Source organism: Bufo gargarizans, chromosome 3 (genome assembly GCF_014858855.1).
Source record: "Bufo gargarizans isolate SCDJY-AF-19 chromosome 3, ASM1485885v1, whole genome shotgun sequence".
Lineage (NCBI taxonomy): Eukaryota > Metazoa > Chordata > Amphibia > Anura > Bufonidae > Bufo > Bufo gargarizans.
In genome coordinates, this window is record NC_058082.1 from 547,791,641 (window position 1) to 547,863,729 (window position 72,089).

At 40.9% G+C, this 72,089-nt stretch overlaps 3 protein-coding genes across 3 annotated transcripts; all 3 read right to left on the minus strand.

Annotated features, from left to right (window-relative positions):
* Positions 1-6,236: 6,236 nt before the first annotated feature.
* LOC122931788 (zinc finger protein 271-like) lies at positions 6,237-11,088 on the minus strand. The gene is given in 3 exon segments (XM_044285848.1): positions 6,237-6,661; positions 6,825-7,833; positions 11,062-11,088. Coding segments are annotated over 3 exon segments (1,461 nt in total).
* A 29,818-nt stretch (positions 11,089-40,906) lies between these two features.
* LOC122931789 (gastrula zinc finger protein XlCGF71.1-like) lies at positions 40,907-43,110 on the minus strand. Its single transcript, XM_044285849.1, has 2 exons — positions 42,961-43,110; positions 40,907-41,599 (listed from the first exon to the last, which is right to left on the minus strand). Exons 1-2 carry the CDS (start codon positions 43,108-43,110, stop codon positions 40,907-40,909), a joined length of 843 nt encoding a protein of 280 aa, XP_044141784.1.
* A 6,507-nt stretch (positions 43,111-49,617) lies between these two features.
* On the minus strand, positions 49,618-50,190 carry LOC122931790 (gastrula zinc finger protein XlCGF71.1-like). The gene has a single exon (XM_044285850.1). It carries the CDS (start codon positions 50,188-50,190, stop codon positions 49,618-49,620), a length of 573 nt encoding a protein of 190 aa, XP_044141785.1.
* Between the last annotated feature and the right edge of the window lie 21,899 nt (positions 50,191-72,089).

Here is a 72,089-nt window from a genome sequence, read left to right on the forward strand (position 1 = left end):
GCCCACAGACTGTACTGTGGCCACTGGCCAGGCCACCACTCATACCATTACAGGGTGTCACAATACCTTGCAGATAAAACTAAAGTCAATTTATTTTTTCTCTGTGATATAATCGCAGTTGCAAGCCAGTGAGTGTCTGGCCCACAGACTGTACTGTGGCCACTGGCCAGGCCACCACTCATACCGTTACAGGGTGTTACAATGCATTGCAGATAAAACTAAAGTCAATTAATTTTTTTCTCTGTAAAAAATATAATCGCAGTTGCAAGCCAGTGAGTGTCTGGCCCACACAGACTGTACTGTGGCCACTGGCCAGGCCACCACTCATACCATACAGAGTGTCACAATACCTTGCAGATAAAACTAAAGTCAATTTATTTTATCTCTGTAATAAATATAATCGCAGTTGCAAGCCAGTGAGTGTCTGGCCCACAGACTGTACTGTGGCCACTGGCCAGGCCACCACTCATACCGTGTGGCAGAGTACATTGCACGGCGCACGCTCCGTGCCCCAAATTGGAAGTAACAAGAAGGACGCACACAGATAAATCACATTTCTGCAAGGAGTTTGTCAACTTTTGACAACTGTTTGCGGTTGTCTAAAATCCATTAAATACACGTCCTGATAGGGGACGTAACAGGGATTAAACTGATGAGAATAGTACTACAGAAAATACCACTCATATCGGGTGTGACAGTAAATTGCACGGTGCAGATGCAGTGACTGTGGATTAAAACAAAGGGGAGGGAGCCAGCGTTTCTTTAACCATCTCCCCGATCGAAAAATTAATTCAATAAATGGACCCCAGATTGGGGACGTAACAGGGATTAAACTGATGAGAAGAGAACTACAGAAAATAACACTCATATCGGGTATGAGAGTAAATTGCACGGTGCAGACGCAGTGACCGTGGATTCATACAAAGGGGAGAGAGCCAGCATTTTTTTAACCATCCCCCCGTTCGAAAAATCAATTCAATTCACCTTTCGGGGACCCTTGGTGTTGTACGTGGCTGGGTGGAGGAAGAAATCTTCAATGACATCAACGGGACATGGCTAGCTTGGTATCCAACCTTGTGCAATTGGGGAGTTTGCGGTTGGGCAAATGGACTGTTTGTGGTTGTTTGCAGTGCATTAAAAGGGGAGTTTGGTCTGTCAATGTCTGTGAAGCGGGCGTATTCCTTACACTACCTGATCGATACAACATCATACCTGATCGTATACACACACTGGATGTTTTAAACCACGTTGTTCAAAAAAATTTAGGATTGTTAGGTGATTTATGCCCTTTATGGATTAAAAACCAACTCTGCGTCAACTATGTAATTTTCCATGGGAGTTTTGCCATGGATCCCCCTCCGGCATGCCACAGTCCAGGTGTTAGTCCCCTTGAAACAACTGTTCCATCACTACTGTGGCTAGAAAGAGTCCCTGTGGGTTTTAAAATTCGCCTGCCTATTAAAGTCTATGGCGGTTCGCCCGTTCGCAAACATTTGAGGAAATTCGCGTTTGCCGTTCGCGAACTGAAAATTTTATGTTCGCGACATCTCTACTCTCTACCTTGGCTCGGCACAAACAATCAGTTCTCTGAAAGGAGCAGAGTCCACCACTTGGAAAGGGAGGGACTTCAGCACCAGCAACTTGGACAGGAGCATAACCAGCTTCTGGGCCATTTTCCTGTCCAAGTTCATCGTGCATGCATACTGTTGTCTCTTGGCAATCGCTTCAGTGAGCGATTGCTGGCAGAATGACTGATCAGGAGTAGGAGGAGAATCAGGAGCATCAGGATAAGCAGATGATGGGAAGGACAGACAGCCCCCTCTGGCTGAGGTGGTGGAGCATTGACTGCCTGAAATCGGGTGCGGAGTGCCACTGGGTGATGCAGTGGTTGCTGCGGCAGTGTGGACCACAACATCGGAGCCACAGTTCTCCCAGACCACTTTATGGTAACGCTGCATATGTTGACACAGGGCCGTAGTGCCAACATTGGCACCCTGGCCACGTTTCACCTTCTGCCCACAGATTCTACATATGGCCATGTTCACCTCCTTTGGTAGCTTAACAAAAAACTGCCACACCACTGAGTAGGTGATTTTACCCCCAACACTATGCACTTACTGACTGCTAGCGCCGTTCATTCCGTGAACCCGTGCACCACTACATTCCAGGCAGGTAGGCTCCTGCAAAGTGGGTGGTCTACCCAGGGCCCATTTGGCTACCGACCTCCCACTGCTGCCACCCTGCTGACTCCCGGCCTCTCTGCCTCATGGGCAAGCTGACACCCTCTTCTCCTGATCATGAAGCCCCTTCGTCAGCCGTCTCCCAATTTTGATTAGCTACATCATCATCATTGAGTACTGTCTGCTTGTCACTGATGTCCTCCTCAACGGTCTCTGGGTAAGGAGCCTGATGGCTCACAACACCCGTTTCCACTTCACTCTCCTCATCACTACTTGCCCACCTAGAAGAGGAAGCGGTAAATGTCTCCTCCAAATCTTGTCTGGCCAGTAGCTGCTGAATGTCCTCTAGTAGCTTGTCCTCGTCGTATAGTGGAGCTGAGCCCACAGCGTATAGTACGTCTCTGGCTGAATGAACAGGAAATGACAGAGGCAGGTTGAGGACAAGTGAGGACACAACTAAGAGTTGTGTATGACAAACCCACCGACTCTTGGCTGGGGGTGTCTGATGTCACTTGCAACGAAGTCAAAGATCATGTCAACCATTCAAGAACCACTGGTAAGACACAACTGCTAGCTGACACTGGGAGCTCAGGCCTCTTGAAGTGACCCCTGCTGCCACGCCCCTTACTCTGCTGTGACCTGTGCCTGCGCCAGAAACATTTAGGCCTCTGCCACTCTCCTGTGCAGGGCCTGGCACTTCTCTGTCTGACATACTGTTAGAGAAAATAAATAAATACAAATAAATTAAAACACCCCAAAAAAGTCTGTAATTTTCTCACTTCACCACACAATGGCAAATAGGCCTTTGCACCTCTGAACGCCAAATATATTTTTCTTTTTTTACTAATACACTTCAAAAAGGGCTTTAGAACATATAATTGCACAGCTAAAGGGCAAAAATATTTTTCCTTTTTCACTAATAATAATAATACATGACAAAAGGACTTTACAACATATAACTGCACCGTTGAACGGAAAATATATTTTTCTTTTGCCATTAATAAATGGGCTGTCAAAAAAAAGGGCTGTAATTTTCTCACTTCACCACACAAATACCCCCAAAATACTAATAAGCCCTTTTTCCCACTAATACAAGCCAAAAATAGCTTTAGAACATATAACTGCACCGCACAGGGCAAATAAGATGTAGTAATATTTCTTTGTAATAAACCCTGTTAAAGGGTTGTCCAATCTCAGACAATGGGGGCATATCACTAGGATATGCCCCCATTGTCTGATAGGTGCAGGTCCCACCGCTGGGAACCCCACCTACAATGAGAAAGGAGCGGGGAAATGAACAGAGGACACACTGTGCATGTGCAGCCCTCCTCCGTTCATTTCTATGGGCCACCGAAAATAGCCGAGCGCTGGCTCGGTTATTTCCGTCTGCCCCATAAAAATCAATGGGAACAAGGGTGGCGCGTGCGTGGTGTGCTCCCATTCACATGGTGGACGGAGGTCCTACAGCCACAGCTCTCCCTGCTCTGTTCTCGTTGTAGGTGCGGGTTCCAGAGGTGGGACTCGTACCTATCAGACAATGGGGCATATCCTAGTGATATGTCCCCATTGTCTAAGATGGGAATACCCCTTTAATGGCTGTATCAGACAGCACTTTCATCCCAATAACAAGAACAGTTTGCTGGAATTGCAGAGCTGTATAATCATAACCATCCCTACCGAACCCTGTTCTACATATATGCTGTGGAATGATTCCTCCCTATTCTTTCCCTACACCTTGAATGTACAACTAGGAAACTAAAAACAAGAATTTCAGAATGTACATCAGATATCAGTAAGAAACACAAAGCTACATCTGGCATAGTGAACATTTTATTAAAAAATATACAAAAATTCCCTAAAATATTTTGTCTCTATGGAATTGAGAAACTACAAAAACCAATGAGAGAACATTATACAAAAATGTATTTAATCTGGAAGCATATTAGATCATTTGGTTGGATACAAGTTCTTGATTGATTTCAATTACAAAACAGATTTAGGCCTCATGCACACGGACTTCTTTTTTGCGGTCAGCAAAAACGGTTTCCGTTGTTCCGTGATACATGTCCGTTTTTTCTTCCGTGGGTCTTCCTTGATTTTTGGAGGATCCACGGACATGAAAAATGAAAAAAAAATCTAAGTCAAGTTTGCCTTTGAAATCATAGGAAAAACGGACACGGATCACGGACGCGGATGACAATCTTGTGTGCATCCGTGATTTTTCACGGACCCATTGACTTGAATGGGTCCGGGAACCGTTGGCCGAGAAAAAAATAGGACAGGTCATATTTTTTTCACGGACTGGAAACATGGATCACGGACGCGGATGCCAAACAGTGCATTTTACGATTTTTCCATGGACCCATTGAAAGTCACTGGGTCCACGGAGAAATACTGAAAACGGAACAACGGCCGTGGATGCACACAACGGTCGTGTGCATGAGGCCTTATTGTACATTCATTATATTTAGGATCTGACTTATAAGTATTTGATTTTCTGATTTATGACCAAAACCATGTTATAGATTTGCTCCCTTAGAATTCCACCAAGCTTTTGAATATATCTCTGTTGCAAGATGGGGATGTAGGCAGTAAGGCTGGTATGGAGATAGGTATTAATGCTACTTTCACATCTGTGTTTTTGCTGGATCCATCAGGGGATCCGATTGTATTATCTCCAAAATCAGGGGGAAAAAAATCGGATCTGGAACCATTGACTTACATTGTGCTGCATGCCAGATCCGTCTTGCTCAGTATCCCATTAAGCATGCAAAGACACAGCTTGCAGCATTTTTGTGTGTGCCATGAAAATGCAATGAAACAGAACGGAGTGCATTCTGATGCACTCTGCTCAAGTTTATTCATTATTGTCCCCATTGAAAATGAATAGGAAGAAAACTGAAGCGTCTTGTGACAGATCTAAAAACCACACAGCCAAACACAAATGTAAAAGTAACGTAAGTTGGTTTCAAAAGTGAAATATAAGCGTAGCGTGACATTAAAACTCGCAATTGGAAAAGAATGCATTATATTACTTCGATGAATGTAATTAATTTATTTTATCAAGCGCTGGAGAATCTTTTTTTTTTTACATTTTTACAGCTGTTCAACAGACTCTCTGCGATGGAATTTTAGAGGTGTCTTGCTCACCCGTAGAATAAAGAGAACAGGTCAGTTTTACCATATAGGCAAACTTATGGAATTTCTTTTCCAGCTTTTCACTTTGTGTGCAATGATAAATGGTGCCATTAGAAAGTACAACTAAAAAACAAGCCCCCATAGGCTATGTGAATAGAAAAATTAAAATATTATGGCTGTGGAAAAGCAGGGAGCAAAAAATGAAAATACACAAATGTAAAATCACCTGGTCCTGAAGGGGTTAACATTGCTTTGAAAATGATGAGTATAATGTCATAGTACATTGTATTGTAACCACCTAACTATTGTTTTGGTAAAAATAAATCAGAACTCTCTTAAAATCAAATCTTGTGGTTTATATTGCTCTATATGAACATTGCAGCCAAAGGGAGACTCTCTGAGTGTAAAGAGACGCTACTCTGTCAGTATTCACTCATTGTAAAAAAAATGTAACAAGAAAGAACACATCATAAGTTACAAAGTCCTACAGTGGAGCTCCACACCTTCCATATTTCATGCACTCTGAACATTACAATGGCTTCTGACTTGTCAGCTCTTCAGTTTGCCACAAGACCTAATTTTATTCTACTGTTTTCTCATACTATACATACACATGGCTACTTCCACGTGTGAATTTTGAAATGTTTCACAAGGCCTGATTTATTAGTAAAACATTTCTCACACTCTGTACATATAAATGGCTTCTCTCCTGTGTGAATTCTCTGATGTTGAACAAGAATTGACTTCTGACTAAAACTTTACTCACATTCTGTACATGAAAACGGCTTCTGTTCTGTGTGAATTCTCCAATGTCTAACAAGATCTGATTTCTGACCAAAACACTTATCACATTCTGAGCATGAAAATGGCTTTTGTTCTGTGTGAATTTTCTGATGTCTAACAAGATCTGATTTCTGACTAACACTTATCACATTCTGAGTATAAAAATGGTTTCTCTCCTGTGTGAATTCTCTGATGCTTTGCAAGATATTTTTTCAGACTAAATCTCTTCTCACATTCTGAGCATAAAAATGTTTTTTCTCCTGTGTGAACTCTCTGATGTTTAACAAGACTCGATTTCTGACTAAAACATTTATCACATTCTGAGCACAAAAATGGTTTTTCTCCTGTGTGAATTCTCTGATGATTTACAAGATTTCCTATTAGACTAAAACACTTATCACATTCTGAGCATTAAAATAGCTTCTCTCCTGTGTGAATTTTCTGATGTCTAACAAGATCTGATTTCTGACTAAAACAGTTATCACATTTTGAGCATGAAAATGGTTTCTCTCCTGTGTGAATTTTCTGATGATTTACGAGATATTTTTTCAGACTAAAATCTTTTCTCACATTTTGAGCATGGTTTATTTCCTATGTGAGTTCTCTGATGGTTAACAAGACCTGATTTCTGACTAAAACACTTCTCACATTCTGTACATGTAAATGGCTTCTCTTCTGTGTGATTTCTCTGATGTTGAACAAGACTTGATTTCTGACTAAAACGTTTATCACATTCTGAGCATAAAAATGGTTTCTCTCCTGTGTGAATTCTCTGATGCTTTACAAGATATTTTTTCAGACTAAATCTCTTCTCACATTCTGAGCATAAAAATGGTTTTTCTCCTGTGTGAACTCTCTGATGTTTAACAAGACTTGATTTCTGACTAAAACATTTATCACATTCTGAGCACAAAAATGGTTTCTCTCCTGTGTGAATTCTCTGATGATTTACAAGATGTTTTTTCAGACTAAATCTCTTCTCACATTCTGAGCATGAATATGGTTTATTTCCTGTGTGAGTTCTCTGATGGTTAACAAGACCTGATTTCTGACTAAAACACTTCTCACATTCTGTACATGTAAATGGCTTCTCTTTTGTGTGAATTCTCTGATGTTGAACAAGACTTGATTTCTGACTAAAACGTTTATCACATTCTGAGCATAAAAATGGTTTCTCTCCTGTGTGAATTCTCTGATGATTTACAAGATATTTTTTTAGACTAAATCTCTTCTCACATTCTGAGCATAAAAATGGTTTTTCTCCTGTGTGAACTCTCTGATGTTTAACAAGACTTAATTTCTGACTAAAACATTTATCACATTCTGAGCACAAAAATGGTTTCTCTCCTGTGTGAATTTTCTGATGATTTACAAGATTTCCTATTAGACTAAAACACTTATCACATTCTGAGCATGGAAATGGCTTCTCTCCTGTGTGAATTTTCTGATGTCTAACAAGATCTGATTTCTGACTAAAACACTTATCACATTCTGAGCATAAAAATGCTTTCTCTCCTGTGTGAATTCTCTGATGCTTTACAAGATATTTTTTCAGACTAAATCTCTTCTCACACTCTGAGCATAAAAATGGTTTTTCTCCTGTGTGAACTCTCTGATGTTTAACAAGATATGATTTCTGACTAAAAGATTTATCACATTCTGAGCACAAAAATGGTTTCTCTCCTGTGTGAATTCTCTGATGATTTACAAGATTTCCTATTAGACTAAACCACTTCCCACATTCAGGACATGAATATGGCTTCTCTTCGGTGTGAATTCTCTGATGTCTCACTAGTTTTAATTTTGAAGTAGAGCATTTCCCACATTCAGGACATGAATATGGCTTCTTTCCCATGTTAATTCTCTGATGTTCAACAAGATTTGTTTTTGTAATAAATGATTTATCATATTCTGGACATTTTAATGACCTTTCACCTTGTTGAATTTCCTTAAATGTCTTTTCAAAAAGTTTACTTTATTCAGATCTTGTTGACATTTCACCCAGTCTGTGTTCAGTTCTATTACTGACAAGTCGTACTTGATTATCGTCTACTTCATAGCAGGAAGAGAAAAGATATTTCTAGGAGCCTCTTATCCTGTTGTCACCTGGAGAAAGAATAACATATTTTTAAGATAAAAGGTCCTCATTTCCCTTCCTACTAATTTATTAATGCTACAGATATATAACTATATGTAACCTGCTTCCCCACACTTATCACTGCTGACATCCCCTGTAAGGGCTACACATTTTATCAGTCATACACATGGATAAGAGCTCTATGCTACACCGGGTTATTACACATCTGTTCTTGAATGGTCTTGTATGCTTGTATGGAGATTTTCTCCTTGGATGTCACATTCAGAGAATTATGTTCCTCTATTTACTTTTGCACTTTACCTCTTTCGCACTTTGGTTGGTTATTAATCCTGCAGGCCAGTCTATACCATTGTGTGCACATGAAGGTGTTTTTGCATTGTAATATTATTTCTTTATGAACTTTACAATTTGGCTATGTGCTACATAGCATTATCCAGGACTAGTACCATGATACGGACCTTGATTAGATTTTATCAGTCCCTTGTGAGTTTGTTTTTTATTTTTTTAAGAATTCACGGAAGTAAAGAAAATTTAACAAAAGTTCACTGCCTGTGTAGATACTAAAATAAAAATTTAAAAATCTTCATTGAAATACTCTGATTAAACTCTAATAATGGGCAACTGCCCTTGTATCACAGGCTCACACCCCACAAAGTTGCGTCCCAAACTGTATTAGAGGGATCTATAACAGAGTACAACAGACTATGTGTCAGCGTCCGTGAGGAGTGTGGAGATGTGATTAATAAGGGGACTGGGGATAAATGTAAATATGAATGTCAATCAAGGGGAGTGAAATTCTTATCACTCCAACTAATGATTCATATCCCCGTACTCTCAATAATTAACCAGCCTTATAGGTCTGAGTGTGCATGTAACTGCTGACTGAATATAGTCTAAGCTGTCACAATGTCAATCCTTTGTGATTGTTGGTTAAAGTGCATCAGTAGTATGTATAAATTTAAAGGTCTCTGAGAACATCTAATGCGCTTAACGTGTTTCACTGGTAGTCACCAGATCATCAGGAGCCAGAGATTAGCGACCCTGGAAACCACTTAGCAAGACTCATACACTGTGTTGGAATAAATGTACAATGTATCAGATGCTGAAAACCCATGTGGCAAGAGGCACACTACTCCCTGAATGCTGGGAGATGGCGCCACTGATATGGCCACACCAGAGCCGGACGTACAGTCCCTCGTTACCAGCAGGGACAGCATGTTTGTCAGTCTACGCAGCCCCTGCTCATCAGTAGGGGCTGAGCCTTTTGCTTTTTTTAAGTGGCAACTAATATTTACCACATACCACTGTAGTACTATATTACCTTCTGTAGTAATTACCTTATAGAGAACAGTATTGTATGCAAATTTTTAATTTCTTCTCTATAAGATCCCTACAAAATTATTACTTAATATGTTAAAAAATACAACTTAATTCTGATCTCTATGGCATTCTACATGTATCTAAGACACAATCAGTCACAGTGTGCTTTCAAGGCTATGATAATAAGCTGTGGTGCATTTTGAATTCACATCATGTAGACAATTCAAAAATCTGAAGATAAAACTGACATGTGGACCCCAAATCCAATTGATGTTTTGAATAATCCCTAATTGGTACTTACACCCCAATAAAATCCTGGGGACTGAAACATGGACCACATTAAGCTTAAGGACTGGAATCTCCCTAATAACATTAACCTTCATTCTGAATTTGTGTTTTTCCTACAAGTTGATTTCTGGGTGTAATTAGATCTGTACAGCATTTTATACATATTTTATACCATATTGTACAAGTGCCAAGGGATCTGATGGAAACTAATTGTAATCTTAAAACTAATAGTAGTAAAAAAAATGTACAGTCAGTGTATATCTACTCTGAAAAGGCTGAAATTATAAAAAATATCACATTTCTCTGAGTCTTACAGAAGTCAACATATGAACATCAACTGAATCAGTTCACTAGAAATAAAACTAAAAAAAAAATAAAATAGCAGATATATAATATACATAAGTAACATCCTTTTCTCTGTTAATTTCTACTGTATACCCTTCACCTCCATATTATATAAGAACACATTAGAAGACTGCACACAAGTAGGACATGACATTAAGAAAACATTTATGGAAGTCACAACGGCACAAAATAACATGAAATGACAATGTTTTGTGCTCCACCATCTTCTACACTATGTACTGTCTACAATATGTGTTATGTGTACAGACCTGTATTATATAACTGTAGATACGCAGATATCTCTAGTTAGGGGAGCAGATAACGATATCTATAGAGAAAATTATGTGTGAGCGTTAATTACAGATTATTAGCCCTGTCAGTAAAACTGACAAAATTATTGGTACGGTCCAGTGATGGCAGTCAGGATCGGTAAATGTCCATATTACCGGCACAGTTACAGGTATGTACTATCACATGTATGGACACTGCGTGTACAATCACTTACACACTACTGTGCGGACAATCACCAGTCACTGCTGCCATCACTGAACCTCCAGGAAAGAGTTATTCCCATTGTAAGAATTTCCTCCCTCTTACTGGGTCTGATTCTAAGGTTCAGAGCAAGAAATGGAATACAAGAAGAAGTGTAGAAAATGTGTATTGTAAATGGTGGAAAATCAGTGTCCAGTTATGATGGGAGTTATATGGAGATCTACATGGAGACATACACAAGAGACATTACAGAGACACATTGTCCTTATACACAGCACAGATTACAATATTTTTATAATTCCTTCCACTTACAGTCAGTTCAGTGACACTTACCAGACATGGACCCTCCACACACTCAAGACATGATCTCCAGCAAGTGTCTTCTCCTCAGCAAGTCAGTGATCTGAGTAAACTCACTTGGTAAATTCCAGCTTTCTGAGCCATGCTTGGGTCTTTTATACCCCTTTGGTGGCTATAGCTATCTGCTCCTCCTCTTTCCCCCAGGAAACGCCCAGTCCCACCTTCATAATCAGTGAAACTTAGGATCATCAGATCTGGCTTCCCCCATTACCATATACATTGGAAGAATAATGGTGCCTTCTCATCAACCAGTTTAGCATTTTCTGGCCTCCTGAGATGGTCCTTCATTTACACATTGTATTTGCAGGGTAGAGACCTATTGTTCACACTCCTATTTAGCATCTGTAAGAGATTCCTGGGATACTCCGAGACCTTTTCATGTGAGAATCAGTGTAAACAATGAGCATTTTACATCCTGATGAGATACATTCCATCCAGACATATAACCACATGACTCTCCATCTATAATTCACAGATATGAAATACTCCATATTATACCCAGTATAACAAATTCTAACACGTTCATTATAAACCCTCTATGACAACTTTTATATGATTATTTATTTTCATATATCAGGCCGATATGATTCAGTTATAAATTATGCAATTTAACCCCTTAACGCAAAAAGCCGTGCATGTACGGCGGGGGATGCATTGCCATGTACGGGATGATAGGGCGGGCACCGGAGCTGTGCGTGCCCGATCACTGGGGGCCCCTGCAGTATCCGCCAGCCTCGCTGTTTACTGCGATGCCGGCGGATTAAAAAACACTTCTATGCTGCAGTCCGCGCTGCCCGTGACATAGAAGTTGTTTCCGGCGGGTGAGTGAGCGCATTGAGTCCCCGCGCTGCTGTAGCGGGGACTCAATGTGTCAGAAGGCAGCCTGATGCCGTGCGGAGGCTGCCCAATGCCTTGAACGGCATCAGGACCTGCCTTCTACCGGTGCTCAGGATATCCAGCCTCAGGCAACCTGTTAGTGTATGACTCAGTGTCATACACTAACATACAATGTATTACAATAGAGATGTATTGTAATGCATTGCAGAGGGGATCAGACACCCAAAATTTGAAGTCCCAGAGTGTGACAGAAATAAAGTTAAAATAAAAAAAGTAAAAAAAAAAGTGTTTTTAATACAAAAATAAAGTTTCAAGTTAAAATAAGAAAAAAACTGTCCTTTTTCGAAAATGCTTTATTATGTAAAACTGAAACAAACAACCAAAAAAATAGTCATATTTGGTATTGTCGCATCCATAACAACCTGCTCTATAAAAATATCACATGATCTAACTGGTCAGATGAACGTTGTAAATAACAAAAAATAAAAACAGTGCCAAAACAGCTATTTTTTTGGTTACCTTTCCTCACAAAAAGTGTAATATAGTGCAACCAAAAATCATCTGTACTCTAAAATAGTACCAACAACACTGCCACCTTATCTCGTAGTTTCCAAAATGGGGTCACTTTTTTGTAGTTTCTACTCTAGGGGTGCATCAGGGGGTCTTCAAATGTGACATGGGAAGTTAAAATTATCCCAGTAAAATCTGCCCTCCAAAAGCCATATGGCATTCCTTCTGCGCCCTGCCGTGTGGCCATACAGCAGTTTTTGGCCACATATGGGGTGTTTCTGTAAACTACAGAATCAGGGCAATAACTATTGAGTTTAGTTTGGCTGTTAATCCTTGCTTTGTTAGCGGAAAAAAATGATAAAAATGTCAAATCTGCCCAAAAAAGTGGAAATCTGAAAATTCATATCCATTTTCAATTAATTCTTGTGGAACACCTAAAGGGTAAACAATGTTTGTAAAATCAGTTTTGAATACCTTGAGGGGTGTAGTTTCTAAAATTGGGTCATTTTTGGGTGGTTTCTGTAACGAGCCCCTGCTCGCTCTATTCTGCTCTCAAGGCACTCCCTGATGTGACCACAATATCTGCTAGTTCCGCCGTTGATGATCCGGCCTAAAAACGACCGCTCGTGTCGTTTTAATTCTCACAGAACTAACACCAGTCAGGCTGTATGTGAGTTCAAACTGACAAAAATTCTTTATTGAATGCCTCACATATATTTATATTGACAGTTGGAACACCTCTTTAAATTGGTAAATTGTAAAACCCCCTCTGATTAGATATGCAAATGAAGCAAGCAGTTCAAGAGCTTGGCTGGGAGGCAGATGGGTGTGGCCATTGTCACAGAGTGATTCAAACCATGACAGTTTCTATTATGTAAGCCTCACAAAGTGACTTCAGACCTGAACTGGTCTTAAAAAGTGGGTTTAAGACCAGTTTCAAGAAAAAATTCTTGAAAATTTGCTTCTAAACTTATAACTCTTCTAACGTCCCCCAAAAAAAAAATGTAATTCAGAAAATAATCCAAACATGAAGCAGACATATGGGGAATGTAAAGTAATAACAATTTTAGGAGGTATTACTATCTGTTTTAAAAACAGCTAAATAAAAATTTGGAAAGTTGCAAATTTTTAATTTTTTTTTGTAAATTTGGTATTTTTTTATAAATAAAAAACGAAATATTTTGATTCAAATTTACCACTGTCATGAAGTACAATATGTGACGAGAATTTTTTTTTTAAAATGGCTTGGATAAGTAAAAGCGTTTTAAAGTTATCACTGCATAAAGTGACACATGTCAGATTTGCAAAAATCAGTCTGGCCCTTAAGGTGAAAAATTGCCTGGTCCTTAAAGGGTTAATGGGTCAGATTACATCAGCCACAAACATTTTCAGGATCAGACACATCAGATGTTTTATATATGACACAATCTCTACAAGGTCCACACTATCTGCTCTGTAATTCACTTGTGGCTATCTATCATGATACAAGTTCAGGTTTTCCTCACTGGGCTCTTAGATATCCGTGTCTTCATCTCCAGTTCTGAGAATGTAGACCTCTTCTGACTATGCTTATTCCTTCATTAGACACCACTTTTACCATCAAGTCCATTTCACAATCTTTAATACATAGAATGTATGAGGCTTCGTAACAATTGATAAACTTAGAGAAGAAAGTCACTTGCTCTTTTGTGAACTATGGATTTATTGAGACTGAATGTAGAAGAAGGAAAAAACATGAGAATAGAAATCCAAACTGGATTGTTACACCATTACTTCATCAGAGATATTTCTGGTGCTTAGTAAGAAACAATCGGATAAATCAAAAATTTAATAGGTTATTCAGGTAAATGTAATGATGACCCGTCCTCAATTGTCATAGGAAGCCACCGCGATGAGCGGAGCTCTGGTGAGCGCAGCCGGCTCCTCACAGCTTTCAAAGTCAAGCACCTTACATTGTATATTGGATATGCTTGGTTTCATAGCTTAGCCCTATTTATATCTATGGAGCTGAACTACAATTGCGCCATTGCAACCAATGCACGGTGATGTCACATGGCCTAGGAAAACGCCATAGCGTTCAAGGAGCACCAGCCTCTTCTAACAGCTAATCGGTGGAGGTCCTGAGTCTCTGACCCCCTGTGATCTAATATTGAAGACCTAGTCAGAGGATAGGTCATCAATTTAAATTATCGGATATCTGTATTTCTAGAAGCGTAAATGATTATATTACTGTTAATTAAATGCATTTAATTTCCAAGATTCAAGCTAAAATTGCCATTTAGTCAAAACTACCTATATTTCAAGCAGATGGGACAGCACGTATTAAAATGATTATCTTGCCCCAAATTGTGGTCATCTTGAAAGTATGAATCGATGCTAAGCATTTCCATTTTATTGAGAAGCTTATGAACGATCTAATATGGGGCAGAAAAGGGTTAGAATTACCTTGATATTAAAGGTTATTTTCACACATCCTGTCTTTGGACAGTTATGGAGAAGCCATCCTGCTTTGGTACAAATGGTGAAAAGACCATTGTTTAATAACATTTTTTTCTCTATTAGAATCAGAGGAGCTGAGGCGCGGTATTTATAAGATTAGAGCCCTAAATGTCCTGCTTAGTAAATGTTGCACAATTTTATGAACTATGCCGGGTATTAAAGGATCTTTTATCTTTTAATTAAATCACCCTTTCCCTTTTCTTGCCTTTGTTCATACAATCAAAGCATAAATAAAATAATAAAAAAATAATTTGCCGGATAATCTCTTTAAACCTGTTGTCATTGAGACAAATGCAAATAAAAATGTAATGTGTAAACATTGCTCCACTATAATGTGTAGATGAGGCCGCGCCTTGTGTAATGTCTACCGCATTCACAGAGACGTGTGATTGTCCACATAACAATAGTGAGAGATCCTCATCTGGACAATAGCCTCACAATGACTACTACTCCAGTCATTCAGATGGGGATTGTGCTCCCCCCACATAATAGTGCAGGGGTTTAGGGGGGAAATAATGAAAAAACAATGTGCAAGTAATCACACCTGACTGTGCACTACTATATTTTGGACATTCTTTGGGTTGTCTTTTTTTTTAGGGGACATGAAATGTGTTTACAAGCATTTTTATTGGCATTTTGGGGGTTTACATTTTTTATTTTAAATTTTTCGAGGCACATAAAAAAAGGCATAGCTAGAACATTACTTTTTGACCTAAAATGCACCAAAACTGAAATAAACACCATAACAAAGTCCCAATGTTGTGTTTAACCCCTTCTCAACATCTTTTGAAATTGTAAGGCAAATTTGGGGTCTTTGAAGGTAGCACCCACTCAGGTATTTATCAGGCATCATATCGACCAAGTGACAGAGTGTGCAATTGGCAATAACATTTATCACAAACCTTTAACCCTCTGATGGTCACTTGTGACAATGACATCTAAACAGTAATTTACTGGGAGAGCTGCCCCCCCATGAATTGACCCTTCAGATGACACATTAAATGCTGAACACGGCATCTGAGACTCACATTTAGATGCTGAGGGGTTTAATCTGGGCTTTAAAAAGAATAAATGTACATTTTCCTTATTCATATTATTGCAGAGGGCCATCTTGATAGAAGAAAAAGCACCAATTGGAGTGCGCACTGACAAGTGATGTCATCACACTGGGCAGACGCAGTGATGTCATCACTGATTATGTCACTGCGCTGTCAGGTGCTGGTAGTGGGTCACTAAATTATTAATGGTACAGATAGGGCAATCTGTTACAAAGACCCGGTTCATCGAATGTTGTGTGATCTTCCTGGTGCTCGAGTTCGACACATCGCGGATTGGGTTGATAGATTACTGGGAGGGGTGGCGAAGATCCAGCAGTCATGGTCCATATTGGAACCAAGGACAAAGTTAGAAGTAGGTGGAGCGTCCTTAAAATGATTGTGTTTTTATCCGCAAAACACGGAGACCGGCAATGTGCTTTCCGCATTTTGCGGATCCGCACACTGCCAGAACTATATAGAAAATGCCTTTTCTTGTCTGCAATTGCGGACAAGAATAGGACATGTTCTATAGGCTCCACAAAAAACGCAGTGTTCGCCCGATCAGGCCTTATCTTGTGCGCACACTTGCATTCAGTCCGCCCCACTGGAGTGACAGATTATTATTTTTTTTCTGATCACTGCAAAAACACCGAAAAAGCGCTGCGGCGCTATAAAGTCAGGACCTATCATGGATAAAAACACAACAGAAATTACCAAAAAGGCCTCCAGAGGCTTTATTTTCTGAGGAATCTAAAGAAAGCACAACTCCCAAAACAGCTGCTTGTCAATTTTTACAGGTGCACCATAGAATCTGTTATCACATACTGCAGTACAGGGTGGTCCTCCGGCTGCTCTTCTGAGGACAAGAAGACCCTCAAGTGCATCATCAGAATGGCTGGCAGAATCACTGGTACTCAGTTACCATCACTGGATGACCTCTTCACTGCTCGCTGCAGCAACAGGGCAAAGATTATCTGCGGGGATCCAACTCACCCCGGCCACAGCCTTTTCACTCCCCTAACCTCTGGTAGGCGTCTTAGAGCCCTACATGCCCGCACCACTAGGCTGAAGAACAGCTTTTACCCCAAAGCAATCAGTCTCCTAAATGCTCAGAGATTATTGCCCCTTCCTAGGATAGAAACTACCACAGACTGAAAGTGACTGCTGCATTCATGAACCCATGATGACCTCTTGTCTGCAGTGGTGTCTGAATAAGTGTATATATACTCATAAGCACTTCCTACTTTGCTCTTGCTATGTATATGCTGTGAACTGTGAATAGTAATGCCTTCTAGTGCAATGTTTTTTTTTTCTAGTGCAATGCTTTAGTTTAAATGTCAGTTCTTGTTCCCCTGTCCATGGCATCTAGGATTGCTCCAAACAACACTTCATTGTATTGTACATTGTATTACATTGTATTGTACAGTGACAATAAAGGCATCTTATCTTATCTTAAAGATCACTTTTGAGGGGCATGGCGAGTTCATAGATTTTTTTTTTTGGCACAAGTTAGCAGAAATTGATTATTTTTTTGTTTTTTCTTACAAAGTCTCATATTCCACTAACTTGTGACAAAAAATACAATTTTACATGAACTCATCATACCCCTCACGGAATCCAAATGCGTAAAAATGCCCTGTGAAATCCTAAAGGTACTCATTAGAATTTGGGCCCCTTTGCGCATCTTGGCTGCAAAAAAGTGTCACACATGTGGTATCGCCGTACTCAGGAGAAGTAGGGCAATGTGTTTTGGGGTGTATTTTTACATATACCCATGCTGGGTGAGAGAAATATCTCTGTAAATTGACAACAGAGATATTTCTCTCACCCAGCATGGGTATATGAGTACAGCGATACCACATGTGTGACACTTTTTTGCAGCCTAGGTGCGTAAAGGGGCCGAAAGTCCAACGAGTACCTTTAGGGCTGTTTCACACGAGCGGATGCCGTGCGTGACATCCGCTACGTGAATGACAGCCAAGACCCGATGTGGACAGCAGAAGCACGGAGCATTAACATGATTGATAATGCTCCGTGCCTCTCTGTGATCTCTTGACTACGAAATCACAGTGAGATAAAGTTGTCACTGTGATTTCGTAGTAAAGAGGTCACAGAGAGGCACGGAGCATTATCAATCATGTTAATGCTCCGTGCTTCTGCTGTCCGCATCGGGTCTTGGCTGTCATTCACGCAGCGGATGTCACGCACAGCATCCGCTTGTGTGAAACAGTCCTTAGGCTTTACAGGGTTACTCACACAATTTAGCCCCACCCAAAATGCCAGAACAGTAAACACACCCCACAAATGACCCCATTTCGGAAAGTAGACACCCCAAGGTATTCACTGAGGGGCATAGTGAGTCTGTGGAAGATTTTTTTTTTTTGCCAGAAGTTAGCAGAAATGGAAACTTTATTATTTAAATTTTTTCCTCAGAAAGTGTCATTTTCCGCTAACTTGTAAAAAAAAAATTAAATCATACATGAACTCACCATGCCCCTCCGCGAATACTTTGGGGTGTCTTCTTTCTAAAATGGAGTCATTTGGGGGGTATTTATACTATCCTGGCATTCTAGCACCTCAAGAAACATGACAGGTACTCAGAAAGTCAGATCTGCTTCAAAATGCGGAAATTCACATTTTTGTACCATAGTTTGTAAACGCTATAACTTTTGCGAAAACCAATAAATATACACTTATTGGATTTTTTTTTATCAAAGACATTTAGCACAATAAATTCTGACACAAACTTGTATAGAAACCTAATTATATTTGAACAATTTAACCAGAAAATGTTAAAAATACACTTTTTTTGAGAAAATTGCGGCCTATTTTGATTAATATCGGAAAAATGAAAAATCTTAGCAGCAATCAAATACCACTAAAAGAAAGCTGTATTTGTGAGAAGAAAAGGACTTAAAATTCATTTGGGTGCCAAGTTGCATGACCGAGCAATAAACCGCTAAAGTTGTTTAGTGCCGATTTGTAAAAAAGGGCCTGGTCACTAGGGTGGTATAAACCTGTGGTCCTTAAGTGGTTAAAAGTGCCCTGTCTGACCCAGGAAGAAGTAGAGCAGCATCTTAAAAAGATTAAAATAGACAAATCGCCGGAAGCAGATGACATACACCCCCGTGTCCTAAGAGAATTAAGTAATGTAATCATACATAAGTAAATCCATGAATCTTTAATTTTATAATTGGAGTGAAATTGCAGCCTGATACTACAGATTTTAGGGTGTTCACATTCTTGTATGCATAATTTAATCTGTTAATCCTAATTGGGTAATTGGGGTGAAATTGCAGTCTGATACTACAGATTTTGGGGTGTTTACATATTTTTTACATAAGTAAATCTATTCATCCTTGATTTTGGGTTTAAATTGTGGGCTAATACTACAGATTTTGGAGGGTTAAAGTTATTTTTTACATAAGTAAATCTGTTAATAGAGATGGCCTTGCGTTTCGCGGCAAAATTTGCTCGTTCGCGATCCGCCGAACATGCAAAGAAATGGCCAGGTTCGCGTGTGCCACATTCTTTTGCATTGCGCCAAAATTTGACCCGAGACACATCCATCAGCTGGGACAGCCAATTGAGACGTTTCAGCACATGGACTACAGCCCTACTATATAAAAGAACGTGATCTGGACGCCATTTTACATTCTGTATTTTGCAAGTGAGGGAGAGGTTGCTTTGCGGAGCAGGGACACTAAACGCTAGCTAATAGGGCCACAAAAGGTCTTTTAAGGACCAGTGTAGGTGTGCTATCGATAGGTGTGATATACTGATGGGTGTGATATACTTATACTTTCTAACATATAAAGTATATTATAGTGCATTTGTATTGTGCAGCAGTTGTGTGCGGTTCTGCTGCGATACCGCAGCTAGATAGAGGGACAAACGCTATTGGAACAACTAATTGCAATGGGTGTGATATACCTGTTGTCCCCCAAAAACTGATTGAGGGGTGTAATATACCTTTAATATACATTCTAACATATAAATTATACTATAGTGCATTTGTATTGTGCAGCAGTTGAGTGCGGTTCTGCTGCGATACCGCAGCTAGATAGAGGGACAAGTGCTATTGGAACAACTATTTGCACCGGGTGTGATATACCTGTTGCCAAAAAAAAAAACTGATTGAGGGCTGCGATACACCTGCGTCCACAAAATACTGAATGAGGGGTGCCATATACCTGTTTCCACCAAATACTGATTTAAGGGGTGTAATTAGTGATGATTGAGAACCAAAGTATTCGGGTGTTTTCGGGTATTCGGGCTTGACACATAGCTATGTTCGTGTGATGAACCGAGCACCCGAGTAAAATGGAAGTCAAAGGGAGACAACCAGGCACCCCCTGCTCTGAAGAGGGGAGGGTGCCTGGTCCATTGGAAAAGGGCAGAAAGTGACAGACACCACCAAAATGGATCGGGAACAGCATGGGGACGATGTCTGGATGCATCTTGTACTCCCAGGTCACTGCTGGGAACCATGTTGTCCGAGTTGCACGCCACTTTTACAGAATGACAAAAATACGCACAAAACCGAAGATAAAATTGATTTTAGATGAAAAATTGTTAGAAAACATTCTTTCCTGCAATTTTTACTTGTATATAAAGTGCATTGCTGCCAAAAATTACAAGCAAGAGGCACTCCGAAACAACCTGTGAATCACATAAAGGAGGGCCTCATTCACATTGTGGTACAATTGTTCAGGTAGTGGGACTCCTACACTCATAAAGCCTATGCACTAAGAGAAAGGGCTGCCAAAAATTACAAGGAACCAGCACTCCAAAACACTGTTTATTACACATAAAGGAGGGCATCATGCCTGCAGGTGAGCTAACGCTCTAAAACATTATATACGAGTGCATGCTGTTCAGCTGATGATCTAAAACATTATATGTGAGTGATTGCAGGTGAGCTGTCGCTTTAAAACATTATATTCGAGTGCCTGCCGGTGATCTGACGCTCCAAACCATTATATACGAGTGTCTACAGGTGAGCTGACGCTCTAAAACATTATATGTGCGTGCCTGTCGGTGAGCTGACACTCTAAAACATAACATACGAATGTATGCTGTTCAGCTGGCGCTCTAAAACATTATATGTGAGTGCCTGCCAGTGAGCTGACGCTCTAAACATTATATGCAAGTGCATGCTGTTCAGCTGACGCTCTTAAACTTTATTTGCGAGTGCCTGCCGGTGGGCTGACGCTCTAAAACATTATATGCGAGTGCATGCTGTTCAGCTAACGCTTTGAAACATTATATGCGAGTGCCTGCAGGTGAGCTGATGCTCTAAAACATTATATACGAGTGCATGCTGTTTAAATGACGCTCTAAAACATTATATGTGTGTGCCTGACAGTGAACTGACGCTGTAAAACAATATATATGAGTGCATGCTGTTCAAATGCTGCTCTAAAACATTATATGCGAGTGCCTTACGGTGAGCGGACGCTCTAAAACGTTAAATGTGAGTGATTGCCGGTGAGCTGATGCTCTAAAACACTATATATGATTGCATGCTGTTTAAATGATGCTTTAAAACATTATATGCGAGTGCATGCCGGTGAACTGATGCTCTAAAACATTATATGCGAGTGCCTGCCGGGGAACTGACGCTCTAAAATATTATGTGTGAGTGCCTGCAGGTAAGCTGTTGCTCTAAAACATTATATACGAGTGCATGCTGTTCAAGTGATGCTCTAAAACATTATATGCGAGTGCCTGCCGGCGAGCTAACGCTCTAAAAATTCTATGCGAGTGCCTACAGGTGAGCTGATGCTCTAAAACATTATATACAAGTGCATGCTGTTCAAATGACGCTCTAAAAAATTATTATTTGCGAGTGCCTGCCGGTGAGCTGACGCTTTGAAAAATTATATGAGAGTGCCTGCCGGTCAGCTGAAGCTCTAAAACATGATATGCGAGTGCATGCTGTTCAAATGATGCTCTAAAACATTATATGCAAGTGCCTGCAGGTGTGCTGACGCTCTAAAACATTATATACGAGTACATACTGTTCAAATGCTGCTCTAAAACATTATATGCGAGTGCCTGCCGGTGATCTGACGCTCTAAAACATTATATGCGAGTGCCTGCAGGTAAGCAAATGCTCTAAAACATGATATGCGAGTGCATGCTGTTCAGCTGACGCTCTTAAACATTATTTGCGAGCGCCTGCCGGTGAGCTGACATTCTAAAACATTATATGTGAGTGCCTGCCGGTGAGCTGATGCTCTAACACATTATATGCGAGTGCCTGCAGGTGTGCTGACACTCTAAAACACTATATACGAGTGCATGCTGTTCAGCTGACGCTCTTAAACATTATTTGCGAGTGCCTGCCGGTGAGCTGACATTCTAAAACATTATATGTGAGTGCCTGCCGGTGAGCTGATGCTCTAACACATTATTTGCGAGTGCCTGCCGGTGAGCTGACATTCTAAAACATTATATGTGAGTGCCTGCAGGTGAGCTAAAGCTCTAAAGCATTACATACGAGTGCATGCTGTTCAAATGATGCTCTAAAACATTATATGCGAGTGCCTGTCGGTGATCTGACGCTCTAAAACATTATATGCGAGTGCCTGTCGGTGATCTGACGCTCTAAAACATTATATGCGAGTGCCTGCAGGTGAGCTGACGCTCTAAAACATTATATGCGAGTGCCTGCCGGTGATCTGACGCTCTAAAACATTATATGCGAGTGCCTGCAGGTAAGCAAATGCTCTAAAACATGATATGCGAGTGCATGCTGTTCAGCTGACGCTCTTAAACATTATTTGCGAGCGCCTGCCGGTGAGCTGACATTCTAAAACATTATATGTGAGTGCCTGCCGGTGAGCTGATGCTCTAACACATTATATGCGAGTGCCTGCAGGTGTGCTGACACTCTAAAACACTATATACGAGTGCATGCTGTTCAGCTGACGCTCTTAAACATTATTTGCGAGTGCCTGCCGGTGAGCTGACATTCTAAAACATTATATGTGAGTGCCTGCCGGTGAGCTGATGCTCTAACACATTATTTGCGAGTGCCTGCCGGTGAGCTGACATTCTAAAACATTATATGTGAGTGCCTGCAGGTGAGCTAAAGCTCTAAAGCATTACATACGAGTGCATGCTGTTCAAATGACGCTCTAAAACATTATATGCGAGTGCCTGTCGGTGATCTGACGCTCTAAAACATTATATGCGAGTGCCTGTCGGTGATCTGACGCTCTAAAACATTATATGCGAGTGCCTGCAGGTGAGCTGATGCTCTAAAACATTATATGCGAGTGCCTGCCGGTGATCTGACGCTCTAAAACATTATATGCGAGTGCCTGCAGGTAAGCAAATGCTCTAAAACATGATATGCGAGTGCATGCTGTTCAGCTGACGCTCTTAAACATTATTTGCGAGCGCCTGCCGGTGAGCTGACATTCTAAAACATTATATGTGAGTGCCTGCCGGTGAGCTGATGCTCTAACACATTATATGCGAGTGCCTGCAGGTGTGCTGACACTCTAAAACACTATATACGAGTGCATGCTGTTCAGCTGACGCTCTTAAACATTATTTGCGAGTGCCTGCCGGTGAGCTGACATTCTAAAACATTATATGTGAGTGCCTGCCGGTGAGCTGATGCTCTAACACATTATTTGCGAGTGCCTGCCGGTGAGCTGACATTCTAAAACATTATATGTGAGTGCCTGCAGGTGAGCTAAAGCTCTAAAGCATTACATACGAGTGCATGCTGTTCAAATGACGCTCTAAAACATTATATGCGAGTGCCTGTCGGTGATCTGACGCTCTAAAACATTATATGCGAGTGCCTGTCGGTGATCTGACGCTCTAAAACATTATATGCGAGTGCCTGCCGGTGAGCTGACGCTCTAAAACATTATATGCGAGTGCCTGCAGGTGAGCTGACGCTCTAAAACATTATATGCGAGTGCCTGCCATTGAGCTGATGCTCTAAAACATTATATGCAAGTGCCTTACGGTGAGCGGACGCTCTAAAACGTTATATATGTGAGTGATTGCCGGTGAGCTGATGCTCTAAAACACTATATATGATTGCATGCTGTTTAAATTAGGTCCCTTTCACACGAGCATGATTTCTGCATGGGTGCAATGCGTGACGTGAACGCATAGCACCCGCACTGAATCCTGACCAATTCATTTCTATGGTGCTTTGTACATGAGAGTTGTTTTTCACGCTTCATTTCTGCGTTGCGTTAAAATCGCAGCATGTTCTAAATTATGAGTTTTTCACGCAGCCCTGGCCCCATAGAAGTGAATAAGGCTGCGTGAAAAACGCATTGCATTCGCAAGCAAATGCGGGTGCGATGCGTTTTTCACCGATGGTTGCTAAGAGATGTTGTTTGTAAACCTTCAGTTTTTATCACGCGCGTGAAAAAAGCATCAAAACGCATTGCACCCGCGGGGAAAAAACTGAACAACTGAACGCAATCGCAGACAAAACTGACTGAACTTACTTGCAAAGTGGTGCGAGTTTCACTGAACGCACTCTGAACACATCCAGCCCCAATCCACAATGCCTGTGTGAAGGAGGCCTTACGCTTTAAAACATTATATGCGAGTGCCTGCCGGTGAGCTGATGCTCTAAAACATTATATGCGAGTGCCTGCCGGGAAGATGACGCTCTAAAATATTATGGGTGAGTGCCTGCTCTAAAACATTATATACGAGTGTATGCTGTTCAAGTGATGCTCTAAAACATTATATGCGAGTGCCTGCCGGTGAGCTAACGCTCTAAAAAATTATATGCGAGTGCCTACAGGTGAGCTGACGCTCTAAAACATTATATACAAGTGCATGCTGTTCAAGTGATGCTCTAAAACATTATATGTGAGTGCCTGCCAGTGAGCTGATGCTCTAACACATTATATGCAAGTGCCTGAAGGTGAGCTAAAGCTCTAAAACATTACATACGAGTGCATGCTGTTCAAATGACGCTCTAAAACATTATATGCGAGTGCCTGCCGGTGATCTGACGCTCTAAAACATTATATGCGAGTGCCTGCATGTAAGCTAATGCTCTAAAACATGATATGCGAGTGCATGCTGTTCAGCTGACGCTCTTAAACATTATTTGCGAGTGCCTGCCGGTGAGCTGACATTCTAAAACATTATATGTGAGTGCCTGCAGGTGAGCTAAAGCTCTAAAACATTACATATAAGTGCATGCTGTTCAAATGACGCTCTAAAACATTATATGTGAGTGCCTGTCGGTGAGCTGACGCTCTAAAAAATTATATGCGAGTGCCTACAGGTGAGCTGACGCTCTAAAACATTATATGCAAGTGCATGCTGTTCAAATGACGCTCTAAAACATTAATTGCGAGTGCCTGCCGGTGAGCTGACGCTTTGAAACATTATATGTGAGTGCCTGCCGGTCAGCTAAAGCTCTAAAACATAATATGCGAGTGCATGCTGTTCAAATTATGCTCTAAAACATTATATGCAAGTGCCTGCAGGTGTGCTGACACTCTAAAACACTATATACAAGTGCATGCTGTTCAAATGACGCTCTAAAAAATTATATGCGAGTGCCTGTGGGTGAGCTGACGCTCTAAAACATTATATACGAGCACATACTGTTCAAATGCTGCTCTAAAACATTATATGCGAGTGCCTGCCGGTGATCTGACGCTCTAAAACATTATATGCGAGTGCCTGCAGGTAAGCAAATGCTCTAAAACATGATATGCGAGTGCATGCTGTTCAGCTGACGCTCTTAAACATTATTTGCGAGTGCCTGCCGGTGAGCTGACATTCTAAAACATTATATGTGAGTGCCTGCCGGTGAGCTGATGCTCTAACACATTATATGCAAGTGCCTGCAGGTGAGCTAAAGCTCTAAAACAATACATACGAGTGCATGCTGTTCAAATGACGCTCTAAAACATTATATTCGAGTGCCTACAGGTGAGCTGACGCTCTAAAACATTATATGCAAGTGCATGCTGTTCAAATGACGCTCTAAAACATTAATTGCGAGTGCCTGCCGGTGAGCTGACGCTTTGAAACATTATATGTGAGTGCCTGCCGGTCAGCTGAAGCTCTAAAACATAATATACGAGTGCATGCTGTTCAAATGACGCTCTAAAAAATTATATGCGAGTGCCTGTGGGTGAGCTGACGCTCTAAAACATTATATACGAGTTCATACTGTTCAAATGCTGCTCTAAAACATTATATGCGAGTGCCTGCCGGTGATCTGACGCTCTAAAACATTATATGCGAGTGCCTGCAGGTAAGCAAATTCTCTAAAACATGATATGCGAGTGCATGCTGTTCAGCTGACGCTCTTAAACATTATTTGCGAGTGCCTGCCGGTGAGCTGACATTCTAAAACATTATATGTGAGTGCCTGACGGTGAGCTGATGCTGTAAAACATTATATGCGAGTGCCTGCCGGTGAGCTGATGCTCTAAAACTTTATATGCGAGTGCCTGCCGGTCAGCTGACGCTCTAAAACATTATATGCGAGTGCCTGCAGGTGAGCTGACGCTCTAAAACATTAAATACGAGTGCATGCTGTTCAAACGACGCTCTAAAACATTATATGTGAGTGCCTGCCGATAAGCTGACGCTCTAAAACCTTATATGCGAGTGCCTGAAGGTGAGCTGATGCTCTAAAACATTATATACGAGTGCATGCTGTTCAAATGACGCTCTAAAACATTATATGTGAGTGCCTGCCGATAAGCTGACGCTCTAAAACCTTATATGCGAGTGCCTGAAGGTGAGCTGACGCTGTAAAACATTATATACGAGTGCATGCTGTTGAAATGACGCTCTAAAACATTATATGTGAGTGCCTGCCGATAAGCTGACGCTCTAAAACAATATATGTGAGTGCATGCTATTCAAATGACGCTCTAAAACATTATATGTGAGTGCCTGCCGATAAGCTGACGCTCTAAAACATTATATGTGAGTGCCTGCCGGTGAGCTGATGCTCTAAAACTTTATATGCAAGTGCCTGCCGGTCAGCTGACGCTCTAAAACATTATATGCGAGTGCCTGCAGGTGAGCTGACGCTCTAAAACATTATATACGAGTGCATGCTGTTCAAACGACGCTCTAAAACATTATATGTGAGTGCCTGCCGATAAGCTGATGCTCTAAAACCTTATATGCGAGTGCCTGAAGGTGAGCTGACGCTCTAAAACATTATATCCGAGTGCATGCTGTTCAAATGACGCTCTAAAACATTATATGTGAGTGCCTGCCGATAAGCTGACGCTCTAAAACATTATATATGAGTGCCTGCCGGTGAGCTGATGCTCTAAAACTTTATATGCGAGTTTCTGCCGATTAGCTGACGCTCTAAAACATTATATGCGAGTGCCTGCCGGTGAGCTGACATTCTAAAACTTTATATGTGAGTGCCTGACGGTGAGCTGATGCTCTAAAACATTATATGTGAGTGCCTGCCGGTGAGCTGATGCTCTAAAACATTATATGTGAGTGCCTGCCGGGGAGCTGATGCTCTAAAACATTATATGTGAGTGCCTGCCGGGGAGCTGACGCTCTAAAACTTTATATGCGAGTGCCTGCCGGTCAGCTTATGCTCTAAAACATTATATGCGAGTGCCTGCAGGTGAGCTGACGCTCTAAAACATTATATACGAGTGCATGCTGTTCAAATGACACTCTAAAACATTATATGTGAGTGCCTGCCGATAAGCTGTCGCTCTAAAACATTATATGTGAGTGCCTGCCGGTGAGCTGATGCTCTAAAACTTTATATGCGAGTTTCTGCCGATTAGCTGACGCTCTAAAACATTATATGCGAGTGCCTGCAGGTGAGCTGACGCTCTAAAACATTATATACGAGTGCATGCTGTTCAAACGACGCTCTAAAACATTATATGTGAGTGCCTGCCGATAAGCTGACGCTCTAAAACCTTATATGCGAGTGCCTGAAGGTGAGCTGACGCTGTAAAACATTATATACGAGTGCATGCTGTTCAAATGACGCTCTAAAACATTATATGTGAGTGCCTGCCGATAAGCTGACGCTCTAAAACATTATATGTGAGTGCATGCTGTTCAAATGACGCTCTAAAACATTATATGTGAGTGCCTGCCGATAAGCTGACGCTCTAAAACATTATATGTGAGTGCCTGCCGGTGAGCTGATGCTCTAAAACTTTATATGCAAGTGCCTGCCGGTCAGCTGACGCTCTAAAACATTATATGCGAGTGCCTGCAGGTGAGCTGACGCTCTAAAACATTATATACGAGTGCATGCTGTTGAAACGACGCTCTAAAACATTATATGTGAGTGCCTGCCGATAAGCTGACGCTCTAAAACCTTATATGCGAGTGCCTAAAGGTGAGCTGACACTCTAAAACATTATATACGAGTGCATGCTGTTCAATTGACGCTCTAAAACATTATATGTGAGTGCCTGCCTATAAGCTGACGCTCTAAAACCTTAAATGCGAGTGCCTGTCGGTGAGCTGACGCTCTAAAACATTATATACCAGTGCATGCTGTTCAAATGACGCTCTAAAACATTATATGTGAGTGCCTGCCGATAAGCTGACGCTCTAAAACATTATATACGAGTGCATGCTGTTCAAATGACGCTCTAAAACATTATATGTGAGTGCCTGCCGATAAGCTGTTCAAATGACGCTCTAAAACATTATATGCAAGTGCCTTCCGGTGAGCGGACGCTCTAAAACATTATATATGAGTGCATGCTTTTTAAATGACGCTTTAAAACATTATATGCGAGTGCCTGCCGGTGAGATTACGCTCTAAAACATTATATGAGAGTGCCTGCCAGTGAGATTACGCTCTAAAACATTATATGCGAGTGCCTGCTGGTGAGTTGACACTCACCGGCACATGAAGACTGATTCTCTGCTGACATGAAGCCTGAATCTGTTATGGGACCTCTCTCCTCTGCCTGGGTGCCAGGGCCTAAATATCTGACAATGAACTGTTCCAGTGTTGGGTGACATGAAGCCTGATTCTCTGCTATGACATGAAGACTGATTCTCTGCTGTCATGAAGACTGAATCTCTGTGATGGGACCTCTCTCCTCTGCCTGGGTGCCTGGGCCTAAATATCTGACAATGGACTGTTCCAGTGTTGGGTGACATGAAGACTGAATCTCTGTTATAGGACCTCTCTCCTGTGTTTGGGTGCCGGGGCCTAATTATATGACAATGGACTGTTCCAGTGTTGGGTGACGTGAAGCATGATTCTCTGCTATGACATGAAGACTGAATCTCTGCTGACATGAAGCCTGAATCTGTTATGGGACCTCTCTCCTCTGCCTGGGTGCCAGGGCCTAAATATCTGACAATGGACTGTTCCAGTGTTGGGTGACGTGAAGCATGATTCTCTGCTATGACATGAAGCCTGATTCTCTGCTGACATAAAGCCTGAATCTCTGTTACGGGACCTCTCTCCTCTGTCTGGGTGTCGGGGCCTAAATATCCGACAATGGACTGTTCCAGTGGTGGGTGACGGGAAGCCAGATTCTCTGCTATGGGACCTCTCTCCAATTGATATTGGTTAATTTTTATTTATTTTATTTTTATTTTAATTCATTTCCCTATCCACATTTGTTTGCAGGGGATTTACCTACATGTTGCTGCCTTTTGCAGCCCTCTAGCCCTTTCCTGGGCTGTTTTACAGCCTCTTTAGTGCCGAAAAGTTCGGGTCCCCATTGACTTCAATGGGGTTCGGGTTCGGGACGAAGTTCGGGTCGGGTTCAGATCCCGAACCCGAACATTTTCGGGAAGTTCGGCCGAACTTCTCGAACCCGAACATTCAGGTGTTCGCTCAACTCTACACATGATCCCTCCCTGCTTCTAGCTTGTGGGCCAATGAGAAGGCTGCAGTATATTTGACTTTAGGAGTAGTGTTGTTTGCAAATTTTTATTGCAAATTTTTTAACTTACAACTATTAGACAAAGAAGATTATATATTTTTTTTGGAATATTCGCTATATTGCTATAACAAGAATATATAGCGAATATAAAAAAAAAAAAAAAATATAGAGCAATTTAGCTAATATAGTGCTATAATCTTCTTTGTCTAATAGTTGTAATTTTTTCTTATCTGAAGTTCAGATTGGAAAAAAATCACAACTATAAAAAAAAAAGATTATAGCACTATATTAGCTAAATTGCTCTATATTTGTTTTTTTCGAATATTCGCTATAATGCTATAACTTAGTTTTTTCGAATATCCATAATATTCTAAAACAAGAATATATAGCAATATAGCGAATATAAAAATAAAACAAATATAGAGCAATTTAGCCAATACAGTGCTATATATTTCTTTGTCTAATAGTTGTAAGTTGAAAAATTCACAATAAAATGCGAATTAAGAAAATTTGCATGTTACACTATTACCTTGCCGATTTTTCGAGTAAAAAAAATCGTAGAATATAACGAATATTCGAATTTGCGAATATTCGACGAATATTCTACAAAATATTCACGAAATATCGCAAATTCGAATATGACCCCTGCCGCTCATCACTAATCACTACCTCCCTGTGTCAGGAGTGGGTAATTGCCACGTGCCCCCTCCTTTCCTTCAATTATTCTGCTTTAATAATTTGTCCCACATTTCCGCTCGATCACAATAAAATTTCATCCATTGATCTCCCTTGGATGTGGTCTCTTTCTCACACTCCCTCTCCGCCGTTATTCGCCGCTTACCACGATCAACATGGTAGGCGCAGAAAAGAAATTTGATTGTGAATATCCCGGGGACATGCGACATGGTGGGGCAGTATTTGTGCACACGCCTACACAAACTGACTGACAGGGGACAGCCTTTGCAACTTCTGGGTCTCCAAATTGGGCACATGGTCTGAGCTTGCCCTTTACCCCTTGGAGGTGCTGGCCTGCCCTGCAGCCAGTGTATTGTCTGAACATGCACGACTGGAGGGGGTTATCACAGGTTTTATTTCCCAATGTTTTGGGGTTTTCCCTAATTTTAAAAAATAAAAATACATTTAAAACATAAAAAGCAGTGTAGGCTACCTCCTCCTCCTCCACCGCCGCTTCCACCTACACCGCCACATCCACTGCCTCCTCAACCTCCTACTCAATATGGACCTCATCCTCCTAGATCTAGATTATGATTTTTTATTTTTACGTATTTTATGTTACTTAAAGTAATTTCCCTATCCACATTTGTTTGCAGAGCACTTGCGATGCTCTTAACCACATTTTTCTGGCATTTGCAGCCCTCTAGACCTTTCCATTACATTTTTCGAGCCATTTTAGTGCTCAAAAGTTCGGGTCCCCATTGACTTCAGTTTTTTATATTTGACAATCTCTACATCATCTGGCGGCCACAGGCCAGGGTGGGCACAGACAAAGGACACAGGAGCACACATAATGGTCAGCCCTTACTCTCCTGAAACGGGAAACCAGGGAGGCACAGTCACAGGGGCAAGGGCAACTTGGGCAATGGGGGCACACAGGCAGCGGGCACAGTCACGGGCGGGAGGGATTGGTTGATGATGGACAGGTCACAGGCCAGTCCCCCAATGTCTCTGGCACCGCACTGTGAAGGGGCCTTGCCTGAAAAACTAACTTGTCACCAGGATTAACAAAATAGTGATATTTATATGTGCCCATTAGTCTCCATGCAGTTTTTAAGATGATCCCACTGTTTATGCTCTGTGTGTGTTATATTCTTATAAAAATCGATCTTATTGATATGTAAATTACCTCTGTCAGGAACTCAAAGGGGTTGTCCCACGATATGTTGGAGCCCAGCCGCACCCATCGTTCTGGAGCCCAGCACCGCCTACCACTTAATTTATCGCTATCACTTAATTTATTCACTCCACTATCCCTGACGTCAGTTCTTCTCAGTGCCATAATCTCGTGCAGGCGCAGTGGACACTGTAGTCTGCATCTGTGCGGACTACTGGCACCGGCTTCGACGAGGGAGCCAGCCCATGTGCATTTGACTGTGTTCATTTTCTGATGTTGACCAAGCTGTGATTTCAGATTAAAACACTTCTCACATTCAGGACATGAAAACGGTTTCTCTCCAGTCTGGATTTTCTGATGTCGAACAAGCTGTGATTTCAGACTAAAACATTTTTTACATTTAGTACATAAATATGCCTTTTCTTCTGTGTGAATTCTCTGATGTTGAACAACCTTTGATTTCAGACTAAAACACTTCTCACATTCTGTACATGTAAATTCTTAGATGTTCAACAAGATGTGCATTTCTAAAAAATTATTTCTCACATTCTGGACATTTAAGCAACCTTTCACCTTGGTGAATTTTCTTAGATCTCTTTTCAAAAAGTTTACTATATTCAGATCTTGTCGACATTTCACCCAGTCTATGTTCAGTACTATTACTGACAAGTCGTACTTGATTATCTTCTACTTTATAAGAGGAAGAGAAAAGACAAGTCCAGTAGCCTCATATCCTGTCCTCACTTGGAGAAAGAAGAACATATTTATAAGATAAAAGGTCCTTATTTTCTTTGCAAATAAAAAAATGTATGCTACCAATACATACATATATGTAACCTGCTTCCCCATACTTATCACTGCTGACATCCCCTGACAAGGCTCCACATTTTATCAGTCATACACATGGATAAGAGCTCCATGCTACACCGGGTTATTACACACCTCTTCTTGAATGGTCTTGTATGGAGATTTTCTCTCCTTGGATGTCATATTCAGAGACTTATGTTCCTCTATTTATTTTTGCACTTTATCTCTTTAGCACTTTGGTTGATTATTAATCCTGCAGACAAGTCTACACCATTGTGTCCACATAAAGTTTTTTTTTGCACTTTAACCATTTCATGACCAATAATCATTGATGCCCTAGTGTCCAGGTCAAAATTTACAAATCTGACATGTGTCAGTTTATGTGGTAATAACTTTGGAACACTTTTACTTATCCAGACCATTCTGAGATTGTTTTCTCGTGACACATTGTACTTCATGATAGTCATAAATTTGAGTCAATATATTTCACCTTTATTTATGAAAAAATCCCAAATGTACCCAAAATTTTGAAAAATTCACAATTTTCCAAATTTCTATTTCTCTGCTTCTAAAATAGAAAGCAATACCTAATAAAATATTTATTACTTAACATTCCCCATATGTCTACTTTATGTTGGCATCATTTTGGAAATGTCATTTTATTTTTTTAGGACGTTAGAAGGCTTAGAAGTTTAGAAGCAATTCTTAAAATTTTTAAGAAAATTTCCAAAACCCACTTTTTAAAGACCAGTTCAGGTCTGAAGTTACTTTGTAAGGCCTACATAGTGGATACCCCTATAAATGACCCCATTGTAGAAACTACACCCCTCAAGGTATTCAAAACTGATTTTACAAACTTTGTTAACCCTTTAGGCGTTCCACAAGAATTAAAGAAAAATGGAGATGAAATTTCAAAATTTGACTTTTTTGGCAGATTTTCCATTTTATTACTTTTTTTCTTTAACACATTGAGGGTTAACATCCAAACAAAACTGAATATTTGTTACCCTGATTCCGCGGTTTACAGAAACACCCCACATGTGGTCGTAAACTGCTGTACGGGCACACGGCAGGGCGCAGAAGGAAAGGAATTGAACGGTTTTTGGAAGGCAGATTTTGCTGGATTGGTTTTCTGAACGCCATATGTTTTTTTATTTTTCTGCCGATCGTCTTGTGCAGGGGCTCGTTTTTTGCAGAAAGTGTTGAGGTTTTTATTGGTACCATTTTTGGGTACATAGAATTTTTTGATCATTCATTATTACACTTTATGGGGCAAGGTGACCAAAAATTGGCTGTTTTGGAACATATTTCATTTATTTATTTTTACAGCGTTCATCTGAGGAGTTAGGTCATGTGATAGTTTTATAGAGAAGATCGTTATGGACGTTGCAATACCTAATATGTATACTTTTTCTTATTTATTTAAGTTTTACACAATAATAGCATTTCTGAAACAAAAAAAATGATGTTTTAGTGTCTCCATAGTCTGAGAGCCATAGCTTTTTTATTTTTTGGGTGATTGTCTTAAATAGGGTATAATTTTTTGCGGGATGAGGTGACGGTTTGATTGGTACTATTTTGGGGGTCATAAACCTTTTTGATCGCTTGCTGTTGCACTTTTTGTGATGTAAGGTGACAAAAATAGTTGTTTTGGCAGTTTTTTTATTTTTTATTATGGTGTTTATCGGACGGGGTCTATCATGTGATATATTTATAGAGACGGTCGTTACGGACGCGGTGACACCTAATATATGTATTTTATTATATTTTTTCATTTTTTTATAGGAAAAGGCAATTTCTTTTTTTAATTTACATTTTAATTTATTTTTTCATTTTTTATTATTTTTGCTTTCTTTTTTTATCAAGTCCCTCTTGGATCATGAAGATTGCAAAGTATAATACTATTAGATGCACTGTAGGTGGCAACACTGGACGCTTTTGCAAAGCGTCCAGTTGCCATGGCAACCATCAGGCGCTGCAATCGCAGCGCAGCAGCTCCGATGGTTGAGAGAGGGAGCCCCCTCCCTCTATTAACCCCATGGATGCCGCAACTGCGGCATCTATGGGGTTACAGCAGAGTGTCAGCATAGAGCTGACACTCACTGCTGATGGCGGCGGCTCAGGAATGGAGCCACCATCACACACAGCAGGGGGACCACACGGCAAGGGGGCAGCACTGGAAAGTCAGGGGGGTACGGCCAACATTGAGGGGCAGGAGCAAATGGGGGCAGGATGAATGTATGGGGCGGGGAGGAGGCAGACTGCATCAGGGGCAGACTACATGAATATGGATGGGCGGGGGAACTGCATCAGGGGCAGGCATGGACAGGGGGGTGTTGGAGGCGCACAGATCGGGGGGCACAGATCGGGGGGCACAGAGACACTACCTGATCTGCAGAGCGCAGATCAGAGCCTGAAACCGGCATTTTTTCACTGGCGCGATCCGATTGGTTAGTCTGCACAGACTAACCAATCGGATCGATTGCCGGCAAGGGGCCACTCTGATTGGTCCCTTGCTGGTATTACTGAACTGTATGCTGTCCGTGACAGTAGCAGTGCTCGGGCAGAAGCTTTAATCCAAGCGCTTTGCTGCTTGGATTAAAGAGCTGGTTTGACGTTTATAGACGTGATAGCTGCACGGGTCATCTGCAAATATCACGTATATAAACGTATTGCAGTCGTGAAGGGGTTAATATTGTTACTTTATAACCTTTGCACTTCAGCCCATGTGCTATGTATCATTATCCCCGGGCTAAGCCATTTATTATTAGATTACTTATTAAATAAATTAAAAACATGACAATCATGTCTCTCTGTCTATTAGGGAGGTACTGATAGTTCATAAACTGGCAACATAATTGATAATTGAAACTTCTGCACACTCTAAACTCATGTTCAATATATTTCTATAGTTTTTTTTTATGATTTAAGAGGCTAATCAGTTTATAGACTGCAAACATTTTCAGTCAACAGTAGTGATGAGAGAAAACAAGAGTATTGGCTTCTTCCTCCACCTCCTCTGCCCCTTCCATCTTTATTACCACATCAACAGCCTCCTCAACTTCCTATTGCACCCCCTAGTTCAATATTTTTATTTTTTATTTTTATGTATTTTATGTAGTTTCAAGTCATTACTCTATCTGCATTTGTTTGCAGGACAATTGTACTACACTTACCCCCATTTTGGATCCTTTTGCAGCCCTCTTGCCCTTTCGATTACCTTTTTACAGGCATTTTTCAGCCCAAAATTTCGAGTCCCCATTTACTTCAATGGAATTCCTTGTTCGGGGTCAAGTTCGGAACCCATACCAAACTATGAATCGAAGTTCGGTCGAACCCTTCGAACTCGAACATTCACCGGTCCGCTCATCACTAGTCAACAGACCTTTATCATGTTATCTGATAGTAAGATTTTAGGAAAGCATGGAGAGTGAATTGTGGTCTTCTTGATTTATCTATTGATATTAACTGCATATAGGAAATACATTAATAGCATGGGTACACTAGAACGGGAGCAGCACTGGCAGCCGCCTCCTGGCATTGATCACTAATGATAAATTTACTGTCCACCAACTTATCCAAGTTCATTTCAGTGACAATCTTATAATGTATTTGCTATATAATATATAATGGAAGATTTTTTTTTTCCTTGACCCAGGTGTTAATATTTTCATTTATGTGCATAAAACTTTACTTGAAATTTCTCCTCCCATGAGTCCAAATCACCCTCTAATAATATATTACCCTTCACTGTATTAATCACCTTATAGAGAACACTATTGTCTGCAAATTTTAAAATTCTTCGCTATAAGCTCCCTGTAAAGTCAATTCCTTATAATGTATAAACAAATATACAAACCGGATTCCAAAAAAGTTGGGACACTATACAAATCGTGAATAAAAACTGAATGCAATGATGTGGAGATGGCAAATGTCAATATTTTATTTGTAATAGAACGTAGATGACAGATCAAATGTTTAATCCGAGTAAATGTATCATTTTAAAGGAAAAATACGTTGATTCAAATTTTCACGGTGTCAACAAATCCCAAAAAAGTTGGGACAAGTAGCAATAAGAGGCTGGAAAAAGTAAATTTGAGCATAACGAAGAGTTGGAAGACCAATTAACACTAATTAGGTCAATTGGCAACATGATTGGGTATGAAAAGAGCTTCTCAGAGTAGCAGTGTCTCTCAGAAGCCAAGATGGGTAGAGGATCACCAATTCCCACAATGTTGCGCAGAAAGATAGTGGAGCAATATCAGAAAGGTGTTACCCAGCGAAAAATTGCAAAGACTCTATCATCATCAACTGTGCATAACATCATCCGAAGATTCAGAGAATCTGGAACAATCTCTGTGCGTAAGGGTCAAGGCCGTAAAACCATACTGGATGCCCGTGATCTCCGGGCCCTTAAACGACACTGCACCACAAACAGGAATGCTACTGTAAAGGAAATCACAGAATGGGCTCAGGAATACTTCCAGAAACCATTGTCAGTAAACACAATCCACCGTGCCATCTGCCGTTGCCAGCTGAAACTCTACAGTGCAAAGAAGAAGCCATTTCTAAGCAAGATCCACAAGCTCAGGTGTTTTCACTGGGCCAGGGATCGTTTAAAATGGAGTGTGGCAAAATGGAAGACTGTTCTGTGGTCAGACGAGTCACGATTCAAAGTTCTTTTTGGAAATCTGGGACGCCATGTCATCCGGACCAAAGAGGACAAGGACAACCCAAGTTGTTATCAACGCTCAGTTCAGAAGCCTGCATCTCTGATGGTATGGGGTTGCATGAGTGCGTGTGGCATGGGCAGCTTGCATGTCTGGAAAGGCACCATCAATGCAGAAAAATATATTCAGGTTCTAGAACAACATATGCTCCCATCCAGACGTCATCTCTTTCAGGGAAGACCCTGCATTTTTCAACAAGATAATGCCAGACCACATTCTGCATCAATCACAACATCATGGCTGCATAGGAGAAGGATCCGGGTACTGAAATGGCCAGTCTGCAGTCCAGATCTTTCACCTATAGAGAACATTTGGCGCATCATAAAGACGAAGGTGCAACAAAGAAGGCCCAAGACGATTGAACAGTTAGAGGCCTGTATAAGACAAGAATGGGAGAGCATTCCTATTTCTAAACTTGAGAAACTGGTTTCCTCGGTCCCCAGACGTCTGTTGAGTGTTGTAAGAAGAAGGGGAGATGCCACACAGTGGTGAAAATGACCGTGTCCCAAATTTTTGGGGATTTGTTGACACCATGAAATTCTGATTCAACATATTTTTCCCTTAAAATGGTACATTTTCTCAGTTTAAACTTTTGTTCCGTGATTTATGTTCTATTCTGAATAAAATATTAGAAGTTGGCACCTCCACATCATTGCATTAAGTTTTTATTCACGATTTGTATAGTGTCCCAACTTTTTTGGAATCCGGTTTGTAACTTAAACCGGACCTTTATAGCATCCTGCATGTATCTAAGACACAACCAGTCGCCATGTGCTTTCAAGATTATGATGATGCGCTGTGGTATGTTTTGAATTTACATCCTATGGACAATTCAAAAATCCATAAAATAAAAAAATGGCAAATGGACCCCAAACCCCATTAAAGTTTTGAATAATCCCTATAAGGAGGTAACTATTTACCTCCATATTATATAAGTACACATTAGAAGACTGCACACAAGTAGGACATGACATTAAGAAATCATTTATAGAAGTCATGTCGGCACAAAATAACATGAAAAAGCAATGTTTTGTGCTCCACTATCCTCTACATTATGTACTGTCTACAATATGTGTTAGGTGTACAGACCTGTATTATATAACTGTAGATACACAGATATCTCTAGTTAGAGGAGCATATAACGGTATCTGTAGAGAAAATCATGTGTGAGTTAATTACAGATTAGTCCTATGAGTAAAACTCTTTCATAAACGTATTGGTACAGTCCAGTGATGGCAGTCAGGATCAGTGATTGTCCGTGTTCCCTGCACAGTTACAGGTATGCACTTTCACATGTATTGACACTGCGTGTATAATTACATTACAGACAAAGACACGTTGTCCTTATACACAGCACAGATTACAATATCTTCTAATTCCTTCCACTTACAGTCAGTACTTACAAGACATGGATCCTCTACACACTCAGAACTTGATCTCCAATCAGTGTCTTCTCCTCAGCAAGTCAGTGATCCAAATGAATTCCCTTGGTGAATTCTGGATTTCTGAGCCATGTTTGGGTCTTTTATACCTCTTTGGTGGCTATAGCTATCTGCTCCTCCTCTTCCCCCAGGAGGCGCCCAGTCCCACCTTCATAATCATAAAACTTTGTTCATCAGATCTGGCTTCCCTCATTACAATATACAATGGAAGAATAATGGCCCCAACATCTCATCAACTAGTTTAGCATTTTCTGGCCTCCTGAGATGGTTCTTCATTTACACATTGTATTTGCAGGGTAGAGACCTATTGTTCACACTCCTATTTAGCATCTGTAAGAGATTACTGAGATACTCCAAGACCTTTTCATGTGAGAATCATTGCAAACAATAAGCATTTTACATCCTGATGAGATATAGTCCATCCAGACCTACAACCACATAACTCTCCAATTATAATTCACATATATAAAACTCCATATTATATTCAGTAGAACAGATAAGACTTTCATTATAAACTCTCTATGACAACTTGTTATAGGATTATTTATTATTTTAAGATATCAGGCCGATACGATTCAGTTATAAATTATGCATTACTGGGTGAGCTTTAATCAACCACACACATTTCATGATTAGATACATGTCACCGCCAGATCTCTGAGAAGTTCTGACAGACATTTTTTAGTAACTCCTGGATGATGTTCTTTTGTTTTGGTTTCGCTTTGACATCTCTTCTCCCTCTTCCAGCTGTCATCTATTAGCAGTGATTGCCTCCCTTTATATCCTCTCCCATACTGCCTCACATTGCGGTTTATACTATTTCCTGGATTGTGCTCACTGCTAGAAGTTTTCTACTGCTGGTTTCTCAGATAAGTCTATCCCTTTATTTGTGTTTTCCTGTTGGCTTGATTCTAGGTGATTCTGACTCCCTCTGTATTTAGTGCAGGGAGCCGGTGGTCGTGTCCCCTCACTATTATAGGGTTTTCAGGTGTCACTCAGTCTAGGTACATGGACATGCAACTTTCTATCACAGAGATCTTTGCATGGGCTGAGCAGTCAGGGAGAGCTATAGGGCTTAAATAGGACACACCCTTTTGTTCTCTAGTTTGGGATCAAGTCAGTTGGATCTTTATTTGTTACTTCTTGTTTTCTGCAACACCATCCTTGACAATACATCAGTTTTTCAAGCTCTGCATCATCTGGGGGCTACAGGCCAGGGTGGGCACAGACAAAGGACACAGGGGCACACATAATGGTCAGCCACTGCTCTCCTGAAAGAGGAAACCAGGGAGGCACAGTCACAGGAGCAAGGGCAACTTGGGCAATGGGGGCACACAGGCAGCGGGCACAGCACAGTCACCCGGGGGGCGGGGTGGGAGGGATTGGATGATGATGTACATGGCACAGGCCAGTCCCCCAATGTCACCGGCACCACACTGTGAAGGGGCCTGGCCTGAAAAACTAACTTAAAGTGATTCTGTCACCAGGATTAACGAAATAGCAATATTTATATGTGCCCATTAGTCTCCATTCAGTGTTTAAAATTATCTCACTGTTTATGCTTCGACAATGGAGCCAGCGCATGCGCATTTGACTTGTCGAAGCCGATGCCAGTAGTCCGCATGGGCGCAGACTACAGTGTGCACTGCACCTGCGCGAGATTACAGCACTGAGAAGAACTGACGTCAGGGATAGTGGAGTGAATAAATTAAGTTGTAGTCGGTGCTGGGCTCCGGATCGATGGGCGCGGCTGGTCTCCAACATATCGTGGTACAACGCCTTGGGCTCCTGACAGAGGTAATTCACATATCAATAAGATTGATTTTTATAAGAATATAATACACAGAGCATAAACAGTGGGATCATTTTAAACACTGCATGGAGACTAATGAGCACATATAAATATCGCTATTTTGTTAATCCTGGTGAAAGAATCCCTTTAAAGGCAGCTAAGTTGAGTTGACTGACATGCTTCTGGGCACCGGGTCCCTTGTCAGCCTGAGTTTCCCACAAAGCTCTTTTGAAATTCAATCTTTGGTTTATATCGCTCTCTGTGGACATCACAGCCAAGGGGCGACTCTCTGAGTGTTACTCGGTCAGTATTCACTCATTGTAAAATTTATTATAAAACAAGTTTGGCAGAAAAAAATAAAGAACACATTATAAGGTAAGCGAGTCCTACAGAGGAGCTCCACACCTTCCACATTTCATACAGTCTACAAATTACAGTGGCTTCTAACTTGTGAGCTCTTTCATTTGCCACAAGACCTGATTTTATACTACTGTTTACTCATACTATACATACACATGGTTACTTCCTCGTGTGAATTGTTAAATGTTTTAAAAGACTTGATTTTTGAATAAATCCTTTCTCGCAATCTGTACATATAAATGGCTTCTCTTCTGTGTGAGTTTTATGATGTACAACAAGATGTGACTTCTGACTAAAACATTTCATACATTCAGTACATGAATATGGCTTCTCTCCTGTGTGAATTTTCAGATGTGCATCAAGATGTGATTTCCGACTAAAACAACTATCACATTCTGAGCATAAAAATGGCTTCTCTCCTGTGTGAATTCTCAGATGTGCATCAAGATGGTATTTCTGACTAAAACACTTCTCACATTCTGTACATGAAAACGGCTTCTCCCCTGTGTGAATTTTCTGATGACGTGCAAGTTTTGTTTTAAGACTAAAACTCTTCTCACATTCTGAGCATGAATACGGTTTAATTCCTGTGTGAATTCTCTGATGTTCAACAAGATTTCTTTTTGTAATAAATGATTTCCCACATTCTGTACATGAAAACAGCTTCTCTTCTGTGTGAAATCTCTGATGTAGAACAAGATGTGACTTCTGACTAAAACACTTCTCACATTCTGTACATGAAAACGGCTTCTCTCCTGTGTGAATTCTCTCATGTTGAACAAGAATTGACTTCAGACTAAAACACTTCTCACATTCTATACATGAAAACGGCTTATCTTCTGTGTGAATTCTCTGATGTTGAAAAAGAATTGACTTCTGACTAAAACACTTTTCACATTCTGTACATGAAAACGGCTTCTCTCCTGTGTGAATTTTCTGATGACGTGCAAGATTTATTTTAAGACTAAAACTCTTCTTACATTCTGAGCATGAATACGGTTTCTCTCCTATGTGAATTCTCTGATGTTCAACAAGATTTGTTTTTGTAATAAATGATTTCCCACATTCTGGACATTTAAATGACCGTTCACCTTGTCGAGTTTCCTTAAATTTCATTTCTAAAGGTTTCCTACATTTAGCTCTTGTTGACATTTCACCCAGTCTGTGTTCAGTTCTATTACTTACAAGTCGTACTTGATTATCTTTTAAGTCATAAGAGGAAGAGAAAAGATATTTCTAGTAGCTTCTTATCCTGTCATCACCTGGAGAAAGAAGAAAATATTTATAAGTTAATAGGTCCTTATTTTCCTTGCTACTAATTATTTAATGCTACAAATATATAAAAATATGTAACCTGCTTCCCCACACTTATCACTGCTGACATCCCTCACAAAGCTTCACATTTTGTCAGTCATATTTCTACGCAGTGGCTCTACCATACCAAATCTACAGACTAGGTGCACGACACACCCACTGCCGATAAAATTGCAGTAATAGATATCAATAGTTTGAAGAGCACTCAATTTTCTGGTGTTGCAAGGATCAATCACATGCATAAATACACTTAAACCATTTATTCCAAAATATACATAAAAAGTATATAAAAGTGAACAAATCTAAAAAGAAAGGTGAAAATGATATGAAATAAAAAATAAGAGCGATATCAATGGATTGATGAAGTGCAATATGATAAAAAGTAAAATGAAAAGTACAATCACAATAACAGCAATATCAATGGGATAATATATATACCATTTAGAAAACCAAATGAAAAAAACATGATTGTTGCATTTATGAATTCATAATAAAAATGCTCATAAATCCCATGATTTGCAAATGTTATAATTAGTCATTCATATCATAACGTGATGTAAGTAAAATCAGATGATTAAATCAGTGATATTCTCCAATGGAAAAAAAAAAATCAAATTGCGCTATAAACATGAATGACTGAATATTTGATACATTTTAGTTGGTTTCAATATAATTGGCCAGCTGGTATTGGAATTTAATGATATATAAATCTCTACTTTGTCTCATATAACTCCCCTTGTATAATTCTCAATTTCACTGACATCAGTATATTAGTGGTAATTGATGTCCCCTCTATGAAGGCAGCTTTTTTTTCTTTATGTTCTTTAGATAACTGTCACTGGATAGAATTATTAATTGTTAATTTTGGTTAGCGCAACATAAACTTTCAAAAACGTTACCAATCCTTTGTAAAGCAAAAAGACTCTGCGTCTGGAGTGGAACTGTAATGGTACGGCTGCTGAGCTGTGCCGGCTCAATTCTTTCGGCGTTTCACGTATTTGAAAGCTGCTTGATCTGGTGCAAATAACCAGCAAGTGAATAGTTGACATAGATCTTAATATGGAGAGTTCAGTTGTAGAAAATTCAGTTGCAAAAGGATAACTAGTCCCTCACTGTAATATAATAGTCTACAAGCAAGTTATAGCTACTTTCATGTTCACTGTAAGCGCAATATACACAAAACGTGTTTCGGACCTGCGAGTTGCGTGCTTGATGGTTCCCAGGAACACCAGATAGTTGAGTGCCCTCCAAACTATTGATATCTATTACTGCGATTTTATCAGTCATACACATTTTCAATCACTGGATGTCACATTTAGTGACTTATGTTCCTCTATTTATTTTTGCACTCTTCCTCTTTAGCACTTTGGTTGATTATTAATCCTGCAGACCAGTCTATACCATTGTGTTCACATAAATGTTGTTTTGCACTGTAATATTATTTTTAAATGAACTTTACACTTTGGCCCACGTGCTATGTAGCATTGTCCCGGGCTTGTACCATGACACAGACATGAAACCTTGATTCAATTTTATGGGTGCTTTGCAAGTTTATTTTAGATTTTTTATAATATGACTTATTTAATAAATCTAAAACCGGACAATCCTTGCTCTCTGTCTATCAGGGAGGGGCTGGTAGTTAATAAACTGCCAACACTATTGATCATTAAAACATCTGCACTCTCTAAACTCACATTCAATACATTTTGATTGGTTTCTGTTTTAAGGGACAAATCAGATTATAGACGGCAAAGATTTTAAGTCACCAGACTTTTTCATGTCATCTGATTGCCCAGAAAGTAAGATTTAGGCCTCTTTCACACTACCGTTTTTTTTTTCCGTTTTGCGGTCCGTTTTTTGCGTTCCGTATACGGTCCGTATACGGAACCATTCATTTCAATGGTTCCGCAAAAAAAACGGAATGTGTTCCGTATGCATTCCGTTTCCGTATTTCCGTTTTTCCGTTCCGTTGAAAGATAGAACATGTCCTATATTTGGCTGCAAATCACGGTCCGTGGCTCCATTCAAGTCAATGGGTCCGCAAAAAAAACGGAACACATACGGAAATGCATCCGTATGTCTTCCGTTTCCGTTCCGTTTTTTCTGAACCATCTATTGAAAATGTTATGCCCAGCCCAATTTTTTCTATGTAATTACTGTATACTGTATATGCCATACGGAAAAACGGAACGGAACAACGGAACAGAAACGGAACCACAACGGAAGCAAAAAAACGGAACAACGGATCCGTGAAAAACGGACCGCAAAACACTGAAATGGACATACTGTAGTGTGAAAGAGGCCTAAAGGAAAGCATGGAGATTGAATTGTGGTCTTCTTAATTTATCTATTTAGATTAACTGGCATATAGGTAATACATGGATAGCATTGGTATGGTAGAATTTACCTCCTATGGACAATTCAAAAATACATTTTAAAAAACTGGCAAATGGACCCTAAACCCCATTAGAGTTTTAAATAATCCCTATAAGGAGGCAACTCTTTACCTCCATATTATATAAGTACACATTAGAAGACTGCCCACTAGTAGGACATGACATCATTTATAGAAGTCATGACGGCACATAATAACATGAAAAGGAAATGTTTTGTGCTCCACCATCCTCAACACTATGTACTGTCTACAATATGTGTTATGTGTACAGACCTGTATTATATAACTGTAGATACACAGATATCTCTAGTTAGAGGAGCATATACCGGTATCTATAGAGAAAATGATGTGTGAGTTAATTACAGATTAGTCCTGTAAGTAAAACTCTTTCACAAATTAATTGGTACAGTCCACTGATGGCAATCATGATTGGTGATTGTCCGTGTTCCCTGCACAGTTACAGGTATGTACTAATACATGTATGGACACTGCGTGTATAATTACATTACAGACAAAGACACATTGTCCTTATACACAGCACAGTCAGTACTTACCAGACATGGACCCTCTACACACTCAGCACTTGATCTCCAGTCAGTATCTTCTCCTCAGCAAGTCAGTGATCCAAGTGACATTCCTTGGTGAATTCTGGCTTTCTGAGCCATGCTTGGGTCTTTTATACCTCTTTGGTGGCTATAGCTATCTGCTCCTCCTCTTCCCCCCAGGAGGCGCCCAGTCCCACCTTCTAATAAATGAAACTTTGTTCATCAGATTTGGCTTCCTACAATGGAAGAATAATGGCCCCACCCTTTCATCAACTAGTTTAGCATTTTCTGGCCTCCTGAGATGGTTCTTCATTTACACATTGTATTTGCAGGGTAGAGACCTATTGTTCACACTCCTATTTAGCATCTGTAAGAGATTCCTGGGATACTCCGAGACCTTTATATGTGATAATCAGTGTAAACAATGAGCATTTTACATCCTGATGAGATACATTCCATCCAGACCTACAACCACATGACTCTTCATCTATAATTCACATATATGAAATACTCCATATTATATTCAGTAGAACAGATTATAAGACTTTCATTATAAACCCTCTATGACAACTTGTTATAGGATTATTTATTATTTTCAGATATCAGGCCGATACTATTCAGTTATAAATTATGCATTACTGGGTCAGCTTTAATCAGCCACACACATTTCATGATCAGATTCATCAGTTTTTTATATATGACACAATCTGTACATCATCTGCTCTGTAGTTTACTTGTGGCCATCACCATGATACATGTTCAGACTGTCCTCACTGGGCTCCCAAATATCTGTGTCTTCATTTTCAGTACTGAGAATGTAGACCTCTTCTGGTCATCTGCTTGGATTTCTCCTGACTATGATTATTCCTTCATTAGATACCACTTATACCATTGAGACGATTTCACAATCTTTAGTCCATAGAACATATGAGGTTTCATAACAATTGATCAGCTAAGAGAAGAATGTTAATTGCTCTTTTTTTGAACTCTGGATTTATTGGGATCGAATATAGAAGAAGGAAAAAACATGACAATCTAAAATAGAAAACCAAACTGGATGCTGCTTGTTGCACCATTACTTCATCAGAGATATTTCTGCTACTTAGTAAGAAGCAATCTTATATATCAAAAATTAAAGGGGTTATTTAGGTAAATTTAATGATGACTTGTCCTCAGCTGTTTTAGGGAGACACGCACTGACCGGAGCTCTGGTGAGAGCGCAGCGTTCAAGGAACACAAGACTCTTTTAAAAGCTGATCGGTGGAGGTCATGAGTCTCAGACTTTCTCTCATCTGATCTGATATTGATGACCTAGCCAGAGTATAGGTCATCAATACAAATTATCAGATAACTGGATTTCTAGAAGTGTAAATGATTATGATACTCTTAATTTAATGCTTTTAATTTCTAACATTCCAGCTACAATTATCATTTAGTCAAAACTACCTTTTTTTAAACGGACAGGACAGCACATATGAAATTGATTATCTTGCCTTAATTTGTGGACATTTTAAAAGTCAGTCCAGTATGGATCGATGATAAGCATTTTCATTTTATCGAGAAGATTATGAACGATCTAATATGAGGCAGAAAAGGGTCAGAATTTCCTTGGTTTTGTTGTGTAAATCATTTTCTGGGGGGGGGGGGGGGGTGCGGGATCACTCCCACATTTCAAAAGTTATTTTCACGCACCCTGTCTTTGGACAGTTATGGAGAAGACACCTTTGGTACAAATGGTGAATTGACCATTGTTTAATAATATATTTTTTTATTTTAGAATGAGAGGATTTAAGGTGCTGTATTTATAAGAATAGAGCCATAAATGTCCTGCTTAGTAAATGTTGCACAATTTTAAAAACAGTGCCGGGTATTATAGGATCTTTCATCTTTTAACCCATTGAGGACCCTGATATTTTCAATTTTTGTGGTTTTGTTTTTCATTTCCCACATTCCCATTCACATAGTCTTTTGAGGGCTTATTTGTATCTGGACAAATTGTACTTTCTAATGGCACCATTTACGGTTGCATAACATGTAGTAGGAAGCTGAAAAACGTTTCCAAATAGAATTGGTGTAGAATTGGTATTTTTTTTTTTTTTTTTACACTGTACACTATGCAGTAAAATTGACCTGTTATCTTCATTCTCCAGGTCAGTACGCTTACAACGATACCACTCTTATATATTCTTTCTTCTGTTTTAATACTGAACAAATAAAAGTTAAATCCTTGGCGGTTTTTGGCTGATTACCATATGTGCTTGAGCGCTATGCTCTAGTCTTATTCCCGCACGTTTCGCGGCTGCTAAGCAGCCAATAAACATCAAGGTAAGTACTGCCAACACTGTAATGCTGTAACCATGTTGGCTGCTGGCATTACAGTGATTGGCTGGCCGGAACGCGTCATCAGGTGCTTTGTAGCACCAAATGATGCAGGTCGGCTCATTATGAGTCAGGGAGAGCTGCGCTTAGGAAGGGACAGATAGTGTAGGGAGATTGTGATCGCAATATATTCAAGTGAATAACATTTCAGAGACCCAAAAGTCCTTATAAGGACTATTGTGTGCGATGGCAGCAATTTAATTGTGCAAATTAGTACTCGAACTGCTCAAACCCCAAACACTGTAGCGTGTTTCTTATTGGGGGAGCAGTCCCACCGCATGTGGACGCAGCAAACGACCATCCCCAGCAAAAAATTGCGTACAATGTAGGATGGCGGCGCGGTTCAAAATAACGATTCTTTTGCTATATAGAAGGAGTCTGCAGTGACTTAAGACATCTGTGCAGCAATACCTTCTGTGTGTCAGGGGCAGAGATAGGAAGAATATCAGTGAAAACAATTTTAAGGCTACTCGTCTTATCAGGGCGTTCCATAGGTCCCATCATGAGAAGGTGGGCTCTGAATGTTCGGAGTCCACTCGTAGAGGGAGGGGTACTGTCACCGCCAGATCTCTGAGAAGTTCTGACAGACGTTCTTCAGTACCTCCTGCATGATGTTCTTTTGTTTTGGTTTTGCTTTGACATCTCTTCTCCCTCTTCCAGCTGTCATCTATTAGCAGTGATTGCCTCCCTTTATATCCCCTCCCATACTGCCTCACTTTGTGGTTTATACTATTTCCTGGATTGTGCTCACTGCTAGAAGTTTGCTACTGCTGGTTTCTCAGATAAGTCTATCCCTTTATTTGTGTTTTCCTGTTGGCTTGATTCTAGGTGACTCTGACTCCCTCCGTATTTAGTGCAGGGATGGTCGTGTCCCCTCACTATTATAGGGTTTTCAGGTGTCACTCAGTCTAGGTACGTGGACATGCAACTTTCTATCACAGAGATCTTTGCATGGGCTGAGCAGTCAGGGAGAGTTATAGGGCTTAAATAGGGCTCACCCTTTTGTTCCTTAGTTTGGGATCAAGTCAGTTGGATCTTTATTTGTTACTTCTTGTTTTCTGCAACACCATCCTTGACAATACATCAGTTTTTCAAGCTCTACATCATCTGGGGGCCACAGGCCAGGGTGGGCACAGACAAACAACACAGGGGCACACATAATGGTCAGCCACTGCTCTCCTGAAAGAGGAAACCAGGGAGGCACAGTCACAGGGGCAAGGGCAACTTGGGCAATGGGGGCACACAGGCAGCGGGCACAGCACAGTCACCGGGGGGCAGGGTGGGAGGGATTGGATGATGATGTACTGGTCACAGGCCAGTTCCCCAATGTCACGGGCCCCGCACTGTAAAGGGACCTGGCCTAAAAAACTAACTTAAAGTGATTCTGTCACCAGGATTAACGAAATAGCAATATTTATATGTGCCCATTAGTCTAAATTCAGTGTTTCAAATTATCTCACTGTTTATGCTTTGACAGTGGAGCCAGCGCATGCGCATTTGACTTGTCGAAGCCGATGCCAGTAGTCTGCATGGGCGCAGACTACAGTGTGCACTGCTCCTGAGCGCAATTACAGCACTGAGAAGAACTGACGTCAGGGATAGTGGAGTGTATACGTTAAGTTGTAGGCGGTGCTGGGCTCCGGATCAATGGACACAGCTGGACTCCAACATATCGTGGGACAACGCCTTGGGCTCCTGACAGAGGTAATTCACATATCAATAAGATTGTTTTTTATAAGAATCTAACACACAGAGCATAAACAGTGGGATCATTTTGAACACTGCATGGAGACTAAGGAGCACATATAAATATCGCTATTTTGTTAATCCTAGTGAAAGAATCCCTTTAAAGGCAGCTAAGTTGAGTTGACTGACATGCTTCTGGGCACCGAGCCCCTTGTCAGCCTGAGTTAAAGGGAGTTTCCCACAAAGCTCTTTTGAAATTCAATCTTTGGTATATATCGCTTTCTGTGGACATCACAGCCAAGGGGCGACTCTCTGAGTGTAAAGAGACGTTACTCGGTCAGTATTCACTCATTGTAAAATTTATTTTAAAACAAGTTTTGCAGAAAAAAATAAAGAGCACATTATAAGGTAGCGAGTCCTACGGTGGAGCTCCACACCTTCCACATTTCATACAGTCTAAAAATTACAGTGGCTTCTTACTTGTCAGCTCTTTTATTTGCCACAAGACCTGATTTTATACTACTGTTTCCTCATACTATACATACACATAGTTACTTCCTCGTGTGAATTGTTAAATGTTTTAAAAGACTTGATGTTTGAGTAAATCCTTTCCCACAATCTGTACATATAAATGGCTTCTCTTCTGTGTGAGTTTTATGATGTACAACAAGATGTGACTTCTGAATAAAACATTTCATACATTCAGTACATGAAAATGGCTTCTCTCCTGTGTGAATTCTCAGATGTGCATCAAGATGTGATTTCCGACTAAAACAACTATCACATTCTGAGCATAAAAATGGCTTCTCTCCTGTGTGAATTCTCAGATGTGCATCAAGATGTGATTTCTGACTAAAACACTTCTCACATTCTGTACATGAAAACGGCTTCTCTCCTGTGTGAATTTTCTGATGACGTGCAAGATTTATTTTAAGACTAAAACTCTTTTCACATTCTGAGCATGAATACGGTTTCTCTCCTATGTGAATTCTCTGATGTTCAACAAGATTTCTTTTTGTAATAAATGATTTCCCACATTTTGGACATTTAAATGGCCGTTCACCTTGTCGAGTTTCCTTAAATTTCATTTCTAAAGGTTTCCTACATTCAGCTCTTGTTGACATTTCACCCAGTCTGTGTTCAGTTCTATTACTTACAAGTCGTACTTGATTATCTTTTACGTCATAAGAGGAAGAGAAAAGATATTTCTAGTAGCTTCTTATCCTGTCATCACCTGGAGAAAGAAGAAAATATTCATAAGTTAATAGGTCCTTATTTTCCTTGCTACTAATTAATTAATGCTACAAATATATAAATATATGTAACCTGCTTCCCCACACTTATCACTGCTGACATCCCTCACAAAGCTTCACATTTTGTCAGTCACATTTCTACGCAGTGGCTCTACCGTACCAAATCTACAGACTAGGTGCACGACACACCCACTGCCGATAAAATTGCAGTAATAGATATCAATAGTTTGAAGAGCACTCAACTTTGTGGTGTTGCAAGGACCCATCACATGCATAAATACACACAAACCATTTATTCCAAAATATACATAAAAAGTATATAAAAGTATATAAAAGTGAACAAATCTAAAGGTGGCAATGATATGAAATTAAAAATAAGAGCGATATCAATGGATTGATGAAGTGCAATATGAAAAAAAGTAAAATGAAAAGTATAATCACAATAACAGCAAGATCAATGGGATAATATATATACCTTATTAAACCATTAGACCTATATTAAGAAAATGTTTATCAAATTAAAAAAAACATGAGTGTTGCATTTATAAATGCATAATGAATATGCTCATAAATCCCATGATTTGCAATTTTATGAGTCCATGTTATAATTACTCATTCATATCATAACGTGATGTAAGTAAAATCTGAAAAATTAAATCAGTGATATTCTCAAATGGAAAAAAAATAATATCAAATTGCGCTATAAACATGAATGACTGAATATATGATACGTTTTAGTTGGTTTCAATATATTTGGCCAGCTGGTATTGGAATTAAATGATATATAAATCTCTACTTTGTCTCATATAACTCCCCTTGTATAATTCTCAATTTCACTGACATCAGTATATTAGTGGTAATTGATGTCCCCTCTATGAAGGTAGCTTTTTTTTCTTTATGTTCTTTAGATAACTGTCACTTGATAGAATTATTAATTGTTAATTTTGGTTAGTGCAACATAAACTTTCAAAAACATTACCAATCCTTTGTAAAGCAAAAATACTCTGCGTCGGAGTGGAACTGTAAGTACGGCTGCTGAGTTGTGCCGGCTCAGTTCTTTCAGCGTTTCACGTATTTGAAAGCTGCTTGATCTGGTGCAAGTAACCAGCAAGTGAATAGTTGAGGAAGGGGTAACAATAGACCCCAAAACGCGTTTGGTGCCAGGACCCCCTGATATACTTGGACGCTATGCACTGAAATACCGCTGGCGTTGGAACCTTTTCTGTCTCAACAACAGACCCGACGCGCACTCTCTGAGAACGGACTGTAAGAGCTGAACACGCTCATTTGTACAGCGAGCTCAGCGCGAGAAAAGGAGGCTGCAAAATTATCCAAGCGCCGGCTCTTTTATCTACGGAGCGGCGCCGGAAAGACAGCCAGGGAACCGCGGACAGCCGGAGAAATCCCTGAAAACCAAAGGACCAATACAGCAGCGGAGCTCAGTGCTGCAGCGAAACAGTGAGTAATAGCGGGACGCCGCTCTATAAAACCACTGCACCACTATCCGATTGAAACAACTTGTTCTGCGGAGATCTTATCATAAGGTTTTTCTTCCCTAAAGGACTTTTTTTTCAAGGACTTTTCATACCCTGAACACCCAGAGGCTATTCATATTAATCAATTTGACCTAAAATGGTACCAATAGGTTGAGGAATCTATTTTTATTGTAATTGTATGTAATATTATGCTTATCTTAATTTATTGAAGTGTATATGTTGTATTTTAATTAAACTATTAGGTTCCATCAGTCAGAGAGTGCCCAGTATCTTTTTACTATTCTTTCACAAACTTATTGGTACAGTCCACTGATGGCAGTCATGATTGGTGATTGTCCGTGTTCCCTGCACAGTTACAGGTATGTACTATCACATGTATGGACACTGCGTGTATAATTACATTACAGACAAAGACACAGTCCTTATACACAGCATAGTCAGTACTTACCAGACATGGACCCTCTACACACTCAGCACTTGCTCTCCAGTCAGTGTCTTCTCCTCAGCAAGTCAGTGATCCAAGTGACATTCCTTGGTGAATTCTGGCTTTCTGAGCCATGCTTGGGTCTTTTATACCCCTTTGGTGGCTATAGCTATCTGCTCCTCCTCTTCCCCCCAGGAGGCGCCCAGTCCCACCTTCTAATAAATGAAACTTTGTTCATCAGATTTGGCTTCCTTCATTACAATATACAATGAAAGAATAATGGCCCCACCTTCTCATCAACTAGTTTAGCATTTTCTGGCCTCATGAGATGGTTCTTCCTTTGCACATTGTATTTGCAGGGTAGAGACCTATTGTTCACACTCCTATTTAGCATCTGTAAGAGATCCCTGGGATACTCCGAAACCTTTTCATGTGATAATCAGTGTAAACAATGAGCTATTTACATCCTGAGATACATTCCATCCAGACCTACAACCACATGACTCTCCATCTATTATTCACATATATGAAATACTCCATATTATATTCAGTAGAACGGATCATATGACTTTTATTATAAACACTCTATGACAACTTGTTATAGGATTATTTATTATTTTCAGATATCAGGCCGATACGATTCAGTTATAAATTATGCATTACTGGGTCAGCTTTAATCAACCACACACATTTCATGATCAGATACATCAGTTTTTTATATATGACACAATCTCTACATCATCTGCTCTGTAGTTTACTTGTGGCCATCTCCATGATACATATTCAGACTGTCCTCACTGGGCTCCCAGATATCTGTGTCTTCATTTCCAGTGATGAGAATGTAGACCTCTTCTGGTCATCTGCTTGGATTTCTCCTGACTATGATTATTCCTTCATTAGATACCACTTATACCATTGAGACGATTTCACAATCTTTAGTCCATAGAAGATATGAGGTTTCATAACAATTGATCAGCTAAGAGAAGAATGTTAATTGCTCTTTTTTGAACTCTGGATTTATTGAGATCGAATATAGAAGAAGGAAAAAACATGACAATCTGAAATAGAAATCCAAACTGGATGCTGCTTGTTGCACCATTACTTCATCAGAGATATTTCTGCTACTTAGTAAGAAGCAATCTTATATATCAAAAATTAAAGGGGTTATTTAGGTAAATTTAATGATGACTTGTCCTCAGCTGTTTTAGGGAGACACGCACTGACCGGAGCTCTGGTGAACGCAGCGTTCAAGGAGCACCAGACTTCTTTTAAAAGCTGATCGGTGGAGGTCACGGGTCTCAGACTTTCTCTGATATGATCTGATTTTGATGACCTAGCCAGAGTATAGGTCATCAATACAAATTATCAGATAACTGGATTTCTAGAAGTGTAAATGATTATGATACTCTAAATTTAATGCTTTTAATTTTCTAGCATTCCTGCTAAAATGATCATTTAGTCAAAACTACCTTTTTTTAAACGGACAGGACAGCACATATGGAATTGATTATCTTGCCTTAATTTGTGGACATTTTCAAAGTCAGTCCAGTATGGATCGATGATAAGCATTTCCATTTTATCGAGAAGATTATGAACGATCTAATATGATGCAGAAAAGGGTCAGAATTTCCTTAATTTTGTTGTGTAAATCATTTTCTAGGGGGGGGGGGGGTGCGGGATCACTCCCACATTTCAAAGGTTATTTTCACGCATCCTGTCTTTGGACAGTTATGGAGAAGACACCTTTGGTACAAATGGTGAATAGACCATCGTTTAATAATATATATTTTTTTCTTTTAGAATCAGAGGATTTGAGGTGCTGAATTTATAAGAATAGAGCCATAAATATCCTGTTTAGTAAATGTTGCACAATTTTAAAAACAGTGCCGGGTATTAAAGGATCTTTCATCTTTTAACCCCTTGAGGACCCTTTTTTGCATTTTCGTTTTTCATTCCCCACATTCCCATTCTCTTAACCTTTTTATTTTTCCATTCACATAGTCTTATGAGGGCTTATTTTTTGCTGGACAAATTGTACTTTCTAATGGCACCATTTACAGTTGCATAACATGTAGTAGGAAGCTGAAAAACTTTTCCAAATAGTGTAGAATTGGTATTTTATTTTTTACACTGTACACTATGCAGTAAAATTGACCTGTTATCTTCATTCTCCAGGTCAGTACGCTTACAATGATACCACTCTTATATAATTTTTCTTCTGTGTTAATACTGAACAAAAAAAGTTAAATCCTTTGAGGAAAAAAAATTATAGCCATATTTTGACCCTAATAATGTTTTTGTAGTTATTATTGATGAGCGAGCATGCTCGGTCGTATACCTGTTCGGCTCGAGCATCGCTATGCTCTGCACATGGCGGTTTTTGGCTGGCTACCACATGTGCTTGAGCGCTATGCTCTAGTCTTATCCCCGCATGTTTTACGGCTGCTGAGCAGCCAATAAACATGAAGGTAAGTTCTGCCAACACTGTAATGCCGTAACCATGTTGGCTGCTGGCATTTCAGGGAGAGCTGAGCTTAGGAAGGGACAGATAGTGTAGGGAGATTGTGATCGCAATATATTCAAGTGAATAACTTTTCATAGACCCAAAAGTCGTTATAAGGACTGTTGTGTGCGGTGGCAGCAATTTAATCGGGCAAATTAGTACTCGAACATCTCAAACCCCAAACACTGTAGCGTGTTTCTCATTGGGGGAGCAGTCCCACCGCATGTGGACCGCAGCAAACGACCATCCCCAGCAAAAAAATGTGTACAATGGAGGATGCCGGCGCGGTTCAAAATAGCGATTCTTTTGCCATATAGAAGGTGTCTGCAGTGACTTGAGACATCTGTGCAGCAATACCTTCTATGTGTCAGGGGCAGAGATAGGAAGAATATCAGTGAAAACATTTTTTTTCCCATAATCTATCCACATTTTTGCTGTCAACGGTGTAATCCGTGAATTGTGTGATCTGCGCTTCAATAACTTGTGTGGTTGTCGGGCCCAGATATTGGGAAAAATGTAAAATACAGAAAACATTTTTTCTCCAATAATCTGTCCACATTTTTGCTGTCAGCAGTGTATTTCGTGAATTGAGTGATCTGCGCTGCAATACCTTGTGAGGTTGTCAGGGCCAGATATAGGAAAAAAATGTAAATACAGAAAACACAGGTTTTTTCCCACTATCTATTCACATTTTTGCTGTCAAAGGTGTAAACCGACGGGACAGTATACCTGGTTCTCCAGAGTCTTCCCCATTATTGAGTCCTTTGCAGAGGGTCTAATTGTCGTAGGAGGTGACCTTAATGCTACCCTAAACTCACAACTTTACTCCTCAACTCTGAAATCTGCCCTTGCACTTAGAACCTTACGCTTCATAAGAGAGGGTTTCTGGAATCTGCACTTTATAGACATATGGCGTACTTTAAACCCAAACACAGCTGACTATACCTTCTATTCCACTTATTTGTATCTAAGGAACACCTCCAGCTCTGTCACAGACGTAAAATAGGGTCCATATCTGTAAATAATAAATCAAGGCAACTGGACGTACTGTAGATGTCTTGAAAACGTTTCACTCGTTCTTCCAACGAGCTTTCTCAATTCTGAGTGATTGTACAAAAAATTCTGGGAATAAATATGTAACTGAATCCACATCTGGTAATTAGACCCAGCATTGGGTCAAAGGTGTTGATTCCATTATCCTAATTGGAGTCAGTAGGTGATAAAGACTTCCCAGAAAAAGGTGTCAAGACAGTATTAGACGTGGCAGACAATAGATGTCTAACCTCCCCCCCCCCCACCTCTATTCAAGCTTAGCTTCTCCATTTTTACGTAGATGCCACGTATAATGCTGTCTTGACACCTTTTTCTGGGAAGTCTTTATCACCTACTGACTCCAATTAGGATAATGGACTCAACACCTTTGACCCAATGCTGGGTCTAATTACCAGATGTGGATTCAGTTAAATATTTATTCCCAGAATTTTTTGTACAATCACTCAGAATTGAGAAAGCTCGTTGGAAAAACGAGTGAAACGTTGTCAAGAAATCTACAGTACGTCCAGTTGCCTTGATTTATTCTTTACATATATATACCATGACCTGGATAAATGAGAACCTTCACAGACATAAAATAGGGTCCATTCACTTATCTGACCATGCCCCAATATCCCTCTCAATCTCTGCTCCTTTACCCAACCAGAGCAAATTTAAATGGTGCCTAAATTAATCCCTATTAGGTAACCAAGACATTAGAGATAAGATAGCTGAACTCCTCAAATAATATTTCACCATAAATAAGGATCCAGAGATTTCAGACTAATCCCTGTGGGATGCCCATAAAACTTATATTAGAGGACATTTCATAAGCCTGGGTGCATTTCTAAAAAAGGAAAGAAATAAAAAGCTTTATTCCCTATGCCAAAAAATACAATCCCTAGAATCCCTACATAAACACTCCCTCTCAGACCCACAACTGCACGAACTATCAAACTATAGAGCTGAATTGAGATCTCTACTACAGCATTCTACAGCTAAATTTTTCTTGAACTCATAACACAAATTCTTCGCACATGAAGATAAGGCGTTTAAGTTTATGATGCAAAGAGTAAAAAATAGAAGATCAATGAACTATTTTCACCAAATAGAATCCCCCCAAGGAACCCCCGTTTACTCCTCCAAAGCAATAGGTAACCAATTTTGTGAGTTCTACGTAGCTCTATATAACCTGCCCCCTACGCTTACTCCACAGGCCCAATCATCCCTTCTCTCTTCCTTCCTAGACTCACAATACCAACCATCACCAAAAACCAGAAACAAAAACTTGCCTCCCCATTCACATTGGGAGAACTGCCGTAAAACAATCTCCCCTGGGCAAAAGCCCAGGCCCAGATGGCCTCCCAGTTCTATATTATAAAACCTATCAACAATGCTTACTCCCTCATCTGCTCTCATTTTGTAACAACTCTCCAGAGATATGACAATGGCTCACATTACCCTGATCCCCAAAGAAGGGAAAGACCCTAAACATTGTGCCAACTATAGACCTATCTCCCTCCTCAACATAGACCTTAAACTATTAGCAAAGATGCTAGCCAATCGGCTTTCAACCCTTCTTTAACCCTTCTTCCCATGATAGTGCACGGGGATCAGGTGGGCTTTGTCAGAGGTAGATAAGGCAGAGACAACACGTCCAGAGTTCTGAATATAGTGCATTACTCTAATATCCGATCCAGACCTCTTCTCCTCTTGAGTACGGATGTGGAAAAAGCGTTTGATAGAATCAACTGGTCGTTTCTGCAACAAATCCTATATAGATTTGGCTTACCTGATCCCTTTGTACAAGCCACCTTTGCAATGTACGCTCAGGCCTCGGCCTCAGTCTTAATCAATGGCGACCTCTCTGATCCCTTCAGCATTCAGAATGATACTCAACAGGGATGCCCCCTTTCAACCCTGCTGTTTGTACTAGCTCTGGAACCCCTTCTAACCAAACTGAGAGCAGATTCAGAAATCCGAGGAGTGGTGCTGGGAGGTCTGGATCACAAGATAGCTGCTTTTACGGATAATATTATGATCATGACCTCTAACCCTAAAAACTCACTTCCTGCGATTCAGAAACACCTAGATACCTATAGCTCCCTTTCCAACTTCAAAATCAATAAGCAAAAATCACCTGTGATTTGTATTGTCAATGGGGTAATCCGTGAAATGTGTGATCTGCGCTTCAATACCTTGTGTGGTTGTCAGTCCCAGATATAGGTAAAAATGTAAAATACGAAAAACATTTTTTTTCCCATAATCTTTCCACATTTTTGCTGTCAACGCTGTAATCCGTGAATTGAGTGATCTGTGCTGCAATAACTTGTGTGGTTGTCAGGGCCAGATATAGGGAAAAAATGAAAATACAGAAAACACAGTTTTTTTCCCCATAATCTATCTACATTTTTGCTGTCAACGGTTTAATCCGTGAATTGCGTGATCTGTGCTTCAACACCTTGTGTGGTTTTCAGGCCAAAATATAGGGAAAAAATTATAAAATAGAAAACACTATTTTTTTCCAATAATCTATCCACATTGTGCTGTCAACTGTGTCATCCGTGAATTGCGTAATCTCCGTTGCTATAACTTGTGTGGTTGTCAGGGCCAGATATAGGAAAAAAAATAAATACAGAAAACACTTTTTTTCACATAATCTATCCACATTTTTCCTGTCAACGGTGTAATCCGTGAATTGTGTGATCTGTGCTTCAACACCTTGTGTGGTTGTCAGGGCCAGATATAAGGAAAAATGTAAAATATAAATATAAACTACATCAGAAAACAGTGTCTGTACTGCAGTATCCAATAATCGGGCTCAGACATTTCCTCCAAGCAGGATATGTTGGCTAATTCTCAATTTTACACTAGTACAAGGGTTAGTAAGACTGTAGAGTGCACCTGTCTTTGTTTTTGTTATATTATTTTTTACTGTTTATCACACCCACACATTTGCTATCCTGTGTAGGATGTCCATTGTGGTATTTTGGTCCACTGCAGGCATCCTCCATTGTATGCATTTTTGCTGGGGACTGCCATTAGCAGAGGACCACAAGTGCAGGATCTGCCCCCCGGTTTAGATGCACCACTGCATATGGGGTTGAGCACTTCTTGCTTTTTAATACCACGCCAATTTGTAGTTTGTACTTAGAATTTTTTGGAGGTGTAGAAACTACTAGTCTAAATGTTCCTTTATTTCCATCCACAGGCAGCATTCTGGTGCACATGTGAGGCCTGGGCTATATCAGCCAGTCTTGGGTGGGGCTCAGGTCTCTCTGCCACCTCCCATTGTATGCATGATCACACGCTGGAGGTTACTAGGAGATTGCTTTGAGTTGGACCTTGCACTCCTGTAATTCGCCCACTGGCTCCTGGTATTGCCCATACGGCCCAGGTAGGTTTAGCGTTAGGTCCCAAGCTACTTGAGAAACCTTGGAACGAGGTGGATGATGATAAGAAACAGTTGTCAATCACTGAGGTTGTGGTTAGGTCAAGACAGAGGATGAGCAGAGTCAGGAAGTGGAAGAGGAGGTAGTGGACGATGAGGTCACTGACCCAACATGGTAAGGTGAAAAGCCGAGTGAGGACAGCAGTACAGAGGGGGGGATCAGCAGCACCGCAACAGGCTGGAAGAAGCAGATTGGTTGCAAAAGGGAGAAGTTGGCCCACATCAAACAGGCCCGCAACCGTTACACCGAGCACCCTCATGCGTAAATCTACCTTGCCAAGGGGTAGGTGTTCCGCAGTATGGCGCTTTTTTGAGGAAAGTGCAGACGACAAAAGAGTGGTAGTTTTCAACCTGTGGCGTACCAAAATGAGCCGGGGATGAACACTAGCAACCTCACCACCAGCATGATCCGGCATATAGCATCCAAGAACCCTAATAAGTGGGTCGAACACCTGGGTCCACAATCTGGGTCTGCGGGTCACACCACTGCCTCCTCTTCCCTGTGTTACGCACTGCTGGCCAATCCCCTCTCAAAGGCGCTGGCCCGGATGCTCCTCGCCCTGCACCTGGACCTTTGCATGAATCATCAGCAACAACATCCACTTCCCTGTCCCAGCGCAGCGTCCAAATGTCCATAACACAGTCATTTGAACGCAAGTGCAAATACCCACCCACAGGCCATAGCACTAAATTGCCAACTTTCAAAAATTCTGGCCCTTGAAATGTTGCCATTTAGGCTTATGGACACTGAGAATTTCTGCATCCTGATGTCGGCGGCCGTCCCTTAGTACGCAGTCCCCAGCCGCCACTATTTTTCATGGTGTGCCATGCACGCCTTACACCAGCATGTGTCCAACAACATCCCCCGTACCCTGACCAATGCAGTTTCCGGGAAGGTTCACTTAACCACGAAAACATGGACAAGTGTTGGTGGCCATGGACGCTACATTTCCATGACCGCACACTGGTTAAATGTTGTGGAGGCCCGGGAGTGAGTCGTACCCTGGGATGGCACAGATGATACCCACGCCCAGGATTGCGGGCACTACGTCCATCATGGTCTCCGCCAGCAGCTATGTTACTGGCTCCAACTCCCACGTCTTCTTTTCCGCTTCATCCGCCTCCACTTCCACCTCCAGCACCAGTCAGCCATCAGTCGCTAGCTGGAAGCAGTGTAGCACTGCTGTGGGGAATCGTCAACAGACCGTGCTGAAGCTGATCTGCTTAGGGGACAAACAGCAGACCGCCACAGAGCTTTGGCAGGGTATAATGAACCAGACCGAGCTGTGGCTCTCCCCACTCAACCTACAACCAGGCATGGTTGTGTCTGACAAGGGCCGTAACTTAGTGGTGGCTTTATAGTTCGGCAACCTGACACACATCCCATGCCTAGCCCACGTCTTAAACTTAGTGGTTCAGCGGTTTACCAAAACCTACCCCAATTTGCGAGAGCTACTAATGAAGGCGTGTGTGCCCATTTTCGCAAGTCGTCCACAGCTTCAGCCGGTCTGACAATGCTGCAGCAGCACTTGCGGCTTTCAGCTCACCGACTGTTGTGCAACGTGAGCACACGCTGGAACTCTACATTCTGCATGTTTGCCCGGCTTTGTGAGCAGCAGAGGGCATTTTTCATTTTTGGAATACCAGCAGCAACATGGTCGTCGCTTTTAGAGTTAACTGTCACTATTCACAAGCGAGGAGTGGGCATTGATGTCAGACCTCTGTGATGTTTTAAAAAACGTTGATGAATCCACACAGATGGTAAGTGGCAATAACGCTATTATCAGCGTAACGATCCCACTGCTGTGTCTACTCAATCGCACGATCGCTGCTCACAATTAAGGACGACGCTCTGAATGTGGCAGACGAGGAAATGGGGGAGGACATTACACAGGGTGATACCCAGACCACCCACAGTTCGTCTTCTCAGCGCGAATTGACCATGAAGAGGAGGAGGAGGAGCTGGAGACAGTTGCCTCTGCTACAGAGGGTAGTACCAATGGAACTTTAATTCCATCTGTTTAGCGTGCATGGGCAGAAGAGGAGGAGGTGGAGGAAGATTAGATGGAGAGTCATCCTGGTGCGATATTGACTTCTTCCCTGTTGGTACTCTGGCACACATGGCTGACTTCATGTTAGGCTGCCTTTCCCACGACCCTCGCGTTATACGCATTTTAGATAACATGCATTAATGGGTCACTCTTCTCAACCCCCGCTACAAAAATAACTTCTCCTCTCTCATTCCTGTGGTTTTGAGGACGAGTAAAATAGTGCAATACCAAAAGGTACTTGTTAAGAGATTGCTCCAAAATTTTCCATCTGACAATGTGGGCGGCAGAGTCCGTACTTCCTTAGGCAACCAAGGAAGGGAGACAATGGGAACACACAGCAGTTCCAACAAAGGCAGGGCAACACTCTCCAAGGCATGGGACACTTTCATGACACCCCGCCAGCACCCTCACCCTGAAGCCTGGCCTAGTGATACAAGGAGGGAAAAGTTTTGGAAGATGGTGAAGAAATACATAGCAGACCGTGTCAGCCTCCTAAATGATTCCTCAGTGCTTTACAACTACTGGTTGTCCAAGCTGGACATGTTGCACAAACTTGCGGTCTACGTATTGGAGGTGCTGGCCTGTACCTGCCGCCAGCGTTTTGTCTCAGCGTGTACTTAGTGCTGCTGGTGGCATCATAACAGATAAGCGTATATTCTTGTCCACTGGCAATGCTGACAGATTGATTCAGATAAAAATGAACAAGGCCTGGATTGCCCCTGACTTTTCAACTCTACCAGAGGAGAGCTGAGCTGATCATGAACATAAAGGCAATTTCAATGTATTGTTTATAATGTACTCAATCTACTGTAGTGTATTCTAATGCATCTTTTCCACCACAAAAAAATAATATATGGTTGAATCTTGTTTTCTCCTCCTCCTTCTCTTCCAGATTGTATATATTCCCTCCATTCAAATTTTTTTATAGGGTCAGCTCAACTGCAGGCCCTCAACTGAACAGCATGCACTCGCATATAATATTTTAGAGCATCTGCTCATCTGCAGGCCCTCACCCCTAGAGGGTCACCAGCAGGCCATCAATCATAATTTTTCGAGGGTGTGTATGATGCCCTACTTTATGTGTAATGAGGTTGTTTTTGTGTGCCGGTTCCTTGTAATGTTTGGCAGCCCTTTCACTTAGTGCATAGGCTTTATGAGTGTAGGAGTCCCACTACCTGAACAATTGTACCACAATGTGAATGATGCCCTCCTTTATGTGATATACAGGTTGTTTCGGAGTGCCTCTTGCTTGTAATTTGCTTGTAATTTTACCTGTATATACAAGTAAATATACAGGAAAGAATGTTTCCTAACAATTTTTCCTGTGAAATTGATTTTTTTGGGTGGGTTTTGTACGTATTTTTGTCAGTCTGTAAAAGTGGTGTACAACTCGGACAACATGGTTCCCAGCAGTTAACTGGGAGTCCAAGATGCATCCAAACATCGTCCTCATGCTGTTCCCGGTCCATTTTGGTGGTGTTTCTGTCACTTTCTGACCTTTGCAATGGACCAGGCATCCTCCCCTCTTCAGATTATACTCTGGTGCTCGGCCGAGCACACGAATATAGCAATGTGTTCGAGCCAAACGCCCAAATACTTTGGTGCTCGCTCATCACTAGTAGTTATGAGTACAGGGCTGTGTGAGGGCTCATTTTTTGCGGGACGAGCTCTTCTCTTTAGCAATACCAACTTGCAGTGTGTCCAACTTTTTGATCACTTTTAATAAATAAATTATTGGGAAGTTGAAGAGACAAAAAAATGGCAAATTGCCTGTTTTTATTTTTTCACATTTGTAATAGGTCATTAATATTTTTATATTTTAATTGTATGGGCATTTTTGCATGTGGCGATATCCATGATGTATTTTTATTTTAAGAAAAAGGGGGTGATTTGAACTTTCATTGTTTTTATTTATTATATTTATTACATTTATTGGGTGACAATATCTGGCAATCATTAGATTGCCCATTGTGTTCATTGATGGCTATATAGCCATCATTGAACACTTCATTTGGAATATAACAATACAATGCTGCCACCTAGTGGCCTGTATTGGTATAATCCTGAAATAGACACCGAAGCCTGCTTGAGGCTTCAGACTATTTCAGCAATGTAAAAGGTTCCCCGATCTCAGTCGGGGGACGCTGTTACCGGAGCGGGAGCTTCCGGACTGATCAGATGTCATGGTCACATTTGACCACGGCATATGAAGGGTAAAATGCATGCAATCAGCCTTATGAGTGATCGCAGACATGTGCCGCGGGTATCTGCTTTTTAAAATGGCAGAAAACTGTCGCCGAGCGGGCACCATGTTTAGGGACTGGACTTCCGCTGAGGTCCTTAAGGGGTTAATTAAATCACCTTTTCCCTTTTCTTGCTCTTGTTCTGTCAATTAAAGCATAAATAAAATAATTTTTACAAAATTGCCATTAAACCTCTTTAAACCTGTTGTCACTGAGACAAATCCAAATAAAAATGTCATGTGTCAACATCACTCCCCTGTAATGTATAGATAAAGCCGCACCTTGTGTATCGTCTACCACATTCACAGAGACATGTGATTGTCCGCAGAACAATAGTGAGAGATCCTCACCTGGACATAAGCCTCACAATGACTACTACTCCAGTCATTCAGATGGGAATTGTTCTCCCCCCACATAATAGTGCAGAGGTTTAGAGGGGAAATAATAGAAAAACAAAAATATAATGTGCAATTAATCCCACCTGACTGTGCACTACTGCATTTTAGAAATTATTTTAGTTGTCTTTTTTGGGTGGGACATGAAATGTATTTACAAGCATTTTTATTTATATTTTTTGGTTATGCATTTTTATTTTCGATTTTTAGAGGCACCTAAAAAAGCCTTAGCTAGAACATGCTACTTTTTCACCTAAATTCACCAAAAGTAAGAAAAAGACCACAGCAAAATCCCATTGTTGTGGTTCTAGTGCACGGACAGCCCAAAGTGAGATATTGAAGTTGAATGCGGCATACTAGTGTTGGTATATTATATCTGATATACTTTTGAATGAACTTACAAGTGGATTGTATGTGCAGTGAGTCCAATAGACCCATAGCGGATCTAATACACATACAATATCAACATCAAATTGACAGATCTACCAGAAATATTATTATTATTTGGGGAAATTAGTGTTTAGTTTTTTTTTTTCGTTTTTAAAGTCTTAAAGAAGCCTTATGTAAACTGTCTAAATTACTGTGAAATAAATATTTATATAAAGGATACATTTTCTTTCGATGGTTTCAATTGAGGAGTGCCTGTCTTAGCTACATAAAATCCCATTGTTTGTTGTGTTTAATCCCTTACCAATATCTGTTGTACTTGTAAGGCGAATTTTGGGCCTTTAAAAGGTAGCACCCCCGTAGGTACTTAGCAGGCACCTTAGACGCAAAGTGACCCTCAGTGGCAATTGGTGATAATATCGACCACACACTTTTGATCATCCGATGGTCACTTGTGACCATGATATCTAATCGGTCATTTAGTGGGAGAGCTTAGTTCCCACTAACCGAATAGGTCCCTCATGACGAGATCACAGGATCCTTTCAGTTGCTATGGCAGCCTTGGTCCTTTTGAAGGCTCTGAGGCCTGTCAGTGGACAGTTCCTATAAAGCACTTCTTTCTTTGAGGTCTTGATAGAATTGTACTGAATCTCCCATAAAATACAATGCAAATAGAGATGGCCTTGCGGTTCGCCTGGCACTTGTTTTGCAGCGAACTTTGCGTGTTCGCGATTCGAACATATAGCGATATTCGTGCCCACCATATTCTTCTACATTGTTAAGAACTTTGACCCATGACACATCCATCAGGTGGTACAGGACAGCCAATCGAGACATTTCAGCACATGGACATACCCCCTACCTTATAAATAAACCTGATCTGGGCGTTATTTTACATTCAGTCTTTTGCCAGTGTAGGGAGAGGTTGCTTTGTGGAGCAGGGACTGACTGTTAGGGACACAAATCGCTAATAGGGCCACAAATGTCCCTTTAAGTACTGGTATATGTGTGCTATCGATAGGTGTGACATAATGAGGGTGTACTATACTTATAATATACTTTCTAACATAGAAAGTATATTATAGTGCAATTGTATTGTGCAGCAGTTGTGTGAGGTTCTGCTGCAATACTGCAGCCACACAGAGGGACAAACGCTATTGGAACCAATAATTTCTACTGGGGTGATTTACCAGTTGCCCCCCAAAAAACTGATTGAAGCAGGGATTTTATATACCAATAATATACTTTCTATATAATGCATTTAGGTAGTGCAGCAATTGTTTGCAGTTTTTCTGCGTTACCACATCTACACAGAGTGACAAACATTATTTGAAGAAATTATTTCTACTGGTGTGATTTACCAGTTGCCCCCCCCCCCAAAAAAAACTGATTGAAGCAGGGATTTTATATACCAATTATATACTTTCTATATAGTGTATTTGGGTCGTGCAGCATTTGTTTGCGGTTTAGCTGCGTTACCGCATCTACACAGAGTGAAAAACACTATTGGAACCAATAATTTCTACTGGTGTGATTTACCAGTTGCCCCCAAGAAAAAATTATTGAGGCAGGGGTGTGATATCCCTTTTTTCACAAATACTGCTCTTCTATAGGGACTTTTTTCACAGGGTCATTTTGAAAATGACAGGCAGATGAAGAGGCAGGCCATTCCGCAAGGGTGGTAGGGGTCGAGCAGGTGCATCAGGCCGGAACCAAAGTGGAAAGTTGCAGAAGGTGCGTGCGATTACGTCAAAGGATGCACCAGACTTAGTTGAGTGGCTCATTCAGCCTTCCGCTTCTGCACCCTCCTCATCCTATTTTTCTGCACCCTCTTCACTCTCTGTTGTGTCCACCCCCAAAGACACCACCACCACCACCATCATATCCCCTCCAGTCGAGTCAGAGGAATTATTTTCCAATACATTCATATACCTTACCGATGCGCGGCCATTCTTGGCATCGGATGAGGAAGAGAAGATATCAACGGTCGCCACCCAGCAGTCTAACGACAGTACCCAGATCAGCCCAAGGAGGGTGGTCCGCGCTGTTGCTGCCTAATCTGAGATCTCTAATGTCAGTGGTGGTGAAGGTGACAAATCCGATGATGACGTGTCAATGAACGTCACGTGGGTGCCCACAAGAGAGGAAGAGGAGGGGAGTTCAGAGAGAGAGAGAGACAGAGCAGCAGATAGGAAGGAGAAGCAGGCAGAACTTACAGTGCACAGGAGGCAAAAAGCAGATGTATCTGGAACGAAACATCCACCATGCACAGTCACATCTGGTGCTCCCAGGATGCCGGCACATGGCTCCGCAGTGTGGGCTTTTTTTAATGTGTTCGCTGCTGACAATAGTGTTGCCATCTGCAGCCTGTGCTGTCAACGCATAAGTCGCAGTAAGCCCAACACTCACCTTTGGACGACTGCCATAAGAAGGCACCTGGCCTCCCATCACCGAGCACAGTGTGAGCAACACTGTCAGAACCCACAAAGTCACACTCCTGATGCTCACCTTCCTGCCTCTTCTTCTTCTCCTCTCTCCTCCCAGTTATCTTCCACTCCACTTCCACCGTGCTGTTGTCATGTTCATCTGGAAAAAGGCAGGCTTCCTTGCCCCAAATGTTCAAGCAAAAAAAGATGATGATGCTGGAAAACACTCTTGCCCAATGGCTGACCGCTGGCTTGTCAGAACTGCTTGCACACTAACTACTGCCATATAAACTGGTGGACTCGGAGGCCTTTATTTGTGGCCATTGGAACACCGCAATGGAAGGCCCCCGGAAGGAAATATTTCTCCCAGAAGGGAATCCCAGAGCTATATAGAAACATAGAAACATAGAATGTGTCTGCAGATAAGAACCATTTGGCCCATCTAGTCTGCCCAATATACTAAATACTATGGATAGCCCCTGGCCCTATCTTATATGAAGGATGGCCTTATGCCTATGCCATGCATTCTTAAACTCCTCCACTGTATTTGCAGCTACCACTTCTGCAGGAAGGCTATTCCATGCATCAGTAAAGTAATACTTCCTGATATTACTTTTAAACCTTTGCCCTCTAATTTAAAACTATGTCCTCTTGTAGCAGTTTTTCTTATTTTACATATTCTCTCCTCTTTTACCTTGTTGATTCCCTTTATGTATTTAAAAGTTTCTATCATATCCCCTCTGTCTCATCTTTCGTCCTTTAATCTTTCCTGATAAGTTTTTGTCACGGACGGTGTACAGGAAACAAGACAATGCAACATGCATATATGACTCACTGGATCCAAAGCTAAGGAACCAAAAGGGAGACCCCTGCACAAGAGCTGGCACTTTCCCTGGCTGCTCAGCCTATGCAAAAATCCCAAAGGTGGATGGTTGCATATCCACGTACCTCGACTATATAACACCTGAACACCCTACAATAGTGAGGGGACACGACCACCGGCTCCCTACACCAGACACGGCGGGAGTCAGGGTCACCTGGGATCCAGCAAACAGAAAATAACAGATAAATGTACAGCACTTAACTTAGTAGCAGACTGGGAAATAGGATCAGCATGCACACACACTCCAGGAAGAAGTATAAGCCGCCCAGTAAAGCATTATGGGGAGGAATTTAAAGGGAAGCAATCAGTCCAACTACATGACAGCTGAGAGAGGCTAACGAGATGAGGAACTGAATACCACAACAAAGAAAACTCAAGGAGGAGGTTCTGAAAGGCCTCTGTCAGAGCTTCTCAGCTGTCTGGTTGTGACAGTACCCCTCCCTCTACGAGTGGACTCAGGACACTCAGAACCCACCTTCTCAGGATGGGACCTATGGAAAGCCCTGATGAGACGAGAGGCCTTAATGTCCGTCACTGGGACCCACATCCTCTCAATGAACAAGGTACTGAAGAGAACCGCGGACAAGATGAGAATCCACAATCCTAGAGACTTGAAATTCAAGATTCCTATCAACCATAATCGGAGGAGGAGGCAAAGGCGAGGGTACAAAGGGTTGAACATAAGGTTTCAATAAGGACTTATGAAAAACATTATGGATCTTCTAAGTCTGAGGAAGATCAAGACTAGGGATGAGCGAACTCGAACTGTATAGTTCGGGTTCGTACCGAATTTTGGGGTGTCCGTGACACGGACCCGAACCCGGACATTTTCGTAAAAGTCCGGGTTCGGGTTCGGTGTTCGTCGCTTTCTTGGCGCTTTTGTGACGCTTTCTTGGCGCTTTTTGAAAGGCTGCAAAGCAGCCAATCAACAAGCGTCATACTACTTGCCCCAAGAGGCCATCACAGCCATGCCTACTATTGGCATGGCTGTGATTGGCCAGAGCACCATGTGACCCAGCCTCTATTTAAGCTGGAGTCACATAGCGCCGCCCGTCACTCTGCTCTGATTAGCGTAGGGAGAGGTTGCGGCTGCGACAGTAGGGCGAGATTAGGCAGATTAACTCCTCCAAAGGACTTGATTAACTGATCGATCTGCAGCTGTGGATCATTGAGCTGCTGATCCTCAATTGCTCACTGTTTTTAGGCTGCCCAGACCGTTTGTCAGTCACATTTTTCTGGGGTGATCGGCGGCCATTTTGTGTCTTGTGGTGCGCCAGCACAAGCTGCGACCAAGTGCATTTAACCCTCAATGGTGTGGTTGTTTTTTGGCTAAAGCCTACATCAGGGTGAAGCTGTCACACCAAGTGCATTTAACCAGCAATAGTCTGTTCATTTTTTGGCCATATACAAAATCAGGGGCAAGCTGCGCCTGTCACCAAGTGCATTTAACCCTCAATGGTGTGGTTGTTTTTTGGCTAAAGCCTACATCAGGGTGAAGCTGTCACACCAAGTGCATTTAACCAGCAATAGTCTGTTCATTTTTTGGCCATATACAAAATCAGGGGCAAGCTGCGCCTGTCACCAAGTGCATTTAACCCTCAATGGTGTGGTTGTTTTTTGGCTAAAGCCTACATCAGGGTGAAGCTGTCACACCAAGTGCATTTAACCAGCAATAGTCTGTTCATTTTTTGGCCATATACAAAATCAGGGGCAAGCTGCGCCTGTCACCAAGTGCATTTAACCCTCAATGGTGTGGTTGTTTTTTGGCTAAAGCCTACATCAGGGTGAAGCTGTCACACCAAGTGCATTTAACCAGCAATAGTCTGTTCATTTTTTGGCCATATACAAAATCAGGGGCAAGCTGCGCCTGTCACCAAGTGCATTTAACCCTCAATGGTGTGGTTGTTTTCTGGCTAAAGCCTACATCAGGGTGAAGCTGTCACACCAAGTGCATTTAACCAGCAATAGTCTGTTTATTTTTTGGCCATATACTACATCAGGGGCAAGCTGCGCCCGTCACCAAGTGCATTTAACCCTCAGTAGTGTGGTTGGTCAAGCTGTGACACCAAGTGCATTTAACCAGCAATAGTCTGTTCATTTTTTGGCCATATACTACATCAGGGGCAAGCTGCGCCCGTCACCAAGTGCATTTAACCAGCAATAGTGTGGTTATTTTTTGGCCATATCCCAGTCTAATTCTGTCACTAAATCCATACCGGTCACCCAGCGCCTAAATACTAGGCCTCAAATTTATATCCCGCTAAATCTCTCGTTACCGCTGTCCTGTTGTAGCTGAGAAAGTTATTTAGTGTCCGTCAAAGCACATTTTTTGTTCTGGGTTGAAGTACAATTCCCAATTTAGCAATTTCATAATTTAGTGGTTTCTGCTATATCAGAGCTATTTGAAATCTATCCCTAAAAGGGTATATAATATTCAAGGTGCACATTGGGTCATTCAGAATAACTTCACACACACCCGCTACTGTGTATTTTCAAGTCTAATTCTGTCACTAAACCCATACCTGTCACCCAGCGCCTAAATACTAGGCCTCAAATTTATATCCTGCTAAATCTCTCGTTACCGCTGTCCTGTTGTAGCTGGGAAAGTTATTTAGTGTCCGTCAAAGCACATTTTTTGTTCTGGGTTGAAGTACAATTCCCAATTTAGCAATTTCATAATTTAGTGGTTTCTGCTATATCAGAGCTATTTGAAATCTATCCCTAAAAGGGTATATAATATTCAAGGTGCACATTGGGTCATTCAGAATAACTTCACACACACCCGCTACTGTGTATTTTCAAGTCTAATTCTGTCACTAAACCCATACCTGTCACCCAGCGCCTAAATACTAGGCCTCAAATTTATATCCTGCTAAATCTCTCGTTACCGCTGTCCTGTTGTAGCTGGGAAAGTTATTTAGTGTCCGTCAAAGCACATTTTTTGTTCTGGGTTGAAATACAATTCCCAATTTAGCAATTTCATAATTTAGTGGTTTCTGCTATATCAGAGCTATTTGAAATCTATCCCTAAAAGGGTAGATCATATTGAAGGTGCACATAGGGTCATTCAGAATAACTTCACACACACCCGCTACTGTGTATTTCCAAGTCTAATTCTGTCACTAAACCCATACCTGTCACCCAGCGCCTAAATACTAGGCCTCAAATTTATATCCCGCTAAATCTCTCGTTACCGCTGTCCTGTTGTAGCTGGGAAAGTTATTTAGTGTCCGTCAAAGCACATTTTTTGTTCTGGGTTGAAGTACAATTCCCAATTTAGCAATTTCATAATTTAGTGGTTTCTGCTATATCAGAGCTATTTGAAATCTATCCCTAAAAGGGTATATAATATTCAAGGTGCACATTGGGTCATTCAGAATAACTTCACACACACCCGCTACTGTGTATTTCCAAGTCTAATTCTGTCACTAAACCCATACCTGTCACCCAGCGCCTAAATACTAGGCCTCAAATTTATATCCTGCTAAATCTCTCGTTACCGCTGTACTGTTGTTGCTTGGAAAGATATTTAGTGTCCGTCAAAGCACATTTTTTGTTCTGGGTTGAAGTACAATTCCCAATTTAGCAATTTCATAATTTAGTGGTTTCTGCTATATCAGAGCTATTTGAAATCTATCCCTAAAAGGGTATATAATATTCAAGGTGCACATTGGGTCATTCAGAATAACTTCACACACACCCGCTACTGTGTATTTTCAAGTCTAATTCTGTCACTAAACCCATACCTGTCACCCAGCGCCTAAATACTAGGCCTCAAATTTATATCCTGCTAAATCTCTCGTTACCGCTGTCCTGTTGTAGCTGGGAAAGTTATTTAGTGTCCGTCAAAGCACATTTTTTCTTCTGGGTTGAAATACAATTCCCAATTTAGCAATTTCATAATTTAGTGGTTTCTGCTATATCAGAGCTATTTGAAATCTATCCCTAAAAGGGTAGATCATATTGAAGGTGCACATAGGGTCATTCAGAATAACTTCACACACACCCGCTACTGTGTATTTCCAAGTCTAATTCTGTCACTAAACCCATACCTGTCACCCAGCGCCTAAATACTAGGCCTCAAATTTATATCCCGCTAAATCTCTCGTTACCGCTGTCCTGTTGTAGCTGGGAAAGTTATTTAGTGTCCGTCAAAGCACATTTTTTGTTCTGGGTTGAAGTACAATTCCCAATTTAGCAATTTCATAATTTAGTGGTTTCTGCTATATCAGAGCTATTTGAAATCTATCCCTAAAAGGGTATATAATATTCAAGGTGCACATTGGGTCATTCAGAATAACTTCACACACACCCGCTACTGTGTATTTCCAAGTCTAATTCTGTCACTAAACCCATACCTGTCACCCAGCGCCTAAATACTAGGCCTCAAATTTATATCCTGCTAAATCTCTCGTTACCGCTGTACTGTTGTTGCTGGGCAAGATATTTAGTGTCCGTCAAAGCACATTTTTTGTTCTG

Excerpts from the sequence above, each read along its gene's own strand:
- LOC122931790 (XM_044285850.1), bottom strand. The coding sequence starts at position 50,190 with ATGTCAACAAGAGCTGAATGTAGGAAACCTTTAGAAATGAAATTTAAG.
- LOC122931789 (XM_044285849.1), bottom strand. The coding sequence starts at position 43,110 with ATGTCAACTATTCACTTGCTGGTTATTTGCACCAGATCAAGCAGCTTT. Across the intron at positions 41,600-42,960 it reads TTTTGCTTTACAAAGGATTG|AGAATTCACACAGAAGATAA; the intron begins GTAACGTTTTTG and ends TTTCAACATCAG.